The sequence below is a fragment of the Octopus bimaculoides genome, chromosome 3 (genome assembly GCF_046866305.1).
Source record: "Octopus bimaculoides isolate indiv1 chromosome 3, ASM4686630v1, whole genome shotgun sequence".
In the NCBI taxonomy this organism is placed as follows: domain Eukaryota; kingdom Metazoa; phylum Mollusca; class Cephalopoda; order Octopoda; family Octopodidae; genus Octopus; species Octopus bimaculoides.
Genome location: NC_142930.1, coordinates 32625491 through 32689719, shown reverse-complemented (window position 1 = coordinate 32689719; position 64229 = coordinate 32625491). Strand labels below are relative to the sequence as shown.

At 35.7% G+C, this 64229-nt stretch overlaps 1 protein-coding gene and 1 long non-coding RNA gene across 5 annotated transcripts; one reads left to right on the top strand and one right to left on the bottom strand.

Annotated features, from left to right (window-relative positions):
• Nucleotides 1–4802: 4802 nt before the first annotated feature.
• Nucleotides 4803–62435, top strand: LOC106872010 (aldehyde dehydrogenase, dimeric NADP-preferring). 4 transcript variants are annotated; one of them, XM_052966561.2, is made up of 15 exons: nucleotides 11721–11829; nucleotides 25847–25914; nucleotides 28481–28624; nucleotides 29543–29638; nucleotides 36069–36204; nucleotides 36447–36532; nucleotides 38819–38982; nucleotides 43757–43883; nucleotides 44796–44899; nucleotides 45380–45506; nucleotides 53858–53928; nucleotides 55093–55208; nucleotides 55526–55655; nucleotides 58795–58933; nucleotides 61139–62435. In XM_052966561.2, exons 3-15 carry the CDS (start codon nucleotides 28562–28564, stop codon nucleotides 61217–61219), a joined length of 1440 nt encoding a protein of 479 aa, XP_052822521.1. In that variant the 5' UTR covers nucleotides 11721–11829; nucleotides 25847–25914; nucleotides 28481–28561; the 3' UTR covers nucleotides 61220–62435. The 4 variants fall into 4 exon arrangements, with proteins under 4 accessions (XP_089204901.1, XP_052822521.1, XP_014774309.1 ...); XM_089348775.1 differs by lacking the exons at nucleotides 11721–11829; nucleotides 25847–25914 and adding an exon at nucleotides 4803–4821; XM_014918823.3 differs by lacking the exon at nucleotides 25847–25914.
• LOC128247343 (uncharacterized) lies at nucleotides 20258–24858 on the bottom strand. Its single transcript, XR_008263735.2, has 2 exons — nucleotides 24562–24858; nucleotides 20258–20875 (listed from the first exon to the last, which is right to left on the bottom strand). It is a non-coding gene; the product is annotated as an uncharacterized LOC128247343 (long non-coding RNA).
• Nucleotides 62436–64229: the final 1794 nt, after the last annotated feature.

Genomic DNA, 64229 nt, shown 5'->3' with positions numbered 1-64229 from the left:
TACGGCTGATATTATTATTATTATTATTATTATTATCATCATCATCATCATCATCATCATCATCATCATCATCAGTAAAAGCCATGGGATCAAGCTGGAAAGTGGTGAAATTACAAAGGAAGTCGGAGAGGAAGGATATAAGTACCTAGGTATCATTGAAAGAGATAAAATGAATGAACACAAGATGAAAGAAATGTACAGGAAAGAGTATTTGAGGAGAACTCAGTTTGTTCTCCAATCAAAGCTAAATGGCCACTATAAGATTAGAGCAATTAACACATGGGCTGTTGCTTTGATGAGATATGGGGCAGGAATAGTATCTTGGAAGAAGCATGGATTTCAAGAGATAGACTGGAGAACACATAAATTAATGACAATGAACAAGGTACTACACCCCAAAGTGATGTGTTAAGATTGTATGTAAAGAGGAGGGAGGGAGGATGGGGATTAGTGTGTTGTGAGGGTTGTGTAGGGGAAGAGGAGAATAGCCTGGCTTGGTGTATCAAGAGAAGTAAAGAAGAAATGATTGAAGCAGTGAAAATACAGGGAACCTTAAAAGTGAACAAAGCCATAGATCCAATAAAATTTAAGAAAGACCAGAGAGAGTAGATGAAGATTTGGCAGGACAAGAAATTGCACTGTCAGTTTGTGAAGAATAAAGATGAGATTGATTGGAATAGAACCTGGCAATGGCTGTAGAAAAGAGACTTAAAAGGGCCCAGTGAAGCATTAGTGTGCAGCACTCAAGAACAAGCTCTCAGAACAAGCTACTCCAAATATCACATTGATAAAATCACTGACTCGCCACAGTGTAGGATGTGCTCTGAGAAGAGAGAAAGTATAAGCCATATTGTTAGTGAGTGCTGTAAGCTCACACAATGTGAATATATAAAAGGAGACACAACAATGTGGCCAGATATGTCCACTGGCTGTTGTGCAGTAAAGCAAACCTCGAGAGAGCTGAACAATGGTCTGAACACAAGCCAGAGGGAGTAATGGAAAACAAACATTACAAAATACTCTGGGATTTTAACATGCAGTGCGATCAGGTCATAGAGGTGAGATGACCAGATATTGTGATCATCCATAAAGATGAAAAAGAAGTAAAGATAATAGATGTTGCAATACCAGGTGATTCGAGGGTGAAATGTAAGGAAACAGAAAAGATTGAGAAATACCAATCGCTGTGGAATGAAATAGGAAAGTTATGGGTCATGAGGTAAGTAATGGTGATACCAGTGGTAATTGGAGCATTAGGAGCAGTTTCCAAGGGATTTGAAAAACAGTAAGAATATTGGAGCTGCTGTCGGGCTCGAGGCGATCCATAAGACAGCTTTGTTGGGTACAACTCACACTCTAAGGAGAATATTGTCTTTTTGCGTCACAGGAGAAGGCTCTACTTGAAACCTTTGGTAATTTGTTGTTGTCTGCTTTCCAGTAAAGAATAACTGGCAATTAAGAACTATCTGAGAGGCTTTCATAAATAATAATAATAATAATAATAATAATAATAATAATAATAATAATAATAACATGCACTGATGCAGTACCAGGCAGTGGCTCTCATGGCTTCTGATCTTAACTGATTGGAAGTGCTATCATGTACATTGTTTTGTCTTGGTATAAAAGTTGGGCTACAGCAAATATTCCGCTCCATACCACAGATTTGCTTTTCAGTTGTTTGACCTTAGCTAGTTGAGCATATGTGCATCTCTGATCATGAGCAGAAGTAGTGAGGGAGCATCATAGCCATGTGTTAAGAGGAATTCTTTGGGGTTTGAATAATTCACCTCTGGAAACATGGGTGGTTTGTTCAACATTTTTAAACAACCCTTATTCAGGGACCTTTTGAGTAGGATGGGTATACTGGGTTTCGTATATTTTACCCCAGTGTCACTTTGATGGCATGCACTGCTCTCTCACTCAATAATAATGATGATAATAATAATAATAATAATAATAATAATAATAATAATAATAATAATAATGAAAAATTAGCTAGCAGATGTGAACAGAAACCTCTGCATGGCAAGTATGTGGCCTATAGCAAACAAGCTGATGTCGACCAGAAACACATGCATCAATGGTTACGAAGCTCAGGGCTAAAAGCAGAGTGAAGGTTTCCTATTAGCTGCTCAAGACCAAAGCTTATTAACCTGGAACTACCAAGCCAATGTTATAAAAAGTGGAGCTGACCCAAAATGCAGATTCTGTAACAATGAGATTGAAACTATAGACCACCTAATCTCAGGGTGCAGAGTCTTAGCACCTGTAGAATATAAAGCAAGACATGACAGAGTTGGCCAGTATTTACACTGGACAATATGTCGGCATTATAAAATCAAAACCGCTGACAAATGGTATAAACACCATCTTGAAGCTGTGACTGAGGGAGAAAATGTGTCGATTCTCTGGGACTTCCCCATACATACGACAAAACTATAAAAGCTAATAAACCGGATATTATTATAAAAGATTAGACAAAGAAGATGTATTTATTAATTGACATGAGTATTCCTTGCGGTCATAATATAGTGGCGAAAGAATTTGACAAGATCAGTAAATATACAGACTTGCTAATAGAAATTGAAAAAATGTGACATCTCAAGGCGACTACCATACCAGTGATTGTAGGATCTCTAGGAATGATAAAAAAAAAAGGTACTGAAACCTATTTGAAAATGATATCAGGCTTACTATCCCTACAGGAAGTGCAAAAAATCGTGTTAGCTGGAACAACTCATGTACAGAGAAGAGCATTATCCCTGTGAAAACAACATCCAAATTTATTTATTTATTAAATTTTTTTAAATACATATTTTATCTGTGAATTTGCAAATCTTCTGCATTTGCAGTTTTGTTTCACTAACATGCAACATTGCAGTTCTAATACAAGCATCATGCAATCTGTCCTTCATTCTTAGAGAAAAAACATTTGTTGATAGCGGCCGTAATAGTTCCTTGAACTTTTCCAGCTTGTCCTTACGCTGACCACTATACATTCTGAGAACCCATCTTCCTGGTTAATTATGACTCTTATGTAACAGTAGCTGTCAACTACTTCTATTGATCCATCTTTTATAAATGGAACCTGAAAAAGTTGATGAGAGCAAGGTCTAACACAAAAGTGCCTGCCCTTAGACCCTTTTCTCACAACCTCTTTTGCTATAACCACTTGACAGAAGACAACTGCCTTTCCTTTTTGGGTAAAGGAAGGCATGATAGTAAGGTGGTAATAATTAATGGAGGTAATGTATATGTTCACTCTCTTTGCACTACCTTCTCTGGATAGTTTCCTCTCCATCAATTTTTGTGTAAGACAACTCCCAATCCCACTTCCCCTGCATATAACCTCATTCTAATTTCCATCCAACTGAAGGTCCACACCAAACCAGACTCTACATGCACCATTTGTCCAGAGCTTTACACAAGTATGGATTTGCATTTCCAGCCCACCAACTTGTCCAAATTGGTTAACCATATTTTTACATTGTTGTACATCTATTTATGTCATTAAAATAAGAATAATCAAAAAAGAAAGTCAATTTAAAGTAGGCTTTAATTCATTGGAAGTTCTAATAATATCCACTGACAGATCTATTAGAGACAGTCATTTATAAATTATTTATAGCTGCCACAGCAACAGGAGCAGAATGTCATGGAGATTCACCCATTTCTGTTGTTAATTATAATAGCACAGACTTATCACATTCTTCCCCTTACAAAATGCAAAAATACACAATATTGTTAGAATAAAATAACTGACCAACTGAGTCACTCATTAAAACAGTATCTCAAAATACCTTTCTCTTTAGTGTAGAAACATCCTTCAATTTACATTCTAATGTGAGTAGAACAATGTGGTACAAAGTTCATAGGATGTTCGTTAGTTTGATAATGTGTAGATGCTTTATCAAGAGTCAAGATACACAAGTCATGGCAATTTTTCAGGATTTTGGTACATTCAGTTACAGTACTTTTGTCATGCTCAGCCTTAGCCTTATCTGGGTTTCTCCTGATGGAGCTAGTTCCTAATTACTATATCTCTTCAACAATAAGAACAGAGAGTGTAAGTGCATTGGGGATTTGATTCTGAATAGTTCAACTTGTAAGAATCATGTATTTCGTCAATAGAACATTACTTGAAAAGAATATTTTGAGGAAAGCCATGCTGGCATGCTCATCTCTATCACTATTTTTTGAAGAAAAGCAGAGAAACATTCACAAAGTGTTGAGTTCTGTGATATAAAGTAAAGGAATCACTGTCAGTTTTTACAAGGATGCAGTTGTTTCGATCATTTAAATTACCTGCTCACTGAATTTGCATGTAAATGGTTGAGTATTCCATAGACATGTGTACTAGTAATGTAATCCTTGGCTAAAATCAGCATGACATAGTGTGTGACCAGGCTGTATCTTTGAATTATATGTACAATCCATCCAATGAGCTTCCACACAGTTTCCATATACTTAATTTCACTCACAAGGTTTGGGCTAATCTGAAGTAATGATTAAAGACATTTGCTCAAATGTCCTACCAGGAGATTGAATCCAGGCTCATGATTGCAAACCAGAGGAGAATATGCTTTATCTGGATACCACATCTGTCAAAAGTTAGTCACAATACCTATCATTTGGAATCACATCAGCTCTTTAGATCTAATCATCACTTACACCACAAAATATTTGTTCGTTGTTCATGATATTTCTACATCAACTATTATTTTCTATTTCTAGTTTACCAGGATACATCCTCTCAGAATGAGGAACCTCCTTCGTGTCTTCTGAACTGAAGTCTTTCCTGCATGATAAAAGATTAATGTAAGTGATGCATTAGTATTGTTTGAAAAACTGACATTAGCTCTAGAATCTAAAAATATAGCAAACTGTCCCACATGGCAATCTGTTCTGTCTTACAACTTTCACTGTGTAAGTCCAAAAGCTGTGAATGTAGTAAGGCCAAATGGTCAAGAAGTTTAATTTGCAATATTTTTGTGGTGTAAGTGATGATTAGGTCTAAAGAACTGATGTGGTTCCAAATGATAGGCATTGCAACTAACTTTTGACAGATGTGGTATCCAAACACAGCATGTTCTCCTCTGAAAATAGAAGATTTTGGACCTAAATAAAACATGTCACCTTGGTAATGTCAGAGTGGCAGAGAGATTTGAGGAATTGTAAAAGGTTACATTGTAAAACAGCATCAAATAAGTCATGTGACAGTGTATCAACAACAGCGTCAAGGGCTCTTGGAAAATGTAAGCCTCATGACAGAACAGTATGAGTTCTAATTGCCAGTCTGATATTTTCTCATTCTAAATCTTAATTTTACATTCTTTATATCAAACATATAAGCTATAGATTTTTGATAAGTTACTATAGGATATTGTTTGCCTAAGAGAAAGTGATCCACTTTTTGACAGCTTTAATTATCAGCTAGGCTTCTTTTATATTTTTCTCTGCATAATTTAGTAACCAAGAAAAGAATGCTACAGATTCATAATTTTTTATTATGAAGAGCCTGAAGGCGGCAAACTGGCAGAACTGTTAGCATGCCTGGTAAAATGCTTAGCAGCATTTCGTCCGTCTTTACATTCTGAGTTCAAATTCCACCAAGGTCAACTTTGCCTTTCATCTTTTTGGGGTCTATAAATTAAGTACCAGTGAATCCCCGGGGTCGATGTAATCGACTGGTCCCCTCCCCACCAAAATTTCAGGCCTTGTGCCTTTTGTAGAAAGGATTATGAGCAGCGTGATAGTAGTCTCAGAGAATCTATTTCAGTGATGAATGTGCATCTACTTTACACTTGACAGACTCTATAATGGGTGTTTCTACATCATTAGTGTTGTCATGGCTTCCTCTATGAGCAAAAACTAAGCATTAATTAGATGTTTTATTCTTTCAGAGAAGCACAGAACCTATCAAGAATTTTAAAAAATGGATAAACCCATTATATAAATTAAGAATCGCTTATTAGTAACCTTGGGAATTTCTTTAACTGGAATAAAAAGTGATAAAGAAACATTTTCTATTTATTCTTTCAGGATCAATCAGTAAAGTGAATATCAGTAATACGCTTGGATCAACTGAATCAATCAATACGCCTCCTCTACAAAAACTGGCATTGTGGTTCAATGAAAGAGAGATAATAAACCAATATAACTTAAAAATAGGATAAAAATATGAACTATTTATGTAGTAAATAGAGATTTTTAACATTGACACAAGGCCAGAATTTTTGTGGGGATGATACAAAAGATTTGATTAAATCAACTACTATACTTGCTGTTTACTTATTTTATCAAAGCTTTTAAAAAGGATAATAGGCAAAGTCCACCATGGAAAGATTTGAACTCAAAATGTTTATTTAGTAAATCTAGCAAACAAAAAGATAACCATTTCAACAGCTGAAACTGCAGGGTCATAATATTGTGGAAGTGGGAAACATTAAGCAAATAGGTAAAAAGAAACTCTAAAAACAAAACAAAAATATTATTAATGACTGTACATATGTGAGATGGCAAATGTTCTCTTATCATCTGCTTTCAGAAATATATTGATTTGTCCTTCTCTCATCTAGAAATTATCAGCTTGCGTGTGGCATTTTGGCATTTACAAGCTTCCATACATTGTGTCATCCCATAAATAATGCGGTTTTTTTCAGTTGCATGAACTAAAAGTCAGAAGGGGACAGGATAAACTACCTGTATTAACTTGGTATAAAAGCATGTAGTAATTTTACCTTGTCCTCTTTCTTAGTGCAAGTTTTAAAGAATGCAGTTTGATTTTAATGGTTATTTTTCAAAGCTATAATGGAAGTGACAAAGGAGCATATTTGGCATATTTTGCTTTATGAGTTCAAAAAAGGCAACAAAGCAACAGAAAGTGTGAGGAATATTAATGCAGTATATAGGGCTCAAACGATAAGCATAAGCCAGTGTCAACAGTGATTCCAGAAATTCTGAGCTGGAAACTACAGCCTAGAAGGCGAGCCTTATCCTGGAAGATCTGTAGAGCTTGATGAGGACTTCCTGCAAATCCTGGTGGAACAAAATCCCATTGTAACTGTTGAGAAACTAGCAGAAAAGCTTGGATTTGGTCATTCAACCATTCATCAACACCTGCGTGCCATTGGAAAAGTCAACAAATTGGGTCAATGGGTTCTTCAGAAACTTCCTGAGTCTAATCGCATGCAGAGAGTGAATGTGTGCTCTTCTTTGCTGTCATGTCTTTTGAATGAACCTTTTTTGGACTGAATAGTGACTGGTGACAAGACATGGGTTCTCTATAAAAATGTCAAGTGCCGAAGACAGTGGGTAGAGAAAGGAGAAACACCAGTACCTAAGGCTAAAGAAGGTCTTCACTCACGTAAGGCGTTGTTATCTGTTTGGTAGGATATGAAAGGTTTAGTCCACTTTGAATTTTTAAACCTAAACCAAATAATAACAAAGGAGATGTACTGCGAGCAGCTTGAGCAGCTTTAGTCAGTGCTAGAAGAAAAATGACCGTCTTTGGTTTCAAGACGAAAGGTGTTCTTCCATTAGGATAATGCTCAGCCACATACAGCAAAGATGACATTCCAAAGGCTGGAGCAGTTTAAATGAGAAACGATGCCTCACCCACCATATTCGCCGGACATTGCCCCATTAGATTATCACTTATCCCACAGTCTTCAAAATCATTTGGATGGAAAAAATATGAATTCTGCAGATGAGGTCAGAATAGTACTGGAGGAGTATTTTTCATCATGGACAAGTGAATTTTGGAAGAGGGGTTTTGCAAGTCTACCACATAGATGGAAGAGCATTGTAGAAATTGAAGGAGAATATATTTTAGATTAAAAAAAGGAATTTGTTAATCTTAATTTTGAAAAATAAAAGAAGTATAAAAAAGCCACATTGTTTATGGGATGACACAATATATTGTACAACTTACTATTTTGGTTAATTTTCTTATCTATTAATTTTCTCATCATCATCATTATCATCATCATCCATACCATCACCATTGTTTTAACATCTACTTTTCTTTCATGGGTCAGATGGAATTTGCTGAGGCATATTTTCTACATCTAGATTCTCCTCCTGTTGGCAGCCCTCACCTATTTCCAAGGAAGATAATATTTCCCACAACCAGACACAATTTTCACAGAGGAAATAAATGGAAATAACTGACATCACTTGTATGGTGACCCTTGTTTACAACTATCATGCAATATCATGACAACACATGTGTATACATGTGTTTGTGTGTACACATAAATATGTGTTGTGTGGTTTTAACAGTTATTATTTTCATGTATAGATAGCTTCCATTACCTGGGTGACTAAGTTAGTAGCAGTGGAGGATGCTCTGAAAGTATAATTGCTTGAATAAGGACTGGTTGGGCAAACCTCAGAGATTTCTTACCTTTGTGGGTAACAAAGAGCCTCTCCCTCAGAGTGAAAGGCAGACTGTATGATGCCTGTGTATGGACATGTGAAAGCTTGAAAGCAATAAAGCCAGCATACTTTGCTGGATGTGGAATGTCAGTGTGCATGTACAACAGAGTGTAAATGTTTTGAGAGAAAAAATGAGTATAAGAGGCATCAAATGTAATGTATAAGAGAAAATACTGTGCTGGTATAGTCACAAATATTCGCTAAATTTAGCTTCTAATATGGACAAATTGACAAATGTCAGCTATTTTGAAAATAGTTCTCCTCTAAAACTTTTATTTTATGGTAAATGTCTTGTATTGTTGTTTGAAGCAAATGTCAATGTTGACTTGAAACTTAAGCCATTGTTTGTTTTTGATATTTCAACAGTATTGAAAGGTGTTTCCAAATCTAATCTGCTAGTTATATGGAAATCTGGCAGAAAAGCTTGGGTTCTACAAGATTTGTGTACTGAATGGCTCATTGAACATTAATGTCCAGCAAATCAAACTTTATGTTAAAAAGAATAATTTCAAGCTCAAGCATAAGTATGGGAGCAAAATTTTCCAAGGGGATGCAAACCCATGTGCAATCTAGGATGTTCAAAGTATTTTTATAACCCACACAAAATTTTAGGGGGTGTGCTTGCATCCCCTGTACCCATATTCCTGATCCTATGAAGTCAAGGCACTTTGGCTTTTGAATAATACTTCTGGTAATCTTTAGAATCTTTACTACCTCCAAACATACATATCTACTGAAATTAATTTGGTGATAGCAGCATGGAAGACATAAATTAGCCGTTCAGAAACACAAAGACTGTCAATTTCACTTAAACATTTATTTGTAATATGATGACAGCTTTTGTGTGTTTCTGGATGGCTAACTAATGTCTTCCACACTACAATCACTTTAGTTTCAGCACATGATCTTAGATCAAAACACTTACTATGTAGATACATCTCCACAAAATAACTTTCATTTCATCAAACACAACTTTACTATTACAGCCTATAGATCAAATAATTATTTCCATTTTTCAGGCATATTATCTTAGAAGAACTTTAAAGCAGTCACTAACAATAATTGATAATAAACATGAATCCATTCAAGAATTCTGGGAAATTCACATTATTTTGTGTTTGTATTTGGTTTGCAAGATTCGAGATGTGAAAAAGTCTGTTGAAAGAGATTTTGTTCTGTTTCAGTCAGGGATCATTATCCCATTAATAAATACATGCACTGGTTTCTATTTCACTTCTCTTTTTATTATTATTATTATTAGTCAACTAGTTAACAATTTGGTGTCCCAAGTTTGAAAGTGCTTCGTTAAGAAAACAAGTGGCGTCTGCCAAATCAGAAAGATCCCACTTGTTTAATTAATCACTCAAATAGGTTCATCAGGTTCCTTTCATCACTTTTCATGACTCTCAAGAGCATGTCATTGATGAGGTCATGAATGGCAATAAAAGGAATCTGATGAACTTAGCTAATCGGTTGACTGAACAATTAATCAAACAATCAATTAGTTAATAGAACCAGTTCATGTGTTTATTATTGGCATTATGACCCTCCCAAACAAAATGCAAACAATAAAAAATATTAAAGATACCTTGAAAAAAGTTAAACTTATATGTTGTATTAGTGTTTGTAAAGAAATTGGGCCCAAATGTATTTAAGAAAGATCATAAGATAGAAATGAAACAATCTCAACAATAGCTTCAAACAAAAAGCTCCAGTAATGGGATTTGAAGAAGTTGATCCAACTAGCATTCAGGATTTATTGCATCCTGAAAAGTGAAACCTTCACTAATGCAAATTTAATGACTTAACAAAACTGCAAAATAATAAAGATAATAAAGAAGAGAGTTCTTAATTGGATTTACCAACAGAGATCTGATCTAAAAGCCTTAGTGAAATAGTTTGTATTTTAGAACAGTTTTCAGAAAGTAAACCAAATTTTTAATGAAAAATGAAATGTAAAAGATCTCTAATAGAAGTCCTGAATTATTAGAGAATAACGTCTTACAAGTTAAATGTCATCACATTGTGATAGGTTGATATAAACTAACATGTACACAAACAGATTGAATTCTTACAAGGAAGGTGATTTTTTCTAATGAATTACATGTAATATTGCTTAAAGGATATTTTGTATATATGCAGAAGTGTTTGGTAATTGCTCTGAATAGCAACAATGCAGAGATTGAGAAAGCTCTTTAAACTTGCTGATGACAAGGTAACCCTTATAGTGATGGTGCCATGAAAATGCTCCTGGTACACTCTATAAAGAGTCAGGAAGGATATCCAACCATAGAAACTAAATATGCTAAATATGAGATTTTTGAGGAAGATGTTGTCCTTCAGCTCTTTGAATTCTGTTAAACATCCTACCAATACCAGCATGGAAATCAGACATAAGATAATGATGATGATGATGATGTAGAAACTTTGTAAACCTACTGTATTTTAAACAAGTGTATATTTCTTTCAATAATTAGAATAATTTATCTGTATAAAAACTTTTATCTTTTTCTGATAAAGTTTCTGATAATGAAATAAAAAAGTAGAACATATGTTTCATTAATTAAGACATTGGTATATGTATGCACATACACATGCACACGCACACACACGTGCACACACGCACACACACGCACACACACATACATGCACACACACACGTACACATACACATGTGCATGTGTGTTTATATAGACGTAAACATGTACACATAAATAACCAGACTTCTATAAGTCGATAGTAAGTGATTTGGATTTGACAATAATCCCTAATCTTACCTGTAATCTAAAATCTAGGTCAAATCCCACTAATATGTCTGATGCTGATGTTGTTTGGTGCCAGTGAGGATGCTGTGCACGACTGCTACCAGTCAACTGATAACATTGTTTACATTTTATCACTTACACAGACACAAATAGAAATCTATAGATATGCCAACATAAACACACACACACACACACACACATACACACACAGTCACACACACACACACACACAGTCACACACACACACAGTCACACACGCACACACACAGTCACACACACACACACACACATACACAATTATATAAATATGCAAATGCATGAACATTCACAAATGCCAATGCACACACATGCCAGTGCACACACACACACATACATTTTTAGATACTTGCATGCAGAAATAAATGAAAGTATATGCACAAACTGGTGTAGATAAATATATATACTCAAACTGTCACTTACACACACACACACACACACACAGGTATATATACAGGTTAGTAATAAATATTGATTGCTATTCATTATCTACAGAGGTTAGATTCAGACCAAACGAAGAGGGCTGATTGTCTCATTATCCGTGTCTACAAAATTGTTTCCCTCAAACATGACTGATGCCAACAAAGTAAGTGAACATCTATTGTTCCTTCTTATAATTATCATTCAAGTCTTCATCCTCATCACCATCATTATTGTCATCATCAACATAACCATTTACCCCATGCTCACAGAACTAGAAGTCTGGAAGTTTTATTAATTATTTATGGCCAAGTCTGGAAGTATTTAGTTTATAACATGTTTTTAGAAACATATATACGTATGTGTGTGTATACATACATACATACATACATACATACATACATACATACATACATAAGTACTTACGTACATACATACATACATACATACATACATATATACATACATAAGTACTTACGTACATTCATACATACATACATATTTATACATACAGTAACAAACATACATGGTATGTATGTATCTATGTATGCATATATATTTGTACCATACATATGACGAGTGTGTGACTCTGTGTGTGTGTGTGTGTGTGTTTGTGTGTGTGTGTGCGTGTGTGCACGTGCACATGTGTGTGTGTGTAAATGTTGACATTCTATAGCTTCATTTATCACTATCTGAGTGATATGATGTTTACATTCCTTGTTAACAATACAATTGATACCCCTGTCCTTTCAAAGATGATCAAAATAAAAAAAAATCCCTTACTTCAAAAACAGGTTTGGGTTGGTAACAAGAAAGGTATCAGCAATAAAATGCTCCCTTAGATAATTCCCTGTCCAACTCATGTAAGTGTGGAAAGCTGGATGTTAAATGGATGAAAGAATAAATGATTGAATGAATGAACATATAAACATCATTGATTATATATTTTTCCTGAAACAACTCAGCAATTTTCCAATGAATCTTTACCAAAACTTCCAGACATATCTAAAATCATCCCAGTATGATGCATGAAGGCAAAAAAGGAGTTCAAAGGTCTCTGTGGGATAGTATTGGTACATTTCATAAGGTTCATGTTCAATCAGGCACTCAAACATACAGCACAATATGTACCTATGAGTTCAACAAACTATCTCTATGACAACAACAACTGTTGAGAGATTATATATGGATGCAGTCTTTCAATTTCTATATTTTTCAATAAACATCCATTACAAACAAGTTAGATTGTATTCTTAATACTAAAAACTTAAGTTTAGGAAGTTAACATAAGTTAAGTTTGAGAAGAGGTGTGCACGCACACACACACACACACAAATATGTATATCGCCATTTAATGTCCTTGTTCCATGCTGGCATGGGTTGGATGGCTTGACAGAATTTGATGGGACCAAGGATTGTATTGTGTCCCAGAGTTTGTTTGGTGTAGTTTCAATGGTTGGATGTCCTACCTAATACCAGCTACTTTACTTAATGCTTTTTCATGTCACCAGTACTATTGAAGTTGCTATGCCACTTACAGGACTATGAACCCTGCATGGTGAAGGGGAGCTTTATGTTGGAAGAATAAGGAGGAGGGAGGAATAAACTATGAAATAAAGAGTCCCGAGTAGAACAGATACCTTGGTGTAGAGCAGTGGCTCTCAACTGGGATCAATATGGCTCTTGAAAGTCCATATGACCCATGGGGGTCCATATAAGATTTTGTTGTTAAAATTTATCTGCAATAAATTGGTTATATCTACAATTCACAAAATATTTTGGCAATTTTTTGTACAGTTCCTAATATTTAGTTACAAAAATATTATAGGATTTTTTAGACATTGAATAGCTATGAAAGTCCAGCTGAGTAGAATAAGAATCATAGGAGTTCATAGATTAAAAATGGTTGAGAAACACTGGTATAGAGGAATAACATGTCTACAAGCATTTTAAAAATGAGTTGGGCGGGCAAGATGGATTTGGAAAGTGATGCAAGTGGTGATGTGCTATCAGAGTGGGCCTTCAAGGTACAGAGTGGGTAGGAATGGGTGGAGTAGGAATGCCAGGAGTGGGTGGGAAAAGTTGGAGATATCTGATAGCAGAATAGAAATGATGATACAAAGAAGAAGCAGTGGAGGATGAAGAAGTGACAGGTGCAATCTATGAGGAGAGTGAGACATATATACAGTATATATATGTATATATATATATATATATATATATATATATATATATATGTAAAGGAATAGAAAAAATGGGACAAGAATGCAAAACATCCAGACAGATGATACAAAAGAGGGATAAGAAAAAACACGGATGGGTCATTCGAAGTTTTCTTTCCTCAGTCAAGTTCCAGATTATCTTTGCAATTTCAGCTGGTCAGACTCAAGATTGCTCCAATCTGGCCAGCCCCAAGGAAAAACTAAGCTAAGAGTATTAGATTCCTTGGAAGAAAGCAGTGATATATATATATATATATATATACATTATATACAGTATGCATGTATGTATGTATGTATGTATAATACATTTGTAGTAACGCCTGCGCATGCGTAGAATTAAACAAGCAAGCGTCTCCCGCTCAATTCATTCTCTTTCTCACTGGCCAGCGATTGAGCATGGACGTGTGTTTAAAGCTGTCTCTACATCTTTCGGTCTTATACTCGACAGCTCGTTATTCTCACCTCTAAAGATGTATAACTAAAAGATTTGTATGTTTATCACCTAAATAAATGTTGTTTGAGTTGTTTAGTCTGGAGTTCAGCGTTCCGTCTATTTCTTAAATTTTATAGTAGAAAGTCAGGTATACAATCTAAAGATGTATAACCCACTTTCTACTAAACATTGTATATCTTTTTCAGCTATGATTGTTTCTAGTAATGAGTTGTTCATAAAATTATCATCAGTAAAACTACATATTTATACCAAACTTTTATTGCCACTAATGTATTTAATAACTGAAGTATTATTCTTATAAATGATAATACTATTGTATAAAAGATCATGGGTAAGGCCAAAACAATGCAAAGTAAATGCAAGGTAAATTACAAGAAAACAAATATGTGAATTAATGTAGACTTACCTTGTATTCAATATTTGTTTTCTTATGATTTACCTTGCATTTACTTTGCATTGTTTTGGCCTTACCTACAATCTTTTATACAATATATTCTCCATAATGCTTCACAGTAATTATTCCATTATAATAATACTATAGCAATTCATTACCATAAAATAATTTTAAATCCCATTTTATATGCTAATTTCAACAACTCAAATACACTTATAGAGTTTCTTACAAAGCAAATCAAGTATATTTGTTTTCTCAGTACTTCAACTGTTTCTTTATACTTCCAGTTACTATATCATGTTGTGTATACACAGTAAAATTCTCATACAGTTCACTTGGTAATTCTGCTAATGATGGCACATACCCACATATTTCTAAGAACATCAGATAGCTACAAATACAATTGTATCGAGAGATGATATAGGATATATTGCATTTATTTTATTCTGTTGCCTGGTTATGCTTCAAAATGTCTTGTCATCCATCACCTATATCAATATGCTTTGGCTAAGCAACTCAATGCCAGTCAGTTGAGCAGACATGTTTTTGGATGCAGTCAACATGTTCATATGTGTAGCAACAGTCTGAGGTCAACTTTGTCTTTTATCCTTTCAGGATTGATAAAATAAGTATCAGTTGAACACTGGCATCAATGTAATCAAGTTACCCATTCCTCTAAAATTGCTGGCCTTGTGCCAAAATTTGAAATGTGAAGCCATTTGAAACCATGTTGCTAAATCATAGGCATAGCAACAATATTGTCTCAGCTATGAGTGTTATATCTTATTGTGGGACTCAATTGAGTTTAGTAAAACTATTGCTTAAAGTAGAGAGAGCAGAGAGAAATCTTGATCTTGAGCACATTTTATAAAAGAGGGAAAAGAATGAGTGGTATGATGTAGTGAAAAGGAGCAACTCTTCAGTTTAATCCACAGTTTGGATTCAGAACAAAGTATTTTCCTTGAATGGATGATTGGTTTCTGTATCCTTTCATTGTTTCAGAATATCTGTCTTCTATTTGGGATAAAGATTTTTTTACATATTCATAAAGCTTTACTATAACATTTTTTTTTATATAATCACTATTATTTTTTAAAAACACTTTTGTAAATCTTTTTCTCAGAAATCGTTTTGTAGTTTTATTTAGAACAATCAGTAAAGAATCTCGGCAGATGGTACAGAGACTTACTAAATAATAAGTAGCAAAGCAAAGAAACGCATGATTTAGTGGAACAAGGACTAAAGGCAATTGACAGAACAACATTACTGGGGAAATTCAAATGTTGGATACTGCAATTTGGACTGTACCCAATGATAATGTAGCCATTGCAAATGTATGAAATAGCCTCGAGTAGAGTAGAAAGGATGGAACAAAGATGCAGTGTGTTTATCAGAAAATGGCTGGGTCTTCCAAAACCACTTATTACAACTGCACTATATGGAAAACCCTTGCTGCAACTACTGATAACATCAATTGCCAAAGAATATAAGGCAGGAAAGGCAAGGACAATAATGATGCTAAGGTATTCAAAAGATCAGAACATCCGAAATAACCCTTCAAAGGTATGAACAGGGAGGAAATGGAAAGCGGAAGAGATAGTAAACAGGGTGATCAGAAAGCTAAGGCATGCTGATATAGTTGGAGCAATACAAGAAGCAAGAGCCGGTCTAGGGTTGTACAATTTCAAGCCATTTTGCATGAGCAGTGTAAAAGAGATGAAAGTGGCAGTGGTACACGAAGTGAGTAAAGAGGAAGAAGAAAGGCAAAATGTACGTTTGGTGCAATGTAATGAACAAGGACAGTGCCTGAGATGGGAGGAATATGTAGTTAGTCACAGAATCTCATGGAAGGAACTTTGGGCTTGGGAACAAGCAAGAACGTCCTTTTTGATCAAGTCTACCTTCGATGTTTTACCTTCACCAACGAATTTAGTCTGGTGGAACATACAAACAACTGATGACTGTAGATGCAGAGAGAAAGCGACGGTGAGACATGTTCTGTCAAACTGCAGGCTAACACTAGACAGATATACATGCTGTCACAATCAAGTCCTCGATGTCATAAATGCAACACTCAAGGAGAAGATTAAGGGATATAACAGGGGAGAATACTCAAAAGTGGAAAAGTGTGGAAAAATATACTTCCAGAAGGTGAGAAAATGACATAAGGACAGGCCTTCAAATAAAATATACAAGACAGACGAAAGATGGAGGGGATACTGGGAGCTGGCTGCAGATTTGGAAAGACTGTTAATATTTCCATTCATAAAAACAACAAAAAGACCAGACTTAATCCTATAGAACACAGAATAGAAAATTGGAATTTTGCTAGAGCTGACAGTGCCATGGAAAGAGAATATTGCTAATGCAGAGCAACGGAAGGAGAAGAGGTATGAGAGATTAATTGAAGAATGCGAAGAACAGGGATGGACTGTCAAGTATTGCCACCTGGCAGTGGGGGCTAGAGGCTTCATTGAAAGGAAAAGTACGACATTATTTAAAAGAAGGTTTGCATTTTCAAGCTCAGAGTGAAAAACGTAATAAGGAGGAAACAGGTGGCAGTCGAAAAAGCCAGCTTCTATAAATGGCTGAATCGAGAAGACCCAAAATGGCTTGAAAGCCATAACATGCTGACTGGGAAATAGTGTCACTAAGTGAGGCTGGCTGACACTTAAGCAGCATCGCTGATTGACAGGTGGGCTAAGGTAGTGATCTCATCCATAGCACACCCTCCATCTGGTTTGAAGGCTTGTACCACCAAACAGCTGGTCAGCTCTGACTGCTGGAACTGAAAATAACATGACACTGTTGAAAGGCAGGTTTAGAGAGGGCACAGGCTAAAACTACGCGTCCTCCCCCTCCATTGGCCAGTTGAAGCTTACACAGTGTCATGTGATGGTTAGCTGGTGCTGGCTGCTGGAGCCTACCAGCAAGTATTTAAAGGGATATTTGGCAGGATGGTCAGTCACCTGCTGACATTTGTTGACACTACATCAAAAAGACCAAAGAACAAAAGGAAAAAAGGAGAAAGAAGAAAAGCACTCAACACCAGAGGTGAAGACACCTCTGAAAGGCGGGGGGGGGGGCACCAAGTTGGAAATAGCAGAGTTGGGGCCGAAGTCAGACATAGTTCCTCCTGATGATGTCTTTAGCCACTGGATCTTATAAAGAAGCTGTTGAGGTAACAAACCACAAAACGTGGTTGGAATTCCTTTATTTTTGCAATCTTTTTCAGTATCTTTAAAGCAAATTACAAAATCCTTATTAATGTTATCAAGTTTTGAACATGAAATATTTTCACCAATTTCAAGTGAATTTTTACTGCACCTCAAATGCATCTCCATTTTTTTTTTTTCTTTCTGAAATGTGAATAACATTCTTCTGACAATGTAGAATTGTGCTTCTATACTACATCAATTTTGTTTTGTTATGGGATTCATTATGTTGTTTCTGATATTTCCTTGATTGTTTTGTCTATTGTGAAGATTATGTGCAGTGTGAGTTATGTTATTGTGTGGGATGATGAGGGTTATGTATATGTTGTAAGAGTTGTGTTATGAACTATAGTGTTAGATGGTGTTTATCTAGAGCAGTGTTTCTCAACCATTTTTTATCTGTGGACCCTTTGAGTCCTATTTTACTCAGATGGATCCTCATAACTTTTCAATGTTTAAAAAATCATATATTTTAAGAATTAAATATTATTTGAAATTGTAAAAAGAAAATTGTTAAAATTTTTTGTGAATTGTAAATTTTAACAACAAAATCTTATATGGACCGGCAAGGGCCATATGGACCTGCAAGGGCCATATGGACCTGCAAGGGCCATATGGACACCAGTTGAAAACCATTGATCTCGAGTATGTGCTGTTTAGATTGTTATATTATTGTTGTGGTACTTGTGCAGAATGTGAGTTGTGTGTGTTGTTGTTGGGGTGTAAGATGTGCTTTAATACAGGTGGTGATTAAGTAAAAAATACATGTTGTGTTATTTGGGGGAAGGGATGGTGATTGTATGTAGAGAATGCTGTGGGTTGTGTTATATAGCTGTTGTTATTTAATTGCTTGAACAACAAGGTGCAACATACTGTGCCATCTCCCAAGTTATTCCATGTCTCTACCAACCTGGGAACCATATTGTACATTCCAAAATGCAGTAATGTACTACAGATGGTACAATGCAACAATTTGAACATGTTATACTCTCTTCATTCTTTGGTTTAGTTATATACACCTGCAGATATGTGAACTGGTGAATTATTGTTTTTACAAACAAAGGAAAAATACTCAATCCATAGAGTTTGTATATTTTATTAGATGCTGAAACTTCCTGAAACAATACTCTGCATTTCACATTGGGAATTATTCACAGTAATTTCAAATCTAAGTATACTCAATTTCCTAGACATATTTCTAGATTTAAATACTGGTTAAAAATACAGACTCTATCATTAACATAACAGGAAATTGCAATACAGTAATAAATTTTAATTTCCTGTTAGACACTTACCCAAGGTCCATGCAGCAGGATTGAACCCAAAACCACATGGTTGGCAAGCATACTTCTTAACCATACAACCATGCTTGCATATATGTAGTTGTAAACATTACATTCCAAAATGCATAAATAATTATAAAAAGTTAAACAGATTGATTAGAATAATCTAACATTAAATTGATAAAAAAAAAAATCCCAAAGCATTTGATAAGTATAAACATTTAGTTTATCCAGGGATTTAATTTTGCTTAACAGCTAAATCAATGTAATTAAAGGAGTCTGTGGATATTAAAGCTTGTACAAAATTTAGATTTGTGTAAAAAGTCAAATTCCAACAGAATTTTAACCTTTTGCATGGCTAAATATAAGTTGTATAGAAAGTAAGCAAAAAGAGTCTGTTGGAAATAAATATTAATCTTATTAAAATACATGGCTAATGTTAAAGCTAGGTGGAGTTAAGGATTAAAGTAGTACAAAGAAGTCGATATAAACTTAATATAAAATGTAAATGTCCTGTGACAACATTTAAGAAGAGCCAAGATTAAAACTTGTCTCTTATTTATGAAAAATTATTCTTTCCTTATAAATTTTATTAACTTCCAGTTTTCACAATGTATATTTCATGACCCAAATTTTACTGTCCATGTTTTGTTGTTTACATTTCACAATTAATATTCCCCCATGTGCAATAATCAATCCTTTCACAACCAGTCTTTAATTGTCCAGTTTTCTCTGCCAATATTTATTTCACTATTCTGCTATGTTAGCAAACTGACTGAGTTGTTACAGTTTTATGGTATTTTTTTTGTTTTGTTTTTGCTCTCAGTGCACTGGGTTCAAATACTGCAAAAGCCTTTTGTTCTATTAAGATAGGTAAAGTATCAATCAAAAACTTGGGTCATTTTCTTGTTTCTCTTTGTCTCAGAATTAGTATTGTGAAGGGACCAAGAAAGGACCACTTACATTGTGTCCAACCAATCTTTTCACCATGACTCTGTGTAAACAACAAAACAGAAAGACTATTCAGATTTCAGAGCTATCTTTTTTTAGTGCTCAAATTTTATTTATCAAGCTTTTACTACACATCTCTCATTGCTTACATTTCACTACCAATATTTCGTTGTTCACGTTTCATAGCTACCTTTTCAGTGCTCAAATTTCTTTATAAAGCACATTTCTTATTGCCTCTTTTTGCTGTCAAGAGTTCAGATCTTTCAGCTGATGTTTTTAGTGTTCCAATCACCAAATCCCCATTTCATGGTCAAACTTTTTCTGTAAGCTTTTCCATTACAAATTTCAACATTTCATTGTCCATACCACACACTGTTAAGCTTTAATAGTTGATATTTTTCAATTCAAATTTCACTGCCTATGTTCCCCATTCAACCTTTCAGCTTAGGTCACTATGTAGCTTCGTAAAAGATAAATCAATGAAGTCAGTTATATAGGAGATATATATGTATATATATTTGCTTCAAATATAAGTGGAAGTTGTTAATAAAAACAAAAACAGAAGCTGATTGCTGAATAAAAGCCACAGTTTCACATAGCATTGTCCATTGTAAGATGTCTAGATATGTTTTCTTGCTGTCTCCAAAACAAGTGAGGTGGGGAGATATTTCTTTCTTCACCGTCTTTTGCTTCCTGTTGAGAATGAAGAACAACAAATTATTAATAGTTATGTTACAATTATTTGTTAGTTGCTTCTAGATTTTATTTCCTCCCCACATTCTCTCTTTTTTTCTGTCTTTTCTCCCTCTATGGTTTTGTCTCATTTTTTTCTTTTTCAATTCCTGAGGACTAAAGTTTATTGGTTAATAAAGAAAATATTGTAGTTCTAGATAAATAAGATGGAATGGTCATAACTTGAAAACTTTTGATCATAAACCTACTTCATCTGGTCTGACCTTGGGCTAAACAAAAGTTTATTTAGCATATCATTTATTTATTTGTTTATTTATTGTCATTCAGAGAAGCCGATAAAAATAGTTGAGAACCAACTTAAATGTTTTCCCATTATGGTTTTGAGTTCAAATCCCTACTGGAGGCAACTTTGCTTTCCATCATTCTGGAGGTGGCACTCCTATTTCTAGAGCTGATAATACAAGTACCAGTAATATAGCAGTGTAAATGTAGTTCCCTATATACCTATTTACCAAAATTGCCTTAAAGTAAAGGACAATTTTTGCCTGGCAAGGAAAACTTTTCAGAATGTTACTATTTTAAGCCATAAATAAATTAAGTTTCTTAAGAAACATTAGTTATTGTTGGCACTCCGTCGCTTACGATGTCGAGGGTTCCAGCTGATCCGATCAACGGAACAGCCTGCTCATGAAATTAACGTTCAAGTGGCTGAGCACTCCACAGACACGTGTACCCTTAACGTAGTTCTCGGGGATATTCAGCGTGACACAGTGTGACAAGACTGACCCTTTGAATTACAGGCACAATAGAAACAGGAAATAAGAGTGAGAGAAAGTTGTGGTGAAAGAGTACAGCAGGGTTCGCCACCATCCCCTGCCGGAGCCTCGTGGAGCTTTAGGTGTTTTTGCTCAATAAATACTCACAACGCCCTGTCTGGGAATTGAAACCGTGATCCTATGACCGCGAGTCGACTGCTCTAACCACTGGGCCATTACGCCTCCACTTAAAAGAAATATTAATGATATATATAAAGCATAAGTCTGAAAAATTTGAAGACTAGAAAATATATTAACCCTTTTGCATTCACATTCTTCTGCCAAATGTAATGCTTATTTACTCACATTATTATGAATTATCAGGCATTATCTTGTAGCTTTGCGATTTTGATGCAGTAACTGTTAATTTTTAGAATGATATTGTAGACATGCCCATCACTAAGGGGATGGACTGGATGGCACTGCCCCCCTCACTATTCATTTTCAGCATTATTACAAATTAGTCCCCATTCACAATATTCTGAAGCACCCCACCCGACACCAATGTCTGGCAGCAATGGATCTGATTGTAGGATTGGTGTGAGAGGTCACATCTGACCAGTTTAAACATAAAACAGGTAGAATATTTTGGTTGCATATAGCTGGTTTAAATGCTAAAGGCTTAAGAGCCAGTGTTATTTGTGAGCAAGTATGGCTTGGTAATATATATGCTCACAAGTAGTTTTAAGTGCTTATGTAATCGTGAGTAGACATAGACATACTCTTGACTCTCCCACCCTTTGACCCAGCAGCACATTCAGCTGGAGGGAGGCCTGCTCCAGGACTCAACTGATATTCATTTACAGCTGACTAGACTGGGAATGAAATGCAAAATGAAGTGTCATGGTTAAGGACACATGTCAACCAATCTAGAAATTGAACCGACAACATTATGGTTATAATAAAGAAAGCTGCTTATCATCTATATATATAAAAGAGAGTTTGTGTATCACTCTCTCTCTCTCTCAGATACACACACACACACATATATACAAGAAAGATGTATGCTTGTGTATTTATGTACATGCATATGAAAGATAATGTGTGTGTGTGTGTGTGTGTGTGTGTGTGTGTGTGAAAGAGAGAGAGATAGATATATATATAGAGAGAGAGCGAGTAAGTGCCACTTACACATACATGACAACACATACTCACTCTCTCTCTCTCTCTCTCTCTCTCTCTCTCTCTCTCACATGCACACATGCATACACACATACACACACACGTCCATTTCATATACACATACATACATCTTTCACTTTTTCTTCTCTTTCACTTTCTGCTCTCACTTTGAAGCAAATGTCACCTTTTCACTTTCTCCTCTCTTTCAATTTCTGCTTGCTTCAAAGTATAAAGAAATAAAAATGTTTTATGGAAATTAACAAACAATCATATGATCCCATATGATCAACCATATATGATCTAGTTGACCACAACAAAAGACTGCAATAAAATAACTTCCTTTGGCACACACATGCACACACACACACACATACACACACACACACACACACACGGTAAAACTTCTGTATGAATTGTTATTTCTTGTTATGCGCATGTGCAAAATTACAGCTCAAATCCAATTGAAATGATCTTTTTCTATTCTGTAATTTTTGTTTTTGATGAGCATATTTAAAAATCTGATCTTCCATATAGATTTAAAAGGAAGTTTTTCCAGAAATCCTGTCCTTTACCTGATGTTCCTAGCATGTCCAAGGACACACTTGCACCCTCCCCCCATTTTTTCCGATTCCTATGTCTTTGATACAGGAGATTGGGATTTCACCCAAAAAACACATTCTCAATCTTTTAATTTTCTCCCTCTCCACCCCAATTTCTTCATTTTATTTTTCTTGATAATCCACAGAGAAAAAAACAGGGAGTACGAATCTTTAAATTTTTTCTTCTTCCTTTTTCTTAAAGAAACACTAAAATCTCCTTCCCAAACATCCACTCATCACCTCACCATTTTTAAAAAGCTACAAACTCCCAATGTTTCACTTTTAGCTTTTTGGAAAGTGGAGAAGTTTCTTCAGAAATAATGTCATTTACCTTTTGTTTCTAGCATGTCGGGTTTTCTGGTGGGGTCTAGTATTTTTTACGTCTGCTATTTCAGTACAATTCTACGCATGTGTGAAACATCAGACGAAAGTGAAACATTGGGAGGTTTTAGCTTTTTGAAAGCAGGTAGATGATTGGCATTGAGTATTTCTTTAAGGGTTGTGGATAATTAAGTCACAATCCTTAATTTACTTCCTTAGCTTGAATCTAGTTTTGAACCATGTCCATTGTCAATTGTCATGAGATTTAAGACACCTTGTGGCAATAGATGATTCAACCCAGTAAGACATGCTTATACGCTCTAAAGATGGGATTAAAAACCTAGAAAATTATAATCTGTAAACAGCAACTAATCTCAGACATTTAGACATTTCATACAAGATATTTTTTGAAAAGAAATAGTGTTACAAAATGGAATTATGTGGTGGAAAGAGAGAAAAAAAAAGAGAAAAAGATTCTAGGTAAGGGATGTATTGGAAACTGGAGACATATTTTGAAAGGTAAGATATGAGTTGAGAGGACAATATGTAGTTGAAGAGGGTGGACATATTGTAAGGTTTACATAAATTGGAAACAGAGACCTGTTGAAAATGAGAATTATGTTGTAGAGGCAAGATAATCTATTGCAAGGGGACACATGTTAAAGGGAGTAAGTTGAAAGAAGGGCTGACTTAGAAAGAAGATATGGATTGGAAGGAAGGAGACATGATTTAGAAATTGGGATGTACGTGGGTTAGGTGATCATGGATTGAAAGTGAGGCATGTATTTGAAAGGGTGTATATAATATACTGACATAATTGTTCACTCACCCCAGTCACCTTGCTATTTCTTTCTCTTCTTCCTCCTTATCTCTTCTTTTTCTCTCTTTTCTCTTTTCCGCCGTTCCTCCTGCTCTTCCTCGTCTTTCTTCTTCTTCCTCCTCCTGGCCTCTTCCTCTTCCTTTTTCTTCTTTGCCTCCTCTTCCTTCTTCTTTAATTCCTTCATTTCTTTCCTTTCTCTTTCCCTGTCCTCTTCAGTTCTTGAGTCTTCATCCTCTGTACCGTCCTCTTTCTTTGTCCTTCTCTTCTTCATGCCCCACCTTCCTCCTTTGTCCCTCTTCAGTCACTGCTGCTGCTAATACACCACAGCTACAACCACCACCACCACCACTACCAAGTCTGCTGCCAATACCACCACCACCACCACCACCACTACTTTTACCACTGCTATTACTATGACAACTACTACTGCTACTCTTACTACTACCGCATTGCAACTATCACTCTTTCCTCCACAGTTGTCAAGAACCGCCTCCACTTTCTGGAATTCTCTTTGTTTTATTTGTTGGTGCCTTTAGTTGTTGATATTTTGATTATTATTATTATTATTATTATTATTATTATTGAGTCTCTTTTCTAAGACACTATTATATTTGAGGACAAACACTATAGCAATGTATCTGCTTGTCCTGCCTTTTCTCTGGCCTCAATACTTCTCAGGCTTCTATAGATAGATAGATAGTAGGTTCAACAAGTGTCAACAAGGTTCAACTCATTTCAAATGAAATTACTCTACGTTTTGGACTTTGTTACTTACACTGCACCACCTCAACTTAATTACTGTGTATAGAAGAAATGTAGAAAACAGTCCCACCCACCTCTCTCTCTCAGATCTTGCTCTCACTGACCTCTAATTGAACAGTGTGTGTGTGTGTGTGTGTGTAGGTGTCTTTTATCATTACTTGAGCTGTCAGTCATATGAAGAGTTGTTCCCTCATCAAACAGATCCATGATCAAAGGCATTCCAGCCATGGCTATCTTGATTTTTTATTCAGATACAATGTATCTGGGACCACCTTATCCATTAAGGTGTGATTACATGGAGATTTGGTCACTATTTCTAGTAGTCTGAATAACCATGTAGATGTTACCTCCTTAACTCATGCCCTCACTGTTACTGAGATTTGGCTGCAGTAAGTACTACAATATATGTATTGTATACTGTATATGAAGTAAACTCCTGATCAGCTGAAACAAATCTGTAACCTAGTTTCAATTTCTTTGAGATGCTCTCCACTCTACTTGATTTACTCTTTTACTCTTTTACTTGTTTCAGTCATTTGACTGCGGCCATGCTGGAGCACCACCTTTAGTCAAGAAAATCGACCCCAGGACTTATTCTTTGTAAGCCTAGTACTTATTCTATTGGTCTCTTTTGCCGAACTGCTAAGTTACGGGGACATAAACACACCAGCATCGGTTGTCAAGCGATGTTGGGGGGACAAACACAGACACACAAACACATACACACACATACATATATGTATATACATATATATGACAGGCTTCTTTCAGTTTCCGTCTACCAAATCCACTCACAAGGCTTTGGTCGGCCTGAGGCTATAGTAAAAGACACTTGCCCAAGGTGCCATGCAGTGGGACTGAACCCGGAACCATGCTGCTAATATATTTGAAAACAAACAATGAATATTATAACATTCCAGTTACTTTTCTCCTTGAAAGATTTTGAACTCAGCATTGCAAGTGATTGAAACACTTAAGGATCTTGCTAAAGCTTCTGTGATTGGCTGTATGTCTTCATGGTATCAACATTTGTTAAACAATTGACTGAACCAATGACAGCTGAATATCATCACCTTGGAAGTATTTGCTCCATTAATTCAGCAAAATTCACAGCTCTGTGCTCCAATACATGCTACCTTAGAAAAAAAAATGTTCACAGTATGAAATGTCACTTAACTCTTGGCAGAATTCATTGTCAAAAGATTAGTCTTCATGTTATGTGTCAGAGGCAATTAGTTCTCACTTCTTTATCACTCTCTCTTCTACAACACATTCACTCCTAAAACCCTAGTTCTATTCTGTTAGTTTTTCTTCTCTCATCATCTTGTTATGGCTTACTTGCCATTCAATTGCATAGGGGAAAAAGGAATGAATGGTGACACTACAGGAAAGGAGATCCCTTTTACTCTCACAGAATGAGGGAGACACCCTTTCTGATACTGATGAACAAATGGAAACAATGTAGGATAGAATGACTTTTTTGTCTTGGTAAGGACAAGACAATCTCTCCAATGTTGGCACCACAATAAAATGCATCCTGTTTACTCTGTAAAGTGGTTGGTAAATGGAGATAATGTAAAGCGGAGTCTTTGGTCTTGCTGAGGACAAGTTGACTTTTTCTGTTGCCGGATCAGGCTGTGTATTGTGTTCTTGAGCAAAATACTTCATTTCATGTTGCTCCTGTTCATTCAGCTGTAGAAATGAGTTGCGACATCACTGGTGCCAAGCTGTATTGGCCTTTGCCTTTCCCTTGGATAATAGTGGTGGTGTGGAGAGGAGAAGCTGGTGTGTATAACCAACTGCTGGTCTTCTATGAACATCCTTGCTCAGACTTGTGCCTCAGAGAGGAACTTTCTAGGTGCAATTCCATGGTCATTCATGATCAAAGGGGGTCTACTTTCTACTTTATACTACACAAAAATATTTATAAGTAAAACTTAATAGGATATATTCTTCTAAGTTCATTAGTGAATTGATAAACTGTTTTTACTAAACTGGATTTAGAATTTGGAAAGCAGACTACTGACCAAGAATTTGTATGTAAAATATTGTCCCACCATTTGTGCAGTTGCTGGAAAGATACATAACTCTTGCTTTCTTTTTTCTTTCTTAAGTTATAGTGTATTTATGAGAACATTATTTAATGGAAGTAACATAAAGAGAAGTCATTGATCTTGGTTTGGCTGTTAATTTTATAAGGTCATTCAACCATTTAAAGACTTTCTCAACCTGCATTTTGTTAGTTTTTAGTACTGAGATGGATTGAATTTTCTCTGTGACTGATTGAAGTGGAAATAGTCCTAACTATGACAGAGCACCTTTTCTTCTGAAATAGTGTACCAAAGACAGCATTAATCAATGTGTCCTTTTGTACTGTTATAAGATAGAAGGATGTTGTGTTAGAGAGATTTGCCTGCAATTTCTAGCAGGTTCAGCAAACACATAGAGTTACTCTCATTGATCCATGTCCAGTCATGTTATTGTTCAAAGTTTATTACTCATGGCTATCCTCATGATTCCTTGGGCTTAATGAATCATTAAATTCAGTATGTAGAGACAGTAAAATAGAAGGTTGGAAGGAAAGAAAGAAGGAAGGAAGGAAGGAAGGAAGGAGGGACAGACAAACAAATAAACAAAATTTAGTTTATTCTCAAAATGTTGTATTACAAAATCATACTTTACAATAAAGGATTCTTGATAAAAAATGAAATATAATTTAGTATCGTATGTGCATGCTTAAAAGAAGACAAAAGCTTAAAAAGAGTGATAGACATTGAGAAGCTAAAATCAATCAGAATAAGTTGAAAATCATTGAAACATTGAAAATTAGTCAGAAAATATTTAAAAAAACAAAGAATTAAACGGAGAACACTCAAGTAATCTTCAATAATCACTCAATATTCAGTTATGATTTAATCTATTTTTTTTATTAAGTATCTAAAATCTTGTTATTTAGCTTAAGGATGAAATCAAAGTTTTACTTCTCAAAGTAGAAAAGAAAAGGATGAATGCTGGGAAGATAATATTTTAATGTAATTGTGTCTTAACTAGAAGATAAGCAATCAAGAGTCACCTATTTCTAGCTTTCTCTTAACTTTTGTTTACATATTTTCTCATTTTGAAGTAAAATTTCAAAGAAATCTTATTTAAATTGTTTGTTTTCTAGATTGTCAAAGAGCTGCGGCAGACTTTTTCTACTGGTTGTACACTTCCAGTGGAATGGAGACTTCACCAGCTGTCAAAAATTATGAAAATGTTGACTGAATGTCAACAAGAAATTGAAGATGCTCTTGTGAAAGATTTACATAGGGTAAGTATTACTGAAATTTTCAAAAATTACCCATATCTATAACACTTGCATTAATATTTTTTGTCAATGTTTAAAATGAAAGTCAGAGATAGAATGTTAATAAGAATATAATTTTTTGTTATATCATCTTTAGATTTAGTGGCCAAAAGTTTAGATTTAGTGGCTTAGTTGATACAGATGTTATTACCGGTAGCTTAGAAATAATGATGCATGGTTAAAGTTGGCAGAGATATTGGAGTGTCAGTGGCATTTATTCCAGCTCTCTGCTTTCTGAGTTCAAACTTTGCCAATGCCAACTTTACTTTTCATCCTTCAGGGTTTGATATATGAAGTACCAGTCTAGGGCAGTGAACTGACAATTTTTAGAATAGTATTTATTCTGTCTCCTTGCATTCTGAGCTCAAATCCTGTTATAACCTACATGAGAGATAAATTTAACCAATTTAGCAGTACTATATGATCCTTGAATACTTTTAGTGGAGTCCAGTTAGTTGCAAGCATTTGGCTCAGGCTTCTGGTTTAAGGATACTTTCCTCTCTCTCTTTCTCTCCTCCACCAGGCTTGGAGGCCCTGGAAAGGATTATGAATATTGCCCTTATTCCTATATAAGAAATTAAAGAAAAAACTATGAACTCCACTAAAAACAAAAAATTCCTAAGATGATCAGAGATCGAGTCAATGAAAGTGTAGTGCAGTTATAAATATTGAACAAATTTTAATTTCAAAATCAACATATCATTTTACATCACTTTATTCCATGCTGGCATGTGCTGGATTGCAAATTTATAATCTGAAAATTAATGCTTTATTAGTTTTCACTGATGAGCTATTTTTACTTCTTTATTTTTTTTATTGTTATATTCTCTTATTAAAAAAATTATTTTTTTGTTTATTTTCATTATACCATTGGTGGTACAGCCGAAAAATGAGGCAATGTTTTTTGAAGTGATTTTTGCCAGAAAGGAAGCACTAGATGCTATAATCAGTCTCAAAGAATGGATGGAACCAGAAAAAGTAAACCATATTTATTTTCATTTTCATTTATTTTTACTTTACATGAAGTAAAATTTCGAATATATGGTGAATATTATCTAAAATTAGATAACTTTCCCTACTACCACACTTCCCTTCTGTTTTTGATTGCAGCCACTAAAGGCTACACAAGTATACATAAAATGCACATGCAAAGGAAAGCTGATGTATGTGTAGCATAAGCAATTTAAATTGACTTGGAGCCTCCCCATATTTTGATACCATAGCCTTTGATGTAGTGTAAAGAAGAAAGTATTCACAACAATAGAAGTCTGCAAGAGCTCTAGTTAAATGAAGAACCGTCTATGATATGAGTGCTAAGCTTTTTTTCTTATGGTACACTCACCTACATTTTTATTTTCTAAGGCTGCAGGAGTTGGTAGTTGGATACAAGACTGGACATTGGCTATATTGAATTTGTCCATTCTACTTTTTGATAACATTGATTTAACCTTGTCTTGATCTCTGCCCACCCCACATTCTTTTTTAATCTAACGACCATTTTGAGCGTGGCCGTTGCCAGTACCGCCTGACTGGCTCCTGTAGGATTTTCGAGCGAGATCGTTGCCAGTGCCCCTGGACTGGCTTGTGCGGGTGGCACATAAAAGACACCATTTCGAGCATGGCCGTTTTCGTGCGGGTGACACGTAAAAGCACCCACTACACTCTCTGAGTGGTTGGCGTTAGGAAGGGCATCCAGCTGTAGAAACTCTGCCAAATCAGACTGGAGCCTGGTGTTGCCATCCGGTTTCACCAGTCCTCAGTCAAATCGTCCAACCCATGCTAGCATGGAAAGCGGACGTTAAACGATGATGATGATGATGATGATGATCTTAAATAGAGCTTAGTTGAAATAACCAACTCATGTATAATAGTTAATATAGAACACAGATATGAGTAGCAAGCAAATAAAAATTTGTTTTGATTTATCTTGAAGAATAGATTTTTAGGAAATACTAATTAGGCAAAATGGAATTCTTAATTCCAGAAAAATTACCTAAAAGTCAGAAAATCTCCAGTTTTATACAGAAAAGATCTATCATTCTGTAAAAGTTGATCCTGAAGAGATGACAGTCAAATATATCTCCAACAGGTATTGAACTCAATAATCAAATCCAACAAGTAATATTTTTCATCTTGAATATTTAGATGTTTTGATGTTTTTTCTAGCAAATTAACGTCTATATAGTGTGTTTTATATATTGACATTTAAAAATTGTTTAAGTAGTTTCCAACAGCTATAATCTCGTAGACATAAGCTATAAATATAAATTTTGTGGGGTCAATAAGTTTAATTACCTCCCGGGTGAAGAGTTAATAATTCATATCCTTTTATTCGTTATTCTGTGTTACAGGTGAGATACTTATCTTTTGCTGTGCAACTCAGGCAACTGTAATTAGGTTCCAATAAGTCATCATAAAGGTACTGTTATGGCTGGTAAGAGTTTTATGAACTAGCAGGGCTGGGCTCAAATTTTCTAGTGATCTGAGAAATATAAACTATCATTAATGTTACATAAAAAATAAACACCTTTCAACATCTTCTGGTGAATTAGAAAATCAGATAGTTTGCATCTATCAAAGAAATATCTATTGCCTACTGCATTTGAAGAGTTTTATTTTCTGAAACCATTTAAATTTCAGAAAATATTTTATTGATTCCTTTTTTTCTAACTTTGGTTCAAAACTTTAAGTTTTACAAATTAACTAAAAATCTCAACGTTTTAGTTAAAATCAACCTAGCAAATTTTTTCTTCTTTCTCACCTTATTTCTTTTGCATTATTTTTCTTGGTATTGCTAATAATACTAATGAGCAAAGCATCACCATCATAACTCATCATATAATACCAAGTGATGGCTGCTTCTCGTTATAAAACGTCAGACAATTTATTTGGTTTGTATGAAATAAATACAATATTCAATCGATTGCTCTGTCATTTGACAAGATAGTCACAGACTGTAGACTGGTTATTAACCTTGAATTTTTTCATCAAAAGTTGATTGTTTGGCTACAAGCCTACTGTCTGTTGTCTTTGGTGTAACTGGACTGTACTGAGTGCTCGATGGACTGGCCTTGGAGACAATTTTCCAGTAAAAATACCTAATTACAGTGTTTTTTGCATGGGCATAAATTGCTTTGATTGCATCACTATGACCTGTTTTGAAACAACTCAAATAACAGCAACACGACTGAAACTAATTAAATCAATATGCAGTCTGAGAAAACTAATTTACAGAACTAATTATTGTTTGGACTTAAGTTTAGCAAACAAATTAAATATGGTTATTTGGTTTATGGGTAGTTGTAGTAATTATGAGAAAAGATGAAGTAGTTTATTTAAAAAGTCTTTAAGACTTTACCTTTGCATTACATAACTAATTAACAAAATATTAACAATGTTAAATAATAAACATTGTTATCCTTTTTTAAAATTACGTTTTCTAAAGTTGAATAAAATTATGACCGCAACTGATATTTAAAGTTTAGAGTGAACAGAGATTTCTTAATAGTTCTCTCAAAGATTTCCTCATCTTGAGAACATAATTTAAAGCAAGATTTGAATCAATTTCTTTATATGTTATTGGCACAACAATACATAATTTTCTATGTATTTTTCTCTAGTATGTTAATTTGCAGAGTATTTTTCCTATAAAATACAAAATATGGCTATGTCAAGAACGTCTACAACTCTTTCTTTGAAAACCAGTAAAGAATATTGTCTAGTAGAACTTGGAGATGATTGGTAAATGTGGTATAAACAGGAACACTTATTTGTATGCTTCACTGTTCAATATTGGGTACTCACAAAGTCAGATAGATAACCAGAACTACAAAAATATATAAACTGATAAGACTTAAAGGAAATGGTCATACAGTGTAGAGCCACTGTAATTTCCAGTATAGGTATAGGTATGGGTATGTGGTTGAATAATTCAGTTCACAACCACATACACACACACACATATTAGGTTGGCAACTAAGTTCCTGCCATCTTTTTAAATTAAAATATTTTAAAAGGTTTAATAAAAAATAACAACTAATTAATCAATAATGTATTCACCCTTGTTGTTTACAACTTCTTCCCAAGGTTCAACAAGATTTTCAATACCTCATTGGTAGAAATCACCCAATTTTGACTCAAAAAATTGATCCAACCCAGCTCTCAATTCTGCATCAGTATTGAACGAAACTCTGCACATAGCATTTGAAAGAGATCGAAAGAGTTGGAAATCCATTGGTGCCAAATCTGGAGAGTATAGTGGGTTTGGCAATACTTCCCAGCCATGTGTTTGAATGGCTTCCTTGGTCATATTGGCGATATGAGGGCAAGCATTGTCATGCAGCAGAAGAACTCCATGCTGCCGATTAGGTCTTTTCTCTTGAATAACCGTTTAAGTCATTCCATCTGTTCAACATAGAGTTCCGCATTGACCGTTTGGTTCCATTCAAGCAATTCGTAATGGATAATTCTTTTCCAGTCCCACTATACTCACAACATCATTTTACGCAGATGAAGATCTTGTTTCACACGCGGTATCGCTTGTTTACTGGGGCTAAGCCATTCCTTATGCTGCTTCATATTGATGTACAGGCACCATTTTTCGTCACCAGTAATGATTTGGTAAAGAAATCGTTGCTTGTGTCCATGAGTTGAGCAGTGATGAGCAAGCAAACCAGTGGAGATTGTGGCTCGTTGATTTTTGTTGTTGCTTAAAGCATGCTCCATACTTCTGAACCTTTCCCACCAAGTAAAGATGCTTCTCTATAGCAGTGTGGGAGCATTCAATTTTCTCTGCCAGTTCCCTTGTTGTTTGACAAGAATTTTCATGCAAAAGTTGGTTTAATCGCTCTTCATCGAACTCAACTGGACGGCCAGAATGAGGTGCATCTTTGAGGTCAAAATTTCCATTTTTGAACTTGGCATACCAATCACAAGCGGTTCTTCCAGCTATGGCACCCTCTCCATACACAGCACAAATGTCACGAGCAGCTTTTGCGGCTTTAGAACCTTGATTAAAAGCAAAACGAATGAGGTGTAGAAAATGCTCGTTTTTCTTAACTTGACATTCCATTTTAATGATCTGAAAATAAACAAAAATTAACTAAAATCAACTAGAAAAAAAAAACAAAATAGATTAAAAAATGATTCAAAAATAGAATTCTCAAAAAAAATAGATTCCAAAATTTAAAAACACAATAAATTCCAAAATTAAAAACAGCGGAGGGAACTTAGTTGCCAACCCAATATATATATGTTGTTTTCCACGTACCACCGGCACAAGTGCCATATATATATATATATATATATATATATATATATAGTGAGAATTTACAAAAAAACAAAAGACGAAGACGAGTGTGTAAACAACAAACAGGTGTATTAGTTAAACGCTTGGGAAGTGAGAGTTTTTTTATGTTTCGAGCCTACGCTCTTTGACAGAATGGAACACAGAAATAAGCAGAGAGAGGAAATAAGAAAGGTTTAGTGGCTAGTGATCTATCATGGCGAATGGCCACATGAAGAACCTGGATTCTCATTCCTAAGATATCTTTCGATGTTATTACTATTATTATTCAGGTGACTGCTTGGAATCGAACTAGGAATCTTGGGGTTAGTAGACTGTGCTCTTAACCACTATGCCCCCCCCCCCCATATATATATATATATATATATGCAGATGTGTTGTGCAAGAGACAACTGCAATAGTATGGTCATGTAATGTGTATGGATGAAGATAGTTGTGTTAAGAAGTACCAATTTCTAACTGTGGAGAGAACCTGTGGTAGAGATAGACCCAGGAAGACATGAGACGAGGTGGTGAAGCATGATCTTCAAACTTTTGGTCTCACAGTGGCAATGACTAGTGACTGAGACCTTTAGCAATATGTCATACTTGAGGAGAACCATCAAGCCAAGTGAAATCATAGTTATGTCCAATGCTAGTGTCACATAACTGGCACCTGTGCTGGTGGCACATAAAAAGCACCTTTTGAGCATTAGGCCTCTTGGAAGCAATGTGACCAATGCCGGTGGCATGTAAAATGCACCTTTCAAGCATGGGGCCTCATGGAGGCAATGACAAATGACCGAGACCTTTGGCAATATGCCATGCTTGAGAAGAAGACTTATCAAGCCAAATGAAATTGTAGTTGTGGAAGTGGCATGTAAAAGCACCATTACACTCTCAGAATGGTTGGCATGAGCAAGGGCATTTAGCTGTAGAAACTATGCCAAATCAGACTGGAGTCTGGTGCAACCCCTAAGCTTACCAGCCCTAGTCAAACTGTCCAACCCATACCAGCATGGAGAACAGACATTAAATGATAATAATGATGATGATGATGACGACGACGATGGTGATGATGATATACATATATATATATATATATATATATATAAGAGCAGTCAAAATATTTCTTTCCATAATAGCTACATCTGATGAGTGCAGGGTTACATAACCAGTTCACTGAATCCCTAGCGCAAAGCTGATTGGTAAGATAGGCTGTAATGGCTATATAATACTGTACACTTCGGATAATATACCCACTCAGTTGACAGCTATATGAGTGCATTTTTTCCTTGACTTACGTACTCTTAGATGACTTACACACACACACACACACACACACACACACACACACATATATATTGGTGCAGGAGTGGCTGTGTGGCAAATAGCTTGCTTACTAACCACATAGTTCCAGGCTCAGTCCCACTGCATGGTACCTTGGGCAAGTGTCTTCCACAATAGCTTTGGCTGACAAAAGCCTTGTGAGTGGATTTGGTAGACGGAAACTGTAAAAAGCCTGTCATATATATGTGTGTGTGTGTGTGTTTGTATGTTTGTGTGTCTGTTTGTCCCCACAACATTGCTTGACAACTGATGCAGGTGCATTTACATCCCTGTAACTTAGCAGTTCAGCAAAAGAGACCAATAGAATAAGCACTAAGCTTACAAAGAATGAGTCCTGGGGTTGCTTTGCTCAACTAAAGGCGGTGCTCCAGCATGACTGCAGTCAAATGACTGAAACAAGTAAAAGAGTGAAGGAGTAATATATATATATATATATATATATATATAAAGATAGATAGATAGATAGATAGATAGATAGATAGATAGATAGATCAAGGTGATGATACATGATACATTGATATATTGGCAACAAGAAGAGCAAATCTTGCTTCTGATAAGTTCCTGTTCTACATGTTAGCATGAATGAATGAATATACATACATAAATTTATAGATATGTGCCTCATACACACTTTTAAAAGGTTGGTAGGAAGGGCATTTTCCTTTCGAATTCGTGATTTTGTATTAATTTAACAAATCTTTATTCCCCTCATTACATTAGAGTAAAACATTTTTATTTTTCTTTAAAGCCTTCACTTTCTTACTTCAATCACAGGTTGATCGAGGCTTATTAAACATAATGGATGACTGCTTCATTAAACCTGAACCATTAGGTGTTGTTTTAATAATGGGCGCTTGGAACTATCCCTTCCAGCTGTGCATCCTACCTTTGATCGGAGCCATAGCTGCAGGTGAGTATTCACAAACTTATGGCTTAATTCAGTTATGCAGTTATGCAAAAAAAAAAAAGAATAAATAAATAAAAACCAAAAAAAAAAAAAGAATCAAACAAACCAAACAAAAACTGAATCTGTAGACAATTATTTAGAATTTCTTTACAGTGGCTTATTATTTTTTTTATCTGTTTGCAACTATGTACATATCTGTATGCATAAATATATTCTGTACTTTTCTTTGAAATTATAATTGGTAGGTAACTGTGCTGTGGTGAAACCGTCAGAGTTGGCACCTCATTCTGCTGAAGTAATAACAAGAATCCTACGCAATTATCTGGATTCAGTAAGGAAGACTTTTGATATATTTTACAGTAGTTATTCTCAAATATCATTTTAATATTATTTTACATACTTTCTAGCTATGTGTGTATGTGTGTATGTGTGTGCACACACATGTACATATGTAAGGGAGCCCTTTCACTCACTCACTCTCTCTCTCTCTCTCTCACACACACACACACAGATATAGTTTTCTCATTGTAGAAGTTGAACTTCTTTGAGTTCAATAAACACAGATAAAAGCTTCTAATGTATTAAAATACAGTGATAGAATATTTGACAATGATAAGAAAATGTTAAGAGAGGCTTTGTGTTTAAACAGTTTACATAAAAGCATTCAAAATAGGCAGTAAAATAAGTTCATAATTGTTTATAAGTTCATCAGAAATCATAATTGGAGATGAAGAAAAAAGGTTGGTCATTCCTCTAAAATCCTTATAAACAATTATGATTTCTGATAAACTTTTGATAAAGCAATACACGCTTTCTTCCTTCAAATACTGTCAACAAATTCTTTCTGTATATATGCTTATAAGCAATTATGATTTCTGATGAACTTATAAACAATTATGAACTTATTTTACTGCCTATTTTGAATGCTTTTATGTAAACTGTTTAAGCACAAAGCCTCTCTTAACATTTTTCTTATCATTGTCAAAGACTCTATCACTGTATTTTAATACATCTATGTTCACTAATTTTTAACACAACAAAGGCTACACAAAGCCTTACACTTTACTTTTGAAAAAGAAAAAAAGACTCACATATTGAGCACAGATTGGCAATGCCTGTGCAGAGTTTTAGGTCCAATAAGGCTTGCACAACACCTCATAGACCCTCTCCACTTTATTAACATTATCCAGAGACAAGCCGGAGCAAGATGTCTGGTGCCAATATGAGTCGCAGGCTCAGGGATGTGGGAGCACCGTGATCTCTAGCACAAACCAAAGATCCCCAAAATGTCCAATGCCATTCCCTGCATATCTGGTTTTATATCAGAGTTACCTTCTCCTAGAGACATGCTTCAACAAAAGCTGAGGGGCGCCTCACTCCCAGTGGTCTTTCAGCACGCCGGACACTATCCCGGAATTTCTGCGTACCCGTGCTATTGCTAGATAGCCATTGAGCCTGCACTAGGTCCATCCGAGCTTTCAACTGGTCTTGATTTTAATCCTGCTGTGTTTCTAGCAACCCTCCTCACCAGGGTAGCCTGGTGGGGGTGCCAGTTTAGTCGCCGGCAACCCGACCATGCAACATGTTGTACTGGATTACATGTTACCAGTAGCACTTATGAGAGCCTCATACGTGACCTGACACAAAGCCTCATACGTGACCTGTATGTATTAACCTTACTCATTAGTTTAACCACAAATCATGATGGAAAACTTTTGTTCTGTCACTGCTTCAAATTTGGTGGTGGGTGAACTGAAATAACACCGTACACCTCACAGTGTATTGTATCATAATATGGTACCAGGCATATTGTAGGATAATGGGAGAATGGCAAAAAATTAATGGTGAAGGTTGTGTGACAGCTTTGACAGCATGGTCGCATGTTCTCATGGTGAGAAGTTATGCGTTTAAATTAATTTAAAATTCCCAAACTAAAACCATTGTTTTTTACAATAATTTTTTCTTGCAATATCATTATATAACTTTGATCTTAATTTGTTTCCAAAACTAATAATAAAGTGCCTCATTGTACAATGAGGTTATTGAACACTTTACATCTCAAAGAAAAAGAATAGAACTTGCATATAAGTAATTTAAGCAAGTAAAATTATATGGTTTCTTATTTTTCAGTGTGGGTGCATAAGAAAATTATGGCTTATTTTAGAATGCTTGCAATTTATAGGGTATTATTTATTCTATTTACTTTTGTGCCATATAACTGTATCCCAATTGAATTAAGTTTATATTATTTACATTTTGGCTCCCGCATTTTGAATAGAAATACACAGTTTGTATGCCTAATTTGAGTAATATTAATGTTATTCAGTGTGGCAGCACACCCACTGACAACAACTCCATATGCCACTGATCAGTAACAGCTAATACAAGTCCATACAGAATAACAAAAAAAAACAAAAAAAGGGAAGAATGTTGGAGCATTGAACAAAAATTTCTTGTGGTATTTACATATTGCAAAGAATTATATTTTTAGACTTGAAAATTGTCATACATATATTTTTATAGCACTTTTAGAAACATATATAATTCTTCTAACAACTATAGTCTGCTAATTTTTCTATCACATCACACATATATCACTTTTATACTCTTTCATTAGGACTGCATTAAAGTCTACAATGGAGGAATTTCAGAAACTCAGGAACTTTTACAAGAAAGATTTGATCATATATTCTACACTGGTAGTAGTCGAGTTGGTAAAATTATCATGAAAAGTGCAGCAGAACATCTAACCCCTGTTACTTTAGAACTGGGTGGTAAATGGTAAGATTTTTCTGAAAACAAATTTTTAAGCATTATTATTTTCATCCTTCTTTATTGTTTTCAGCAATAAATGTGCATCATCATCATCATCATCGTCGTCGTCGTCGTCGTCGTCATTGTCGTCATCATCATCATCCTTTAATCCTTTTGTTACTGTATTTATTTTGAGTTGCTGTGTTTCTTTCAATTACTTTAAATATAACAAAGAATTTAGTAAAATAACTTTGTTATCATTCAGCTAGTGTTAGGAACATAAATTATGACTAAGGTTTGGTGGAAGATTTTAATTCAAAATTTATGAAAACATGACATTTGTACTCAGAGCCAGAGCTGGTTTCAGCTGGGTTGGTAACAAAAGGGTTAAAGTTCATTTTCCATGCTGGCATGTGTTGGACTGTTTGGCAAGCTGGAAAGCTTCACCAGGTTTCAGTCATGTGTTTTGGCTTGGTTTCTAAGGCTGGAGGTCTTTCGTAATTCCAAATATAGATATTCGTATATACACACATCATCATCATTTAGCAGGAATGGTATGGTGTCTACATTATAAGAATTTTTGCCCAGAAACTTTGAGAGGTATGAAATTAATCATTTTATCAGTGTAACTTGAAGTAGATAAAACTATGAGTAATTTCTCATTAGTAACAAAAAAGCTTCTAAAATGTATAAAGAAAATTCAAAGGGTTGGTATAAACTCACATCTGTTGTGTTCATAGAAGATGTGAATTTGAGTCGCAATGGGCAGCCTTTGGCATTTTTTTTCTATCCAAGATTTTTTAAAATCTAATATTCTACATGCTATTATATAAAGCTTTATCTACTTCGAGTTCCAGCATTAAAACAATATATATCAATATATATCAATATATATTTGATAAATAAATTCAAAAAAGGATAAAACTCTTTTACAAGAATTTTATCAAGAAGCCAGTGTGTAAAAAAAAATGTTTTTACACACTGGCTTCTTGATAAAATTCTTGTAAAAGAGTTTTATCCTTTTTTGAATTTATTTATCAAATATATACACGGAATACATTCAATGTTGAATTTTTCATTCCTGTCTCCACATGGGTACCCAAAAAAACAACCCGGAAGTATTTCCCGCTTCTTTGATGAAGATATATACAGATAAACTTCATTCCCTTTACTCTGTCGGATACGTAGTTGTTCGGTTTTGGTGAGGTGAGAATTCTGTTTATTTATATATATTTTTGGGACAATATTGTGCTGATGAACGAAATCTAGATTCATTCTAGTAATCGCGAAATCGGTCGATACACAATTAAGTCTATTTTAAAAGAAAGTTGGTCATCTTCTGTTGGTTGTTTTTTCCTCGCATAGGTACTAAATGTGGTTATTTTGAGAAGTCCACTGTGTGGCGTTATTATTTTTCTGTAATAATGCCCTTTATATAAATATAAACGAATAATTATATCAATATATATATATATATATATATATATATATATATGTAGGTGTGGCTGTGTGGTAAGAAGCTTACCTGGAACCCCATGGTTCCAGGTTCAGTCCCACTGCATGGCACCTTGGGCAAGCATCTCCAACTAAAGCCTCAGACTGACCAAAGCTTTGTGAGTGGATTTGGTAGACATAAACTGAAAGAAGACCATTGTGTGTGTGTGTGTGTGTGTGTGTCTATTATAGCCCCCAGCAATGTTGGTTTGTTTACACCCCCCCCTCGAAACTTTGCAGTTCAGCAAAAAGAGGCCAATAGAATAAGTACCAGGCTTCAAAAAATGTACTGGGGTCAATTCATTTGACTAAAAATTCTTCAAGGCAGTGCCCCAGCATGGCTGCAGTCTAATGATTGAAACAAGTAAGAGATAAAAGATATATATATATGTGAATGTGTAAAGTAATTTCAGCAGAATTTGCACAGAGAAGTAGCATGAAGAGTGAGATAAAAGCTAAAGTAAAATAAATGATAGTTTGAAATAATGTGTCTGATTGTATGAAAGATTATGATGATACATTTCATCCTCCTGTTATTGTTATTCTCTCAGTGAACGGAGGCCATGAATATTAAGTATCAGGCCAAGGTTAGCATCTTGAGCATAACAGGTCAGTAAGTAACCTTCATTACTAGTTGGGTATTAGTAATTTGATCTGTTCAGTTAACTGAATTATCTTTAATCATTGCTTAATCTCTGAATCACTTGACTTGCTTATTTCTGCTGTATCAGGAATAAAGCAGCAAGTATATTTACTGATTTAGAAGGTAGTGGAATAGCAGAAATTCTAACCAGCAGCGGTACTTGGCCTTGCTCACGTTTCCTCATCGATATCATCATCATCATCATCATCATTGTTGTCATCGTCGATGTCATCATTGTCATCATCATCATCATTGTTGTTGTTGTCATCATCATCATCATCATTGTAGTAATCATCATCCTATGAACCCTGATGGAACAGCTTCATGCTAGGAGATGATGAGTAAAAGTGTGAAAGAAGGACCTGAATGAAATAGGTTCCTTGCTGCAAATAAGCTGCATGACAACTCACATTTTATAAAAGAGACAGGGTGTAATTGGATGGAGCTGGAAAGAGAAATTGTTATTTATTGTTACCGAAAATAGTGACTATCACATGAATTAGAGATGTCTGTGACACATACATACATACATACATACATACATACATGCATACATACATACATACATACATACATACATACATACATACATACATACTATATTTTTGGGTCAAAAGTCTTGAGCTGGTTGAGAAATGTAGATTCACTCAGAATTGTAGCATTGAAGTCATTCAGAAGATGGTTTGAGTTGAGCTTCATAAAAATGCACAATGATACAAGCAAATGCAGAGCTTAAAATAAAAATTTACTTTACATTTTTTTCAGAAATTTTCTTGGAAAATATACTTTTTTTTTTCAAGATACTGTCCTTGTATATGAAATTACTCTAAATGGGTTACTTTTCTGATTGGTAACTTTTTCCAAAATATATTTCTGTGCTTGGTGACACAATAATTTTAGTTTTTCTGTCAGAAACTAAAAAGAACACAGTTCAATAAATATTGCATAACCCATGAGCTTTTCCTTGAAAAGGTATGTCCTTATGAAAAATTCCAGCTACATACATGCAAACTGTAGCTCACAACTTAGAACATTCATGCATATATTTACTTTATATATGAAAAAAATTTACAATCAAAACTCCTCCCGTGCTCTTTCTGAGAGTCGTAGATCATGTTTTGTATTCTTTTACTGCAATTATTTCCTTTTTTTGTCAAAGGAAGAAGTGCAGTTGACGTAGTCCTCTCAGACAGGTGAGGAATAATGTTGAGCTTGAACTTTTGCAGATCAAAGAGAAAACATTGACAGGGAAGGAGTCAAATTATTACTAATGCATTTTTGTATTGATCAAGGCATATAACTCTACTTGATCTTATTTGCTATTTTAAACACAATATACAATTTTGTATTTTTGAATGAAATCTCTTTTTTCACTATGGCTGATACTTAATAATTGATAATTATATGTAATTTATGATTAAAATACTGATAATTGATGCTTGATAATTAATATAGACACAGTCACTCTCTTCTCATTGCAAAACAAAAGGTTTATGCATTATTATGCATCCTTCTTCACTCATTTTGTTTAACACAAACTACCTTGTGTTTTGTGAGTAAATCTATCAATTTTCCTTTTCTAAGCAAAAGCAGTAGAGTTTCGAAATAAAAGTTTTACAGTTTCTAGTTCCTTCTCTTGATGTTCTGTATTCAAATCTCATCACAGTCAACTTTGCTTTTTATCCCATGGTGATTAATTAGTATCAGTAATATACTGAGGTTGAGTCAATCAACTATAGTCCTCTCTTTCCAAACTGGCTTAGTAACAAAAACAGAACCCGTTATCAGCACCATATCATTGCCAAATACTGGGTCATTGTATTCACTTGTACTAAATAGTTTTGACTACACTGAAATCTCATGGGATAAAAGCAAAAGTTTATGTGCAAAAGTTCAAAGCATTGCAAATAAGAGGTGGGTGACTGTTGTATCAAGCAACTGACCAAAATAATCTTACCTTCTCCAGACCTTTATTACTTGTATTTCTTCTCCAGACCCTTATTACCTGTATTTCTTCTCCAGACCCTTATTACCTGTATTTCTTCTCCATACCTTTATTACCTAACTGTCTCCCATGTCGGTGGCACATAAAAAGCACCATCCAACTGCGGTTGATGCCAGTGCCCCCTGACTTGCTCCTGTGCTGGTGGCATGTAAAAAGCACTATCTGAATGTGATTGCTGCCAGGGCTGCCTGACAGCTCCTGTGCCAGTGGCACGTAAAAAGCACCCACTACATTCTCAGAGTGGTTGGTGTGAGGAAGAGCATCCAGCTGTAGTAAACATTGCCAGATGAGATTGGAGCCTGGTGCAACTGCTGGCTTTCCAGACCTCAGTCAAACTGTCCAACCTATGCCAGCATGGAAAACGGGCATTAAACAATGATGATGATGATGATGATGATGATGATGACGATTTCTCTCTGCCAAACATTTATTACAGATTATTTTATTGTCCTGGCTCTTATCATCTTCAAGACCTTATACTCTATATTACTCCCTTCCACTCTCGCCACTTACCATCATTATCTAAATTACGGAAAACCCTTGCTGCTTGTATTCTTTTTATCCAGTTACTTATTACAAGTATTTTTTTCCCTCCTGATCATTATTAACTATGATGTTCTACTCCAATACTTCATGCTAGTCATTTTTCTATTTTTCAGCCCAGCTTATATTGATGATGATTGTAACCTACAGAATGTAGCAAATCGTATTCTTTGGGGGAAGACTGTTAACTGTGGCCAGATATGTATTGCACCAGACTATGTGATGTGTTCAAAGGAACTACAGGTACAATTATTTGTATTAGCATTCTAACATAACACCACGTGGAATTTAAGGAATACTTTCCAAAATATTATTTGTCATTGCTGTTGTTCATTTCATGCCAATCCTAAAACATAAAACTCATGATTAAATGTATTCCAGATATGACCATCTTGTCTTTGTTTCTGGCATACTTTATCTAGAACTATCTTAACAATTGTCTCTTTCCTTTTTTATATTATTGTAGGGATTTGAAAGATTTAACTCCTTTTTCTAACAACTTTAATGAGCTTATAGAGACTTCCCCATTGGTTGACATTTGTATATATATTCTTGTTTTGTCCCCAAATTGATTTATCAACTATTTACAGAATGAATTGGATGCTTTATGTGGCACCAGAACTGTTGGATCTACTTTGTAGCTCGTAAGGTGAAAGAGAGCACTTTTGATGGATGGAACAAATTTATTATTATGAGAGAATGGTGTATATATGTGTTTGTGTGTGTGTGTGTGTGTGTGTGTGTGTGTGTGTGTGTGTGCATGTGCATACACATATGTCTGTGTGCATGTGTCTATATATGTATGTATTCTTGCCCATTTACATACACTGCCTGCAATGAATTGCAATGTTCTGTTATTTTTACTATATTAAAATTAATTGATAAAGATAATAGTTCTTCTTTCTAATTTTGGCACAAGGCCAGAAATGCTGAGGAGAGAATCAATTACACTGACCTCAGTACTTCACTGGTACTTTATTTTATTGACTTCAAAAAGATGAAAGGCAAAGTTACCCTCAATGAGATTTGAACTCACATAAAGAGTCAGAAAAACTGTCACTAAGCATTTGATCTGGCTTGCTAGCAATTCTGCCAGCTCACTATCCTCCTCCTCCTCCTAAAAACAGGAATTGACTGTGGTATTCTTCCTTGCAGGGACCATTTGTTGAAAAGTTGATTGAAGCTTTTGAAATGTTTTATAGTGATTCAATCCATGAAACGAAGGACTATGGACGCATCATTCATAAAAAGCATTTCCAGTAATTATGAAGCCAATATTATATTTTGTTGTTATTATTTTCTTTTCTTTTCTCCCCCTTCTTATTTTTTCTCCTTTGTTGTCATCTAAAATTCTTACTTTCTGCTTTTTATAATCATATAATAATTTTATTAACATTACAGAACTGGAAAAAATAGGTGGGATTGGCTGTCTGTCTTTTTCCATATGTCTCTCACCCACTTCCTCTCCTCTTTTCTCCCCTTCTCTCTCTCTCCCCCTCTACCCTCAGTTTCTATTTCCCCTTTTTTCTTCACTTTTTCTGAAATTACTATGTCATAAAAAAATGACATCTGTAGAAGTTGGGAGATATCTCTCACAGCAATGTTGTTAATTTAAGTGTAATCTAATTTACATAAGTGAATAAACCAAAAACTCAAAATATTCAAGATTAAGTAAAGAAGCAATAAACTCTACATTACACATCGTCATTTTTGGATTCAAAACAATTATTCCATTCTAGACATTTGAAGGAACTTCTGGAAAACCGAAAACCTGCATTTGGTGGGGAATTTTGTGAAGAAAGTCTACTGATAACTCCAACGATTCTGACTGATATCACTCCAGATGATCCTCTAATGCAAGAAGAGGTTAGTATTAAACATTCACCTTTACTATGAAGTAACAACACTCTCTATACTATCACAGGCTATACTCTCACATGTACTCACATATCGACCACTTACTCTCTGTAAAATGTTTGGCATTGGGAAAGGTTTTCAGCCTTAGAAACTATGCTGAAGTAGACACAGAAGCATGTCCACTCCTTACCAGCATGGAAGCTGGATGTTAAATGATGATGGTGATAAGAATGTTAAATGTATCCCTGAGATATATTAGAATCACTGTTAATGATTGCTGCATTCTCTAGCCTATACAATCATTGCAACAACACATTTCATGGAACATTAACAACACACTAGACTGATCCTGCAGCAATCTTTCAAGTTCACCCAATCTAAAAAGTACAAAATACATATGTATGCTTCATCATTGCAGTATAAAAACAAATGATTGTGCACCAGGTATAATTCTTGAGAGATAACTTGATTTTACTGTTTTTATTTATTCCTGATCAGTTTTGCTTAATTTTATTACAGCTTTCATACAACTGGGTGAATTTACATCTGATTTTACCAAGAAGATATTTTTTGTGTGGAGGCAAGTGGCTTAGTGATTAGGCTGTTAGACTCATGATTGTAAAATTGTGGTTTCAATTCCTGGACTGGGTGATACACTGAGTTCTTGAGTAAAACACTTCATTTCATATTGCTCCAGTCCACTCAACTGGCAAAAGTGAGTAATCCTGTGATGAACCAGCATCCCATCCAGATGGGGAATATATATGCCATGGAAACCAGGAAACCGGCCCTTATGAATCTATATGACTAGGGAAGGATCTTCATCCTTTTGTCCTAATAATATAATTAATTATTAAAAAGCTCATAAAACAAAACATATGTACCACAGCTAATCACAAACTCAGTTAAGAATATATTACAAAACCACCAGAACGGTAAACCTTTTCATTAATATGAAACCCCAACCTAACAAACCAAAGAACCTGTTTCAGAGAACCCATTTAGTATACAAATTCAAATTTAAACATGAAAATTGTAATCAGTTGTACTCAAACTGTTACAAGAGGCACAGAAGTGTGACTCTCTTTGCTAGCTGATCATGTATTCACTAGAAGCCTTCATAGCTTATCATCATGCAGTACACAAAATATAATTAGAAAAGCATACATTGACAGTGCAACAGTTTTATACAGAGTTCTACAGAAATAGGAATAATAACTATGGAAGTTTTAATAATAGCAAAATGCAAACTGAAAATCAACACACATGCATCACACATAAAATAATCATGAATGTCACTATTGCATGATATTTTAATCAAACATTGATGATTTTATCAGTTACAACAGTACTAGCTGACCCTGTGCTGTCAAAAATGATGGCTCTAGCTGACATACTACGACGAAATCTCCAAGATGCAGATAAGATAGAGATTTTTTATTTATTTACGGCCTCAAACATCTCATAATACCTTCGCGCTTTAGTTGCCCCCTATTATTTATCTTGTTTCTCTCCATGAAATTCAATTGAATTCAGTTGTTGTCTTAAATTCATGCTTATTCATTTTCTAAGCTTCCTAAATTCATGCTACGTTATATTCTAATCACCCAGAATTCATTGCTCTTTTAAAAATTACGATTTATGCATTGTTGTCTCTCAAATATTTAAAATCTACAATTAAGAGCCCTATCTACTCGCTGGCGGTACCTACCCACCACTACCCATTTTCCTTTATTCAAAAATTCTTATCGCTCCTTAAAATTATGGCTTTTAAGTGTTGATTTCTCAGCCCAAGAATTACAGCGTGATGTGCTGCTTGACTGGTCCCCCCTCTCTCTCTCTCTCTCTCTCTCTCTCTTTCTATATATATATGATGATGATGATGATGATCTTTTCTCTCGCCATGCCTCTGTCTACCCCTCCATCCTCTCTCTCTCTTTCGTAGTTTTTCCTTAAGGTCTTCAGGTTCTGGCTATATATAAATGAGAAACCCATTCTAAATTATCTCGCTGACATACTACGACGAAATCTCCAAGATGCAGATAAGATAGAGATTTTTTATTTATTTACGGCCTCAAACATCTCATAATACCTTCGCGCTTTAGTTGCCCCCTATTATTTATCTTGTTTCTCTCCATGAAATTCAATTGAATTCAGTTGTTGTCTTAAATTCATGCTTATTCATTTTCTAAGCTTCCTAAATTCATGCTACGTTATATTCTAATCACCCAGAATTCATTGCTATTTTAAAAATTACGATTTATGCATTGTTGTCTCTCAAATATTTAAAATCTACAATTAAGAGCCCTATCTACTCGCTGGCGGTACCTACCCACCACTACCCATTTTCCTTTATTCAAAAATTCTTATCGCTCCTTAAAATTATGGCTTTTAAGTGTTGATTTCTCAGCCCAAGAATTACAGCGTGATGTGCTGCTTGACTGGTCCCCCCTCTCTCTCTCTCTCTCTCTCTTTCTATATATATATGATGATGATGATGATGATCTTTTCTCCCGCCATGCCTCTGTCTACCCCTCCATCCTCTCTCTCTCTTTCGTAGTTTTTCCTTAAGGTCTTCAGGTTCTGGCTATATATAAATGAGAAACCCATTCTAAATTATCTCGCTGACATACTACGACGAAATCTCCAAGATGCAGATAAGATAGAGATTTTTTATTTATTTACGGCCTCAAACATCTCATAATACCTTCGCGCTTTAGTTGCCCCCTATTATTTATCTTGTTTCTCTCCATGAAATTCAATTGAATTCAGTTGTTGTCTTAAATTCATGCTTATTCATTTTCTAAGCTTCCTAAATTCATGCTACGTTATATTCTAATCACCCAGAATTCATTGCTCTTTTAAAAATTACGATTTATGCATTGTTGTCTCTCAAATATTTAAAATCTACAATTAAGAGCCCTATCTACTCGCTGGCGGTACCTACCCACCACTACCCATTTTCCTTTATTCAAAAATTCTTATCGCTCCTTAAAATTATGGCTTTTAAGTGTTGATTTCTCAGCCCAAGAATTACAGCGTGATGTGCTGCTTGACTGGTCCCCCCCCTCTCTCTCTCTCTCTCTCTCTTTCTATATATATATGATGATGATGATGATGATCTTTTCTCCCGCCATGCCTCTGTCTACCCCTCCATCCTCTCTCTCTCTTTCGTAGTTTTTCCTTAAGGTCTTCAGGTTCTGGCTATATATAAATGAGAAACCCATTCTAAATTATCTCGCTGACATACTACGACGAAATCTCCAAGATGCAGATAAGATAGAGATTTTTTATTTATTTACGGCCTCAAACATCTCATAATACCTTCGCGCTTTAGTTGCCCCCTATTATTTATCTTGTTTCTCTCCATGAAATTCAATTGAATTCAGTTGTTGTCTTAAATTCATGCTTATTCATTTTCTAAGTTTCCTAAATTCATGCTACGTTATATTCTAATCACCCAGAATTCATTGCTCTTTTAAAAATTACGATTTATGCATTGTTGTCTCTCAAATATTTAAAATCTACAATTAAGAGCCCTATCTACTCGCTGGCGCCCTCCATCCTCTCTCTCTCTTTCGTAGTTTTTCCTTAAGGTCTTCAGGTTCTGGCTATATATAAATGAGAAACCCATTCTAAATTATCTCGCTGACATACTACGACGAAATCTCCAAGATGCAGATAAGATAGAGATTTTTTATTTATTTACGGCCTCAAACATCTCATAATACCTTCGCGCTTTAGTTGCCCCCTATTATTTATCTTGTTTCTCTCCATGAAATTCAATTGAATTCAGTTGTTGTCTTAAATTCATGCTTATTCATTTTCTAAGCTTCCTAAATTCATGCTACGTTATATTCTAATCACCCAGAATTCATTGCTCTTTTAAAAATTACGATTTATGCATTGTTGTCTCTCAAATATTTAAAATCTACAATTAAGAGCCCTATCTACTCGCTGGCGGTAACCCGACCTCCCACCCCCTCCACCGGAAGTTCATTCCTCTGTCATCCCACCCCCTCCACCGGAAGTTCATTCCTCTGTCATCCCACCCCCTCCACCGGAAGTTCATTCCTCTGTCATCCCACCCCCTCCACCGGAAGTTCATTCCTCTGTCATCCCACCCCCTCCACCGGAAGTTCATTCCTCTGTCATCCTGTCAACCTCGGCTGTCTCCCGGAACCCATCTAGTGGCCTTGGCCATCCTCTCCCCTACCTTTGGGTAGCGCATTAAGTTTGAGAAATGTTTGCAGGTTGTAGGTACTGTTTTGCTTATGAATTCTTCCAATTGCAAGTTTTCTTTTCAGGTACACGACACTGCTTTTCCCCTTCCCAGGCTACAGGCCCACACCCCCAACACCCATACTGTTAGGATTGGCACTCTCAACGTCAGCACGCTGAAAGGTAGATCTGGTGAAATTGTTGAGATGCTTGAACGGAGATGCGTAGATATGTGCTGCATCCAGGAAGTAAGATGGAGAGGAGGTTCTGCAAGGTTCCTCACAGGCAAAGAACACAGGTACAAGATTTTCTGGGCAGGGAACACTGACGGGGTCGGGGGCGTAGGAATACTTCTAGTGGAGAAATGGGTGGATAAGGTAATCGAGGTCGTTAGAGTAAGTGACAGAGTACTTAAGATCAGACTAGTGCTTCATCATAGATTAGCTACTGTCATCTCAGCCTATGCACCTCAACCTGGGCTACCAGATGGTCTGAAAGACCAATTCTATGACACCCTCTTGCAAACTACCTCGTCGACGAGTGACAGGGACCTTCTTTTTGTGGCTGGAGACTTCAACGGTCATGTCGGACGTCGTGCTGGGGGCTTCCATGGCATACATGGAGGCTATGGCTTCGGTTCCCGCGACGAGGAGGGAACCAGACTGCTGGAGTTCTGTGATGCAACCAATCTTATGGTCTGCAATACCAACTTCAGGAAACCTGCCAGTCACCTAGTCACCTACCGCTCCGGCAGACACTCTAGCCAAATCGACTACATCCTCGCCAGAAATAGGGAAAGAGGGCGGCTTATAAATGCCAAAACCTACCCTGGCGAAGAATGTACCCCACAACATAGATTAGTAGTTAGCGACTTTGGGATCAAGGCAAAATGGGTGCCCAGAATTAGACAGGCTTGGAGAAGAAGGGTGTGGAAGCTTAAAGACCCTGCAAACGGACAGAGACTTAGAGACAAGTTACTTGAAGCATTTAACGAAATAGAAGGGGATATAGCATCATACAACGTGGAAGACAATTGGAGATTTCTGCGGGACAACCTGTTGAAAGCCACCGACCAGATTTGTGGGTGGTGTAAGGTCCCCTCCCAACCCAGAGTAACGTGGTGGTGGAACAAGGAGGTAGACAGGGCTATTAGACAAAAGAAACAGGCTTGGAAGGACTGGAAGAACGGTGGTAGCAGGGAATTGTACCAATCTGCCAGAAGGGAGGCTAGGCGACAGGTTTATTTAGCCAGAGGGGAAGCAGATAAGGAAAGATTTGCCAATGTTCTGTGCCGTGAGGACCAAAGACTCGAGGTATTTCGTGTTGCAAGACAGTGTAGGAGAGAGAATAGTGATGTTGTAGGAGAGAAATGTGTTCGCATGGATGATGGTACGCTTGCATTAAATGAGGATGCAAAGAAAGAGGTCTGGAGATGCCACTACGATAGATTGCTTAATAAAGAGAATGAATGGGAGAAAGAGAGCCTGCCTTATGTCGACCCAATAGAGGGACCAGCTATCCGAGTTGATAGTACCAGGGTAGATAAAGCAATTAAGAGTATGAAGACCGGGAAAGCCCCCGGCCCATCAGGAATCACTGCAGAGATGCTCAAAATATCCGGCAGTGTTGGCTATAGCCTAGTCACCCGTATTACGAACCAGGTGATACACGAAGGAGTCATACCCTATGACTGGTGTAGCAGCATCATAGTCAACTGCTACAAAGGTAAAGGGGACGCTTTAGATACAAATAATTACAGAGGCATCAAGCTGTTAGATCAGGTTATGAAAGTTACAGAGAGGGTCATAGCCCAACTAATTAGGGAGCGAATCAATTTAGATGAGATGCAGTTTGGGTTCGTGCCAGGTAAAAGCACTACTGATGCCTTATTTCTAGTGAGACAGTTGCAGGAGAAATACCTAGCTAAGGATAAACCTCTGTACCTGGCTTTCGTTGACATGGAGAAAGCCTTTGACAGGGTCCCCCGATCCCTTATCTGGTGGTCAATGAGGAAACTTGGGATAGAAGAATGGTTAGTGAGAGCTGTGCGAGCCATGTACAGAGATGCTGCCAGTAAGGTGAGGGTTGGAAATGAGTACAGCAATGAATTCCGGGTAGAGGTAGGGGTCCACCAAGGTTCCGTCCTCAGCCCCCTATTATTTACCATAGTCCTCCAGGCAATCACAGAGGAGTTCAAGACAGGTTGCCCCTGGGAGCTCCTCTATGCTGATGACCTTGCCCTAATTGCGGAGTCACTATCAGAACTAGAGGAGAAGTTTCAGGTGTGGAAGCAAGGTCTAGAATTGAAGGGCCTTAGAGTCAACCTAGCTAAAACCAAAATCCTAATAAGTAGGAAGGTAGATAAAACACAAACCCCTTCAGGTAGATGGCCTTGCTCAGTATGTAGAAAAGGAGTAGGTAGTAACTCTATAAGATGTACCCGGTGCAAGCTATGGACACATAAGAGGTGCAGCAACATCAAAGGCAGGTTAACTAGCAAGTTAGTTTTTGTTTGTGGCAGATGTTCAGGTGCAATAAAGACTGCAAACAAACAGGAAACAACTTCTATCTCATTCCAGGGTGAAAAACTAGAGGTAGTCGATAGCTTCCGCTATCTGGGCGACCAAGTTAGTAGTGGGGGTGGGTGCGCTGAAAGTGTAGCTGCTAGAATAAGAATAGCCTGGGCAAAGTTTAGAGAGCTCTTACCCCTGCTGGCGACAAAGGGACTCTCACTCAGAGTAAAAGGCAGACTGTATGACGCATGCGTACGAACAACCATGCTACATGGCAGTGAAACATGGGCTGTAACTGCTGAGGACATACGTAAGCTCGCAAGGAATGAAGCCAGTATGCTCCGTTGGATGTGTAATGTCAATGTGAATACCCGTCAGAGTGTAAGTATCTTGAGAGAAAAGCTGAACATTAGAAGCATCAGTTGTGGCGTGCAAGAGAGACGATTGCGCTGGTATGGACATGTGGTGAGAATGGAGGAGGATAGCTGCGTGAAAAAGTGCCACGCCCTAACAGTTGAGGGAACCCGTGGAAGAGGTAGGCCCAGGAAGACCTGGGCTGAGGTGGTGAGGCAAGACCTTCGTACATTGGGCCTCACCGAGGCGATGACTACGGACCGAGACCTTTGGAAATGGGCTGTGCGTGAGAAGACCCGGCAAGCCAAGTAAGATCGTTGCCAGTGCCCCTGGACTGGTTCTTGTGCGGGTGGCACATGAGATGCACCATTTTGAGCGTGGCCGTTGCCAGTACCGCCTGACTGGCTCCTGTAGGATTTTCGAGCGAGATCGTTGCCAGTGCCCCTGGACTGGCTTGTGCGGGTGGCACATAAAAGACACCATTTCGAGCGTGGCCGTTTTCGTGCGGGTGACACGTAAAAGCACCCACTACACTCTCTGAGTGGTTGGCGTTAGGAAGGGCATCCAGCTGTAGAAACTCTGCCAAATCAGACTGGAGCCTGGTGTTGCCATCCGGTTTCACCAGTCCTCAGTCAAATCGTCCAACCCATGCTAGCATGGAAAGCGGACGTTAAACGATGATGATGATGATGATGATGTAAATAAGGCACAGATACAAACATTCACATACTTCCCTTGTACATGCACACATATATATACATATACTCAAACAGAGTTGAAATGCTGTTTGATTTTTCTTTTCAGTGTTGAATGTTCACCATCCCATTTCCATTGCACACACACACACACACACACACACACACACACATTATATATGTATATATACAGAGAGAGAAAGAGAGAGAGAGAGAGATTATTGTCATATTGTTTTTTGTTTGCTATCCATTCTGGCATGGGGTGGACAGGTTTGCTCACCTAAAAAGATCAAAGAGACTTCATGTTGTTTGCATTTCATTTTGGCTTGTTTTCCATCATTGGATGCCTTTCTTAATACCAACCACTTAAGAGAGTGTACCAGTTGCTTTTTTATGTGTCACCAACACTAGAGAGGTGTCATGTCCTTGACAAGTCTAAAGAGTCCTTATATCCTATCACTTTACTGAATGTACTGGGTACTTCTTTCATGACACCAACAATGATGATACATGCTTGTGTTGTTCAACTTCCTCACTGTTTTAATATTATTATCAACAAGTCTTTTCTTTGTTTTAGATATTTGGTCCAATTCTCCCAATAATGACTGTTGAAAATGAAGATGAAGCAATTCAGTATATAAAGCATGGGTAAGTATTAATATACTCTTTGGAAATGTTTTCAAAAGGTCCTTTTAATGTTTGTATTTAGTGACAATTTACTCAGGGGTTTTTCAGAATCAATAATATAATTAAACTTTCTTAATTAATTATTTATTGATTGTTTCATCATAATATTTTAGTCTTAGTGTCACTGAAACTAAGCTGTTATGGTATAAAAGTTATGTTCGTTCATCCATTAATTTATTTGGATACCACTTAAGATATTAAAATTAATTATGTTAAGTTACAGAACTAATATATTTGTAGAATGTATGAAACATCCCAATTTACTTCTACATTATGAACTGAAAATGTTGTCTTAGTATAGTAATGCAATGAAATATACATGACTGATTTTTTTTTAGTACTTCAAATTAATGAAACACTTGTCAGTAAAAGAGATGACCTGTTTCTTCTAACAGAATTGTCAAATAGGTCAACAGAGTTATTGCTAGTTAAGTATCTTGAACAGAGAATCAGTGCAGCATTTAATCAACAAATTTTCTGAGAAGAAAGTCAATAGATTTAATTGCCTAATGAAAGGCACTTCAGATCATGAATGGTCAAGCGATTGACCTATTTATCACTGAGAAATTTGAGATAAAAATGTATGGTGAATATTTTTCAATAAAACGTAGTCTCTGGAAACCAAGTTTGCAACTTATTTCACTTTTCATCTCTGTCTTTCTTTTATCTGCACTACTAATATTCCTTTCTCTTACCTTAACTTCTGGAAACAATTTCAAAAGGAACTCTTCACTCACTGACTTGAGCTTGCTATGTGACTTAGAGACTGTCACTGACCCAACCACTGGCCATTAGCTAGAATACCCAGAGACTCCAAACACATATCGATTCTAGCCAATCCCTCTGAGCCCAAAAGAGGTTACTCAGATCTTCCACTTTCTCACCTGCCATCACTTCCTCTTCTGTTCAGAGCCCTTGGTTACTCCCTTCCATTTGCTTAACATCTTCCTGCATATGACCCACCGTGCCACAATTCTCAACTGTCATTTTCTAATCTCTTCTGAAATCAATACAGCTGAGTACCCAATGACAGATATTTCTGATTATAAAGGTCTAAGGGTTATAAATATATTTCCCAACATGAAGAAAGACATATTGCCTTATTTAATTTCTTCTTTTTTCTAGGGAGAAACCATTGTCTCTGTATGTTTTCTCAAACAACAAAGAAACAGTAAACAAATTTCTTTCCCAAACCACAAGTGGTGGAGTATGCATCAATGATGTCATTGTCCATGGAGGATGTAAGTATAATGTGATCCTTAAGCCTGGTAACATTCCAAATACAAAAACATTGTTGAATGTTCGTCGGGAAATTTCAATGAACTTAGGGTTTGCTTTTTTAAACTGAAGATTTGGAAGTTCCTTTTCCAACATTAGAACTGACTAACTTCGCTTTAAATATCTTTGTGTAAAGAGACAATAATTCTCTTCCATTACTAGTGTTGTTCATGGCCAGGACACTAACTCACTCTGACCTAACAACTAAGGTTTTATGATTGATATTTGTTTTTTTCTTATTATTTATTCAGTAATTTATTGCTGTTGTTATTTCAATTAGTGGCAACATTACCTTTTGGTGGAGTTGGTCAAAGTGGCATGGGTAGTTACCATGGCAAGTTCACTTTTGAGACATTTAGTCACAAGAAAGCAGTCATGTGGAAAAGTATGGGCATGGAAAATGTCAACTCGTAAGTATCAAAACATTGTTCTTTTAAATAGTTCCAGTTTCAGGGTAACAGTCAACAGTCAGTGATCCTATATTGTATTCTGTCAAATATTTTCACTGCCTAATTGAGTTAAAATATATCTTTCATTGTCCTTTGCAGCAGTGTGGTTGGTACACATTTTGAAATTTCGCTTCATAGAGCTCAAATCTTAAATTCAGAGAATAGATGCTACTTATATATATATATATATATACATACATATATATATATATATATATATATATATATATATATATATATATATGACAGGAAAATAATTATGTTGTGGTGAACATATTTAATACTGAGCATAAAAAATCTAATTCATTATACTTAAACAGTGAGGAAAAGACAGCATTAGCTTAATGTCTAATATTTTAATGTACAAGAGACAACTCTTAGTGTGTTTTGGTCTTATTAAATCTCTTCAGTAAAGCATAGATTTCACCATACTTGATGAAGTAGTGATAAAAAAAAAACACTGGGTAGGATTACAGTATTGTGACACAAGTAATAGAGAATTAACATAATCAACAAAAAAAAAAAAGAAAAAAGAAAAAAAGAAAACACTGCAGTTAATTACTAAGAGCTGCCTGAAGATCTAGAATTATGCAGGGATAAACATTTAATGCAGTGCATCAAAAATTTAACTAAAAATACAAATGCAGTGAGAAAAAGCCATTAGCTTTGTGATTAATATTATTTAATTATACTTCAGTCTAATTGATCTCCTCAGTGAAGCCTAAGACAGCTCTATTTTTATGAAAAGAATGAAAATGCTCATTTTACTTGTTACAATACTGTAATTCTGCTTATTGATTCACTTATTACACGTGCAGCAATTACAGTGAAATTAATACTTTGCTGAGTAAGTCTGAGAGGAACTGTATATGGAGTTGTCTCCCATACTAGCCAAAATGATTAAAATAATATTCTTTATAGAGCTAATGCTTTTCTATTTTCAATGAGATTAAATGTGTTTTTCATTACTCAATAGTTGATTTTCAAACAATTCTTCATGTAAATAACCTCAGGCGTGGCTGTGTGATAAAGAAGTTTGCTCCCAACCAAATGGTTCCAGGTTCCATCATGCTGTGTGGCACCTGGGACAAGTATCTTCTACTATAGCCTCAGGTTGACCAATGAGTGAAAGAAGTCTGGCGCACATGTATATTTATATGTGTGTGTGTGTCTTTGTGTTGTGTTTCTCCCTCCCATACCACTTAACAATCAGAGTTAGTTTGTTTACATCCCTGTAACTTAGTGGCTTGGCAAAAAGAGACTAATAGAATAAGTACCAGACTTTGAAAAAAAGTACTGGAGTTAATTTGTTTCACTAAATGCTTGAAGGCAGTGCCCCAACATGGCTGCAATTCAATGACTGAAACAAGTAAAAGATCAAAAATGAAAGATTTCTAAATATGTTGTAATAAGGTTTGTGATACAAGGGAAGATGAAATGTAATGATTTTGTAACAATTTGAGAGGATTTGAACTCAACATTGCAAGATAATACAATACTCATAAATTATATACTAGTTTAACTGTTTATTGCAGTAAATTGTACTATCCAGCTAAATGGAGTGAGTCTTTGAGAGCTATGTAGTTTTCTGAGAGATAGCATTTTGCACCAATAACATATAAGTTTTTGATCCCTTTGATAGCATCTACCACTTGTCTAGCTATTACTTTCAACTTCATGAAGTGGCTCACTGCACACTTGTATCATTTTAATAGATTAGTAATTTATTAGCTTATAATTATCCACAACATACCCAAATCATTATTGCTTTCTCACTAAAAATAACTAATTATATTGCTCTTTCAGTACTATTGCATTTATCATTCAATTTGTGTCAGGCTGTTGAATTTGTTCTTTTTATCAGTATGAAAAAATCAAATTGTTTCATTGAAGCGCATTAAATTTTTTTAAATGCTTGCAAAATTTATCTCCCTTACATGAACTAAATCTCTTGTCCTGGAAGTTACCTAAGGCAATAAAGCTGTGTGATAGTAGTATCAGATGTAGCATGCAGACCATCATATAACTTGTTTGACATACTTCTCTTTCCAGTTCCTTCTTAAAACTGTTTAGAAATCACAACCATCTCACGAACCTGCATTTGTGTAGAGCACTTTGCACTCCAATGGTTGTCAAAAAAATATATAGACAAACAAACATATCATAGTATGATGATACTGAGAGGAGTTGCTATGGAGAATAGCTGGATAACTTTCAACACCCAAAATTCACTGTTTTATTGTTTTGTATTAGACTGTCTAAACTGCAGAAGTGTTAAGGCTGCTCTTCCCCTGGTGAAGGGGATTGACCTGCAAGAGTCCTGTGCTTGTATCATATAAAAACATTCATGTTGGTGCTATGTAAAAACGCTTGTACTGGTGCCATTTTAAAAACACCCAGCACACTTTGTAAAGTGGTTGGTGATAGGAAGGGCATCCAGCTATAGAAACCATGCCAAACCAGGCAGGAACCTGGTGCAGCTTTCCAACTTGCCCACTCTGGTCAAACTCATGCCAGCATGGAAAATGGATGTTAAAGGATGATGATGATCTCCAGTCTTGATGATGATGATGAGGATGATGTCCAGTTTTCCATTTTCCTTGAGTTGTCCATCCCAGATTTAACAGTAATACTTACAGCTTAATTAAATCAATTATATCTTACTATATTATGAGCGGTCTTGTGACTAATCAAGATGGTATTGTCTGGATTATTTCTGATGTAGTGTGGATCAAAAAATATAGTTAAGTCAAATTTGAACAAGATCTCTCCAACTTTCTTACTTCTTTATCCGTCACTGGGAAGTCCTTCATACTGTAAGAGACATCTTTTAGAGTTGTCTCAGTTTTTCATTACTATTAATTAATTTGGAGACTCAAAACCAAACTTTTGCACTACATGCCATTTCACTACTGCATTACCTGATAGACAAACTAAGTGAGTTTTGTGTTTTTTTAAGGTATCTCAGGATTTAGTACAATATGAGTGAAAGCTAAGTAACCAAAGCCTTATTATTTTAGCCATGATTACTTCTCAGCAACCAGAAATCAAAATGGTCACCAATGGTCTCAATCAACTTTGCCTTTTGTTTTGTTTTCAGCTTAAGATATCCACCATATAGCGATGAGAAATGTCAACTATTTACCTGGTTTGTCCTGATGAGGCCTGGTCTTGCCAAGAAATTTCTTATGGCTCTGCTTGTACTGCTTGTAGCATTAATTCTGTCATTTATCTTTATGGTGAGTTAACTTTCAAAAATTGTTTCAATATTGTGTTTTAATTACCTATTTACTTCACATAGATGGCTAATAACACCAGGAAGTGCATAAACATTACAGTAAAACTAGTCCTCACTCATTGAAATCATTATAGTTGATCATTCATAAATGGTAATTAACTTAACATGAAAAGTCAAATAATTGAATCATTAGTAGCATAAGCAAATTGAAATAGCTTCAAACAGGAATTGCAATATTAATTTGCAATGGAGGGAATATCATTCTCTACAATATCAATGTTTTTGATAAATAAACAATGCTTGAATTAAATGTCTATTTACACCATTCCCCACCTCGTTTTCTTTATTTTTTATTCATTTGTGACATGTGTCAACTTTTATTTGATTAATTGATTTCATTGATTTATTCAATTTAATGGAGCTGACACTTCTGATTGGTTGAAAGAGGTTTGAAAATACAAAGCAAAATCTATTTTTGTTTCTTAGCTGGGAAAAATACAGCAAACATAAACTTGTAGAAATGAAGTGGATCAAGAATTTAGTGTTCAAAACTTGGCCAGTTTTCCATGACAAGATCGTTTCAGATTGTTGATTTTATCTTTAGTAATGAAATACTTTTTAATATTTATATTCTCTTGAATCTTTCAATTGGAGATCAAACTGATAAAAGAAAATTTAGATGTAAATCATCATCATCATCATTTAACATCTGTTTCCATACTGGCATAGTTAGATGGCTTGACTGGAACTGGTAAGCTAGAGAGCTGCATCAGGTTTCAGTCTGATTTGGCATGGTTTCTACAGCTGGATGCCCTTCCCAATGCCACCCACTCCAAGAGTGTAATGGGTGCTTTTTATGTGCCACTGGCAAGGGTGCTGTTTACATGACACCAGCAATGGCTATGACTATGATTTTACGTGTGCCATTTACATGACACTGGCAATGACCATGACTATGGTTTCACTTGGCTTGATGAGTCTTCCCAAGCACAGCATATTGCCAAGCTCTTGGTCACTTGTCATTGCCTCCATGAGGTTCAACATTCGAAGATCATGCTTCACCACCTCATCCCTTGCCTCCATCAGGTCCAACATTAAAAAATCCTGCTACAGGCAATGGCCATGGTTACGATTTCATAGGTGCCATTTACATGACAATAGCAACAGTCACAATTATGATTTCACTTAGTTTGATGAGTTTTCTCAAGCACAGCATATCGCCAAAGATCTTGGTCACTAGTCAGCGCCTCTGTGAGGCCCAACATTCAAAGATCATGTTACATCACCTCATCCCATGTTTTCCTGGGTCTACCTTTCCCACAGTTTCCCTCCACAGTTAGAAATTGATACTCCTTTACCCAGCTATTCTCATCTATATACATCACATGACCATACCAACACATTAGTCTTTCTTGCACTCCACACCTGATGCCTCTTAAGCCTAGTTTTTCTCAAAAAACACTTACACTCTGTTGCTCATGCACACTGATATTGCACATCCAGCAAAGCATACTAGCTTCATTACTTTCAAGCCTTTGCATGTCCTCTGCGGTCACAGCCTACATTTCACTGCTGTGGAGCATGGCTCTTCACACACAAGCAACATCTGTATGTTGCCTTTATTCTGAAGGAGAGGTCCTTTGTTACTAACAGAAGTAGAAGCTATTTTAACTTTACCCAGCCTAGCACCAGCTGTCTGGCTTTCGTGCCGGTGGCACTTAAATAGTACCATTTGAGTGTGGCCATTACCAACATCGCCTTCCTGGCACATGAAAAAACATTCGAGCGAGTTCATTGCCAGTACCGCTGGACTGGCTCCTGTGCAGGTGGCACGTAAAATACACCATTTCGAACGTGGCCGTTGCCAGTACCTCCTGACTGGCCTTCATGCCGGTGGCACGTAAAAGCACCTACTACACTCTCGGAGTGGTTGGCATTAGGAAGGGCATCCAGCTGTAGAAACTCTGCCAAATCAGATTGGAGCCTGGTGTAGTCATCTGGTTCACCAGTCCTCAGTCAAATTGTCCAACCCATGCTAGCGGACGTTAAATGATGATGATGATGATGCTCTCAGTGCATCCACCTCCACTGCTGACTTGGTCACCTAGATAATGTAAGCTATCAACAATTTGATACCTCTGTAATTATTTCTGCCTAAGGCGTCACTTTTACCTATGTAGCAGTCTTACCTCTTTTTCTTTTCCAGAAAGTTTATGGACCATCATACGGTAGTTTACTCCATCACTGGAATATTGCTGACAATGACTTCAGCAGAAATAAATTCTAGAAACATTCACAAGGAGCAAGCTAAAGAAAATAACATATTTTTGGAATGGAATTATTCTGAAGGTGAATAATTCAATAAAGAAGAGATATTATAGACATGCTAAACTAAAAGTGGTAATGGAAGAAAGATTAAAGATGACATTCAACAAATCATCAAATTAAAGTTGATTTATGTTAACAATTCATTCCTCTGCAGTGGTTAAAACAAATACCAGAAATCAAATGTGGAATGTGTGGATAGATTATACTCACCTGTTATCAACAAATGTCTTGTAGAACATAAAAAGTTATGTGTTACAAGTGAAGCATCTAAATATACATAGCAAGCCTGTTTCATCCAAAACTTACATTTATATATATACTTATATATATACACATGTATATGTCGACATCATCGAAAAAGAATTATATATATAATCTATATAAAAAATTGTGTGTGTGTATACACACACACACACATACAGGGTATGTAAGGTATTTGAGGACATACCTTTTTGGGTCATTGTTGCATTTTTTGCTAACTCTGCATAATCTTTGTTTCTGAAAATAATAATGGCAAACCCTCAACTTACTCAAGAAATGAAGAGGCATGCTGTTATTGTGGTTATAAAGGCTGAGTATAGCGATTTAGAAATATCTCAGTTTTTAAAAGTTGCCAGATTTTTCGTCTACAAAGTTTGTAAGGAGTTAGAGACTGAAGATGGAAACATATCACCAGTATCAAAGCATAAAAAGCATTCTAAATGCTCTGAAATCGTCAGAACACTTGAATTTATCCAGCAAGTTCAACAGACCATTAATTACAATCCCAAAAAGTCCATGAGGTCAATTGGATCTAGGTTAGAAATGGGTTCTTTCTCAATTGGCAAGAAATCTTGAAATAAATTGAATAATGACATACATACATACATACACATGAATTAAGAGAAATAACTCAGGGTGGCAAGTAGTATATGCTTTTTGGGATAACAAATTGAAATATGGATATCAAAATCCATACAAGATAAATTTTCAATTTTTAAAAAATTATCCCTACTTACAGAGAGGGTAGAAGAACCACTTGGTGGCAACTGAGATGAACTCCAAATGTGAAAGGGAGATAATCTTGAGAATCAAGAATTTTCCAAGATTGACATACCATGTGTATATGTGTGTATGTATGTGTATGAGAGAACAAGTGTATGTGTGTGTGAGAGAGAAAGAGAAAGAGAGAGAAAGAGAGAGAAAGAGAAATAGAGAACGTGTGTGTGGGTGTTTGTGTGTGCATGTGTGTGACAGAGAGAGAGAGAGTGTGTGTGTGTGTGTTTGAGTGTATGTGTCGGTCTGTCTCTCTGTCTTGATATCTGTGTTTATGTTACACCAATCTCAAATCTGTTTTAAAATAATAATAATAATAATAATAATAATAATAATAATAATAATGATGATAATAATAATAATAATGAGCTTATGGTAAACAGTGCTCAAATGCACTGTACCTCATCAGAAAAAAATTGTCCATCCATGTCTCAAAGCCTAGCAGTTTGACAATAAAAAGTGATAAAATAAGTTTTAAGCAGAAACTAAGTATTGAGATCAATATGACAATGTGCAATGTATGTTATAATCTTGTCAGTTTTATATCTTGGGCAATCACGTTTGTTCTATGATCAACTCCAGTGAAAATATTTTTAGTTATATAGTATTAAATGAATATCAGCAATATGTTGATGGAAGTAATTAAATTCTTGTTAATTATAATTAATTTGGGGGTCTCTGATTTACATGGAAAATTACAACTACATAGATACCTATGGTGAAAACCAGCAGAATCATTTGAGAAAAATTGCTTTGCAGTATATATTCCAACTCTTTACATTGTAAGTTCAAATCTTGCCAAGGTCAAATTTGCTTTTCATCCTTGGAGGGTAAAGTATCTAAAGTCAAGCACTGAGGTCAATGGTATCAATTACTCTCTTCCCTCAAAATTACTGACTTTGTGCTTTAAATTAGGAACAATTGTAAGAGAGCCAAGGATTGGTAGAATTGTTAAAGTGTCCAAAAAAATGCTTTATAGTAATTGTTCCATGTGATCATTCTCTGAGTTCAAGTCCTGCCATAGTTAACTTTGCTTTTCATCCCTCCTAGAATAGAATACTAGTCAAGAACTGGGATCAGTATAATTGACTAGACCTCTTTCCTTAAAATTGTTGGCTGTGTGCCAAAATTTGAAATTATTATTATTATTATTATTAAGGTGGTGAGCTGGCACAATCATTAGCACACCAGGTGAAATGCTTAGTGATATTTCATCTGCTATTACATTCTGAGTTCGAATTTCATTGAAGTTGACTTTGCCTTTCATCCTTTTGGGGTTGATAAATTAAGTACCCCTTTGGGGTTGATAAACTAAGTAACACTGGGGTTGATGTTATCAACTTATCCTCCAATCAAAAAAAAAAAAAAAAATGGCTGCCTTTGTGACAAAATTTGAAACCATTTTTATCATTAAAAGAAAAGTTTTAAAAAATCATTATTATTATTATTATTATCATTATGGTGGAGAGCTGGTAGAATCATTGGCTTGCCGGGTAAAATGCTCAGTAGCATTTTATCTGCCCTTTTGTTCTGATTTCAAATTCCTTTCAGGATCAATAAAATAAATACCTTTTGAATACTGGAGTCAATGTAATCAACTTATCTCCCCCACCCAAAATTACTGGCCATGTACTAAAATTTAAGACTATTATTATTATTATTATTATTATTATTATTTAGTAAAGCAACAATTTAATCTCAAAGAATACAATTGTGCTATTGTCATACCCAAGTTGTCTTGGGATAATATAAATCAGTTTGTAAATTCTATTGACTTTTGATACATTTTTTAAACAGATTCTGTATATTTTTTTTCAATTATGAAATTTAATCTTTATTCATTCTTGCCTTTGAAGATCCATTAAAGAAATGCATTTCTCTTTACAAAAACAATGAACCGCATAAATAAATAAACATTTTGTATTTGTAGTATT

Coding starts and splice junctions, on each gene's coding strand:
- LOC106872010 (XM_014918822.3), top strand. CDS start 17,873: ATGATGTCTTTAGCCACTGGATCTTATAAAGAAGCTGTTGAG. Junction 36,533..38,818: donor TACGCAATTATCTGGATTCA/GTAAGGAAGACT, acceptor CTCTTTCATTAG/GACTGCATTAAAGTCTACAA. Junction 53,929..55,092: donor ATTCAGTATATAAAGCATGG/GTAAGTATTAAT, acceptor TCTTTTTTCTAG/GGAGAAACCATTGTCTCTGT.